Source organism: Terrapene carolina, unplaced genomic scaffold, assembly GCF_002925995.2.
Source record: "Terrapene carolina triunguis isolate 2854851 unplaced genomic scaffold, T_m_triunguis-2.0 Scaffold67, whole genome shotgun sequence".
NCBI classification, from domain to species: Eukaryota; Metazoa; Chordata; order Testudines; family Emydidae; genus Terrapene; species Terrapene triunguis.
The window spans coordinates 49239928-49311743 of record NW_020664418.1 but is presented as its reverse complement, the minus strand read 5'-3'; the positions used below and the strand labels follow the sequence as shown (position 1 = coordinate 49311743).

General features: G+C 47.7%; 1 protein-coding gene across 1 annotated transcript; it reads right to left on the bottom strand.

Annotated features, from left to right (window-relative positions):
- Window positions 1–40178: 40178 nt before the first annotated feature.
- NOX5 (NADPH oxidase 5) lies at window positions 40179–64870 on the bottom strand. Its single transcript, XM_026648564.1, has 15 exons — window positions 64751–64870; window positions 63614–63764; window positions 61323–61533; window positions 58709–58943; window positions 55873–56026; window positions 53993–54168; window positions 52669–52851; window positions 51002–51134; window positions 49864–50006; window positions 46454–46498; window positions 44497–44621; window positions 43547–43631; window positions 42099–42198; window positions 40864–41030; window positions 40179–40310 (listed from the first exon to the last, which is right to left on the bottom strand). The coding sequence occupies exons 1-15, from the start codon at window positions 64868–64870 to the stop codon at window positions 40179–40181; spliced, it is 2160 nt and encodes a 719-aa protein (XP_026504349.1).
- Window positions 64871–71816: the final 6946 nt, after the last annotated feature.

Sequence of the window (71816 nt, the reverse complement as noted above, 5' to 3'; positions counted from 1 at the left end):
CTGAGGTAACAGTCCAGACTGATTACTTCATTTGTAGCAAAGAGGTCCGTCAAGAGAGCGAGAGAGACATTTATCCTTCTTGGCGATCTTGAAATCCCAGGGATACATCTTTTCACTCGGCACACCCTCCTTGTGCCAGCATTGTAGTGTTTTTTCTTGAAATGCCCTTGGGGTCATGCACCTGCTTTGTAACTAATCTGGTTAAAAGTAGGGCATCCACAAACATGTTTGATTAGCATACTCTCTGAATTAGAGTCCTAGACTATGGGGCAGGCGCCGTGTATAGCTTTGTGTCTGTACAGCACCTAACGCAACAAGGCCCTGATCCTGATCGGTGCATCTGGGCACTACCATAATATAAATCATAATTATAAGAAGAGAAACTAGTAGTGGCAGGATGGACTGTTGATATAATCTATAACTTATCTTGCCAAGCGAAGGCTGTGATCCAAACCAAAAGCCCATCAGATAAGTTTGCAGAGTGGCCAGACAGAAGTAAAAGCTCTCCCAAGCACGGTGACTATCATGGGCAATATGTCTTGAATTATCTAGCTAGAGGCCACATACTTGTCTTCTGTCAGTTGTAAGAAAACCAACTAACCTGACGCATGAAGTGCTCTCCATGGCGGAGTGACACCTCGCAAGTCCACGTAACCCAGTGGTTGGTTAGCAGAGCCAACTCATACTTTTGAACTCTCGTCAGGACAAGACAAGCTGTAGTTTAGCACATGTTCAGTTGACCAAGTAAAAGCCTGGAAGCATTCATTAGATCAAACTAGCTAACACAATCTAATATCACATCTTTACATCCCAGTCTCGACAAAGCCCAAGGTCGTGTCCAGAATGTGGTGTTGTAGTAGATCAAGGTTGTAAAGGAGAGCGGGTGAAATAGATATCGTGGGTTTTCTTACAGGTGTGAGGCAACACCGTCTGACAGGGACACCTTCAATTTGTTCAGCCACTGAGTTCAGTGGACTTGCAAGGTGTCACTTTCCCATGTATGGAGTGCACAGAGCCTTCATGTGTCAAAATAGCTGACTCGCCTACAACGGTCAGAAGAGACGTTTAGCTGCACAAGAAACTGGACCACACAACTGTGCCTTCCATAAGCAGATGGACACAGAAGGAGAGGTCTGCATGCGATGCTGGCACCTGTGCTCTTTGCATCAGAGCGTGTGTTGGGAATAGAGGTGGCCTCTGATGCCATTCAAGGTTAATCACACTGGTTCCATTTCCTGGACATTTCTGCCACCTCCAACAAGTTGGGAGAAGTAGCCTCCCGCGGACAGTAGGCAAGTGCCTGATGAATTCATTAATTCGTGACTTGCTCTGGAACAATTTAATCTTGCAGATGCTGAATCAAGTGCCCAAATGTAACCCTCAACTAGTTCACACAGCTCGGGTCCCCAGCTGCTGGCTGCGGTTGCTAGTGGCCTGTGCAGATCACCAGTGCTAGAGCCAGAGCATTAAAGTCTTGGATGCAACCCTTCCAGAGCGCTATCTCTGCGAAGATTTGTTCCCCTTGTCAACGTGTTGGATGACCTGACCAATAGTATTTAAAATCTCTTCTTGCCCTGCAACAGCGCCAGGGAATATCTGGGGCCTGCGAGAACGTGATGGCCACAAACATTTAAGTAAATGTGTCATGTCATCGCTAGCAGTAAAAACCTAACGTGCAAATGAAGAGTAAAAATGTCAGTGGCAAATATATCTTTATTTCAATCTAAGTAACATGAGCAGGAAACAAGGGCTTTTAAAACTGCTTAGGGGCATATCCTCAGATAGTGCAGATCAGCAAGACACCATTGTCTTCCAGGGAGCTACGTGGGCTTACACCAGCTGAGGATCTGAGCAACGGGAGTCTGAGTTTGACCTCACTTATCCCAGGGAAAATCAGGAGTGACTTCACTTTTGAAGTCAGTGGCTGGTTTGCCATCAGTGGAAAAGAGCTAAAACTCAGCACTGCGAATTCTTAGCATGACAGTGACCCTCCAAGTGTGACATGATGTGGGACTAGATCAGAGAGAATAAATACAGAATGTTCAACATGAGGAACGCCCTCCTCCGAACTCAACCCAGTCACAGACAGAAACCTAGTCAATCCGGTGCACAGCGCAGCATTGGTGGGAGACAAAGGGAGAAAGACGTAACGTCAATGCCCTCTTTGCTGGCGCGAGACCTGAGGATGCAGAGTGAGGCCTAAAGGGCAAGAACGAAGGAAGCTGCAGCCCCTCACAGCAGATGTAACGGACGTGCGTGGTGGTTAGAGCTAAGGTAAGCGCTAGCACCTTGTCTGTGCTGGGAACTCCTGGTGGAGATGAACAGCTCTTAGCAACGGTGGGAAAGCTTTGAAAAACTTCCCTAATGAAGGTGAGGCACTATAGCAGTGGTGGGCAAATATGCTGCTCCTAGATGAGTGGCTATATACCTGCACCCCCGTGGTACCCCACTGCAGGGAGGAGGGATAGCTCAGTGGTTTGAGCGTTAACCTGCTAAACCCAGGGTTGTGAGCTCCATCCTTGAGGGGGTCATTTGGGGATTTAGTTGGGGATTGGTCCTGCTTTGAGCAGGGGGTTGGACTAGATGACCTCCTGAGGTCCCTTCCAACCCTGAGATATTCTATGATTTCAATGGGGCCTCACACCAGTGCAGGGATACAATCCTGTGGAGTGATTTACAGGATCGGGGCCAATGTCTAGAAACATTTATTCTTCTTAATCCTGATTTAAATTACCCAACTCTTAAGGCCTATAAAAGTCAACACAGTGCCTGTATCTGATTAGATCAATCCAGCAACCCTGGAGAAGAATGAACTATGGTGGGGAAGGGAAGGAATAAGAGCTGGGTGACACGTTTCACCCAAAACTTTTTGTGGCAAAAAATGCAGGTTCAGCAACACTAAATCATTTAATAAATTTGTGAATGTTTCACTAAGTTGTTCTTTTTTGCGGGGGGGCGGGAATCTAAAAAACTTAAAATATTTCATTTCAATATTTTCAATATTTTCTAAACAAAATGTTTCGGTTTTGTAGGTCAAAAACCACTTTTCACTTACAAATTTCATTCCGTTTTATTTTTAAAAAATGCAAAAATAACCCAAATGCTCAAAATCAAAACTAAACCAACTGTTTTGTTTGACCTGAAATTAATTTTTTCATTATTACTTTTCAGCACTGCCAGCAAAAAATCTTTAGCAGGAGCTCTAGTAGGAGTTACTGTAATATCTTGTTTCCAGAGGAAGGCTTGGAAGCAAAATCGTATATTAATTTCTAGCTTCACATTTTCATCTGCACTAAATCTACATTAGTGAGTTTGATTTTCCACTTTCCATCCCCCTCCCATACAGACTGAGCAGGAGAATATGGTAGAGGTCACTAGCAGTCTTTGTTTCTCTGATTTGAAGCCACCATCTAATTAGATGTCAGCCAAGCAAAATATTAGGAGTCACATAATAATTATATCAACAAAATCAACAATTTAACAGCAAAGGTTAATTACATTTATATAAAAATCCAATAGAAAAAATGATGTTCAAACAGTTGGGCAGACTAATTGAAAGCTAATGTTGCTTCTAAATTGAATTTCAAATGAATTTTACATCCATAGTTCATTTTGCTAATTCCATTCTCTGTATCCTGTAATTTGTTGACAGTGACTGATTACTTAAGTGAATAATATCTATGTGCCAGGACCACTTAGTAATAGAATATGCCTTGTGTGATCACCGTACTAAGGAATACAGTTTATTTAAAAATTCATTCTGTATTTGGATTTCTGAAGAACAATGACATGGCTTTGGCAATACCAACGGTTCGTAACAGCAGAAAATCCCTATTTTATTTCTTTTTTAATAATAGGTTGGAAAGACATTTTTGCCTGAATGGCAGCTACATACTCCAGCATCCAGAGCAGCCGTTTGATAGATCACATAATTTCAGCAGCTTTCGCATCCTCCCTTCCATTTGTCCAAAGACAAGAATAGCTATTGACAGTTTGCCATGAAATATTCTGCACAAATTCACCTAATTACTGCATGTGACTTCAAACCTGACCCAAAGCCCTTGAAAGTCAATGGGCATCTTTCTGCTGACTTCAATGGGCTTTGGATTGGGCCCTTATAGAGCAAGTGCAAACAATATTGGTTACATTTCCCTTTCGAATTGGCAGAGGTCGAGGCAGACTCAAAAAGCCGCAGATCTTTGCCTCCCCTTAACAGAGCAGCTGGTGAAATCCAGATCTGCAGATCAGTTTTGAGGTTGCAATAAGGAAATTATAGATAAGGCTGCGTGTCTGTCACAGAAGTCACGGATTCCGTGACCTCTGTGACTTCTGCAGTGGCCGGTGTGGCTGGCTCCGGGGCTGCCCGAGCAGCTCAGGCAGCCCCTGGCCAGCCACACCAGCCATGGCTGGGGCAGTCTTGGGCTACCGTGCTCCCCCCAGCCCCAACCCCAGCAGTAGCTTGGGTACTGGAAGGGGCTCAGGGCTGTGGTGGCGCTTACCTCGGACGACTCCCCGGAAGTGGCCGGCATGTCTCAGCAATTCCTAGGTGGAGCAGCCAGGGGGATCTGCGCACTGTCCCTACCTGCAGGTACCGCTCCCATTGGCTGTGCCTGGAGCCCCTCTGGCCTTCCCTCCCCCTAGGAGCTGCAGGGACATGGTGGCTGCTTCTGGGGAGCCACACAGAGCTGGGTAGGGAGCCTGCCAGCCCTCCCTTCTCCCCCCCCAGCACCGGCGGGGGTCCAGGGCTGCGCGCTGCCGCCTGCCCCTCCCAGCACCCACAGCACACACACCCCGGGCCGCCCCCTCCCCCCAGTGCCCCCCGGCACCCCGGCCCAAGTTTTAGTTAGGGGTATATAGTACAAGTCACAGACAGGTCACGGGCCGTGAATTTTTGTTCACAGCCCGTGACCTATCCATGACATTTATTAAAAATACCTGTGACGAAAACGTAGCCTTAATTATAGACAACTTGGGATGCAAAGTTTGGATCCAGATCCAAACCATAGCAGAGTTTCTCGGGTCCATAGCCAAGCTTCTGGTTCAGGTCCCATCTGTAAAGGAAATGTAGGGCTGGGTTTTCCAGAGAGCATGGTGGGTACAGAGCCTTTTTGAAAATTTGGCCGTAAAATGTCACCCTGGCAGCTGCTGTCCCTTCTGAAAGTCTGACCATTTCCTTGTGATGCCTAAATGGAAACTCAGCAATCGGGGAGGGAAGGAGGCGGGATCTCTCTTCACCTATGGGTTCTGAGCACTGGAAAAATCTGCCCAATCAAATGCTTTGTGCCTGCGTTCCAACATACATCCATAGATGCCAAGGCCAGAAGAGTTCTTTGTGGTCACCTAGTCTGACCTCCTGTGCATCACAGGCCCGAGACCTGCGCCACACTAATCCCTAGAGCCGAGCTTTGCGAAAAGCTGATTTTAAAAGCAGTGATGGAGAATCCACCACATCCCTTGGTAACTTTACTCTCACTGTTAAAAATGTGCGCCTTATTCCCAGTCTGAATTTACCTAGCTACAACTTCCAGCCATTGGATCGTGTTAGACCTTCCTCTGCTAGACTGAAGAGCCTGCTAGTAAATCTTTATTCCTGCTGTAGGTACTGAAAGACTGTAATCAAGTCACCCCTGAACCTTCTCTTTGTTAAGCTAAATAGATGGAGCTCCTTGAATCTATTGCTACAAGACATGTTTTCTAATCCATTAATCATTCTTGTGGCTCTTCTCTGAACCCCCTCCAATTTATCAACGTCCTTCTTGAACTGGGGGCACCAGAACTGGACACAGGATTCCAGACACAGTCACACCAGGCCCAAATACAGAAGTGAAATAACCTCTCTGCTCCTACTCGAGATTCCCTGTTTATACATCCCAGGATTGGATTAGCTCTTTTGGCCACAGTGTCACACCAGGAGCTGAGGTGCAGTGGATTATCCACTATGACTACCCAATCTGTTTTAGAGTCACTGCTTCCCAGGACAGAATCCCCATCATGTAAATACGGCCTATTTTCTTTGTTCCTAGATGTATACATTGACATTTAGCCATATTAAAATGCATATTGGTTGCTTGCACCCAGTTTGCCAAGTGATCCAGATTGATCTGGATCAGCGTCCTGTCCTCTTCATTATTTACCACTCCCTCAATGGATGTGTCATCTGCAAACTTGATCTGTGATGATTTTGTGTTTTCTTCCAGGTCATTAATTAAAACATTAAATACAGAGGCCAAGAACAGAACCCGGCAGGTCCCTACTAGAAACACTCCCGTTCGATGAGCATTCTCCATTTCCAATTACATTTTGAGACCTATCAGTTAGTTAGCTTTTAATCCATTTAATGTCTGCCGTGGTAATTTTATATCTTTCTAGGTTGTTAACCAAAATGTCCTGTGGCACCAAGTCAAATGCCTTACAGAGTCTAAGTTTATTACGTCCACACTATTACCTTTATCAACCAAACTTGTAATCTCCTCAAAACAAGATATCACGTTAATTTGACAAGATCGACGGTCCTTCAGACAAACAGACACTTCCAGCTGAATGCAGGGTTGCTAACGGTTGTGATTTTATTGCAAATCCTACAGTATTTGGTGCTTTTCTGAAAGCCACAGACATTGGAATTAAGAAATGACATGAGACTCTGGGCTTTCGTTTCAAACTCAGACAAGTTTCTAGTCCTTGCAAAGAAAAGCTGGAAAGCATGAAGCAAATGCACCCTGAAGGCTCAGAAACCTGAACGCAAAGGGAAAAAACTCAACATTTATATTTTTAAAAAAAAATCTCATGGCTCCAAAGCCAATTTCATGATTTTCTGGGACCTGGTTCATGATGCTGGAATACTTGGGGTTGGCGATACGGCGAATGTCATTTTTAGATCGGGAGAACATCCGAGAGGGAGAGCAAAAACGAGGGAGAGCCGCAGGGGTAGGTAAGATGTGTTCAGCATAGCCAGGGCTGCCGGAGACGGGGCTTCACCTCACAGCATGGATTAGGGTGATTTCAACGGGGCTAACTCGCAGCCTAGCCAGGAGTGAGGGCGGCAGTCAGGTGGGCTAGGGGAGAGGCGCTCATCAGACGAGCAGTACGGGCCACGTTCTGGCTGCCCTGGTGTCAGCACCCAGTGAGGCTGGAGGGTAGAACGTCCCAGCGAGCTCCCCATAGCGCTCAGCCTCCCAGAGGAAACGCGTCTGGGCAGTGGAGGGGCGGCCACAGCGCCATCCCCTCATTATCAGCTGTAGGGTGGAACACAGACCTCTCCCAAAGGTGCAGCAAGGTCACCTGGGAGTACGTGTCTCCCCATTGCCCTGGATACATGCCTGTTTCCTGGCTTCAGCACAACATAACGCTGCCAACACCAGCCACGCGGCTGGCCCGTCTTTTCCCCAGCACTGCTTGGGCCCTTGCTCTAAGAGGCAGTATTGTACCCTAGTGAGCTATTACGGTGCCAATGTAAATCATCAGCAAGAGGGGCCCTGGCCATTGGTGGGGAGTGAAGTGCTGTCTCTGCCCCAAGGCGCCTGCAGTCTAAAGGCAGGGTGGAGCGGGACAGCCTCCCGTGCAGCGTTCTGCAGTCAGCTGCACTCAGGTGCAACGCCGTCCCTTTCCTCCTCCACAGCCGCCGTGGGCCTTCAGACGTAAAGGGGCTGCTGCCATTCTGCTGGGGGGGGGGAGGGAACTGGGGTGCCCCTGTGCCTGCCAGAGCCCAGCTCTAGAGGGGCTACCTTTGTGTCCCAGTGCAGCTGAGTGGGGGTGGTAAGACCAGTCACTCTGGCATTACGCTGAGCTATTGCCCCTCATGGAGCAGTAGTGGTGCATTAATAGCTACGGAGGGGCTTCGTTACGCGCTCAGCCTATGCAAGATGGATTCCTCCCCCCGCCCCTCCATGCCGAGCCCATCTACTCTTGGGAATTAGCTCTGAGCATTTTCACATGGTCTTCGTTAATGGGCATTCCAGGCAGCGGCCGTGTAGTGTGCCAGACAACTGGCACTGCATTTACAGCATTTGCTTTGGCCAGGTTTGCACCCCCGGTGCATTTGCTCTCTGCAGACATTAGCGCAATTGAGGTTTAATTGCACAAACGCTCAGAGACTGAGTTATAAGCTTGCATGCTCAAGAACGTGCAGAGAGCGTACTTGGCATTCGCTTTCCACGAGCAGTCGCATCAGGAAACCACTTCCAGGAGTTACTCATTTCCACAGGGGACAGAAACAATGCCATGTGACGGGTGCCCAACCACCTCTGTAGTGCCCCTGCAATTTTGGATTTTGCATACAAAGTCAGAGACCGTAAACGGAATTCCCAAAGCAATTGGGTCAGACAGTCGTGAAGAATATATCTGAGAAAATTACAGCCTGTTTCTGGATGTTCCACAAGAGAAGAGGAGATTAAATCCATTGACTAATTTATCAGATATGACTTGATTGTTTCACGCTATTTGCATTACGGAGAAACACGGCACGAATAAACTGGATGGAATATTGGAGAATATTGAGGGGGAAACAGTATTTGTATTAGAAAGTCTGTCTGTCTAGTCTGTACGACAATGCTACATTTCCCATAATCCATTTGCACTAATGGTGAAGCTTCCTGGAGCAGCTAACCCAAGGCAGGGGTTTCTAAGGTTAGCAATCTTTTGTAAAAAATCATATTTTTCCAGAGGTGGCCAATGTTACAAACATTACAAAAGCTAAACTAACCACAGCCATTATCCTCCGTCTCTCTGAAGCACCCTCTCTCCAAGAGGAACTCAATTACATCGCAATAACATTTTAATACAGGGAATTATGCACTTTGCAAACATCAAGCAATTAGCTGTTGCTATGCTACAGTCAGACTGTAATCACAGTAATGAAGCAAACAAAGGGAAGACAGTGCTCAGGGGTTACATTATCAAAGATAACCTTGGGTTGTTTTCCAACGAAATCCTGATTCAGAGACTGTTGTTGCTTTAACATTGAAGAAAAAGAAAAAAAAAAAAAAACCCTGGGCCATTAGTTGGTGTAAATCAGCACAGACGCAGACTTCAAAGGAGCGTACAGCAGCTGAGAATCAGTCCCCCTAAGTTTATTTGACAAAATGAGCAGAAGCAAAGTCAGCATATGCCATGGAACTTGCCTCGCACATCCTCATGGAGAGCCAGATTCTGCCCGGTCCTTTTGGGGATGGTCGGGGCATGGGGCAGGGGACAATTGAAAAGAGGGGTGGAAAAAGCATCTCCCTCCCCTGGGTGCCCCAGGTAAGGGGCAGGCAGAACCGCAGCCTCCGTGGGCAGGAGAGTGAAGCTCTGTTCCAGGTGTGCCCATCACGTCCTAGGGTTGGGAGCGAGGTGGGGCCCTGTCCCTGCTCCACACCAGCCAGCAGAGAGCAGCAGGCTGGCTCCATGCACCAGGGTGCTCCAGGACGCTCAGGGCTGTGTCTGGACGGACCGACATCACCCAAATAAAGGCTCCATTGGGAACTCCGATAGCTAGGCTCCATTTGAGCCTCTGGTCACAGGCAGAGGCAGCTGAACGTAGGGAGAAAGATTGCAGAGTGGGACGATCCCATTTCTTTGATGCAGGGCTGCCTTCTGACTGCAAGCTGCCGTGGCCTGGGTAAGGGGAGCAGAAGCAAGGGCTAGAGGTGTTTCAGCCCAGTTCTGGCACCCCTAAAGCCCTCGGAGAGCCCACACGTCATCACTCAGACGGTGCTCCACAGCTGCCTGCAGCAGATCTAGGGGTCAGGGAGCCTGGCTTTCAGGACACCTGGATTTTCAGTGTGTAAATGGATGGGTTCTGCCCCAAGTGCAGGTCCGCCGGCCCGCAGTGCATGGGGCAGTGGGCTTCGGAGGGCAGGCCCTATGGATACGGCTGCATAGCCCAGAGCAGAGCTAGCTGGGAATCCAAATGTCCCTTCTGGGAAATTCCCACATTTCAAATTTTGTTTTTGTCCCAAACAGGAAGGAAGAGATGAACTTTACCAAGAAACAAATACTCTGTTTTGGAGCCATCGAAGTGACCGTCTTGAAACGTTTGGCTTTGTCCTGCCAACTTTTCTGTTCTTTAGATTATAATTTATATTACAGACGTCAAAATATGGATGGTAGCTAGGTGTACCCTTGTGACCTTATCAAAATCATTCATTCTGATAACTCTCCATCAAAAGTTTAGACGAAATCGATACTTCCCACAAAACCTTTCAATTGTGTCGAATCAACATTTTCCAGTGGAAAACTGTTTCATCGGGAAATTTTCAACGAGCTGTTTTAGGCTGGAGGTGTCTTGCTGGACCATGTGCCTTATAGCCCCTTGGCCGGCCCCATTCTGCCCTTCCCCCAACCATGCCATCCCATGTCAGGTGCACGAGTTATCCGCACAGGATGACTGTTCTTAGCGCCAGTGCAGTTGGCTGGGGATCCAGTGCACCCACTTTCTGGCCAAGCACGTACAAAGTCACCAGCCAAATACAACAAGCATGACAGAATTCGGTCCCAAGAGACATTTTGTCCATTTTTTAAAAGCCAGACCTCTATCACACCTTTGAAAAACCTGTTTAAATACTGTCCCACAATCGGAACAGCTTTGCACATTAAATCTCCCACCTTGGCATTTAGTTCTAGTTAGCATGAGAACCTGGGATGATTTCCCAAGCTTGATTATTAATAAAACAGCTTCACTGCTGCTTTAGAAAGACATACGGCAGGTCCAGAGGTGAGTAATCTTAACCCTCCCAGGGTCATGACAGCTCGGAGCTTTATTAAACCGAATGGTCTGGCAGTTAGAATCCTTTGCCTCTGTTCCATCTTTGTTCTCACTCCTGGTACCCTGTTTGTTTGTTTAAATACAAGCAAACAGCCCTCCCCCCCCCCGAGCCAACAATGCAATGATATTCCAGTATTTAGAGCAGCGCTGATTCCATGATTAATCTCTTTTAATCATTTATTCCCTAATCCAACGGGAACGCCCGACGAGCTGGAGAGGTGAAGAAGATGGCAGCTGATTGAGCGTGTGGAGATGGAGAGGAAGAAATTCATTAATTTTTCATTGCCGGGGCTGAGATGTGCACCGCTTAGTATTCATCATGTCAGCAGTGACCTTGAGGCTGCTTCTATTCCCCCTTGCAGAGCTCTCTCCAACCATCTGGTTCGTATTCGGCTGTTTGTGATGCTCACCTTCTTGTCAGGATGAAAGAGAAGAGTGCGGTATTGGAAAGGCAAAAGACAGCCCGAGCCACGCGCCCTTTGAATTCAAGGGCAGGGAAAACGAAGTGAAAAGCACATCATTTGCCATCAGGCATACTTACAGAACAACTGCCCAGAATGGTACCAATTAAAATATCAACAAGCCCAGCACTGTCCTTTTTAGGAGAGGGAGGTTATTAGAGCTTGCAGGGCCGATGCACATCAAGGTCTCCAACCACCACGAGACACTCAGCACTAAGCCCAGTTTAGACATGTCCCGACCACTAGCCTGCCGTCTAACAGGAGCAGGCTGGATTGCATTCTGCAGCTTTCACTCCCAGCCACAGAGGAGTGTGTTTGTTCAGCAATCAGGTTCGTTCTGACAAGACATATGTAAAACTGCAAAAGGCAGGCGTGTTTGTTTGCAGGAACCCTGCCAGTTCCATAGCGTGCGCACTATAGTGCTTTGTGTCCGCAAACACTGTCGACATTAAAACTAATACAAATCTCAGAAGAGCTAAAAAAGCCGTTTAGTTTGTTCACGGCAGATTTGAAGCAGTGCATCAGCCCACAGTGAGAGACATGAGTAAGCACTTGGCATTTCCATAGGGCTGTGAGTCCCACAATGCTTTGTGCAACACACAAAGGTACAGCTCCACTGAAATGCAGCCACCTCTGGGTGGAAGCCAGCCAGGCAACCCGCCCAAAGTGGGGAAGGGAGAATTTTGGCCAAGAACACTTGGATGAACCCTGCTCAGATACAAATGGCCATGAGATCTTCAGTGTCCCACCAGGACAAGCTGGGCCTCAGAGTCTAAGGTCTCCTCTAAAGCTCTTCACCCAGAGAACTGCCTGGAGCTCAGCAAGGGGAAGCCCCGAGATGCGTTGGAACCTGGGAGCGCACAGAGCACTGTACTGATGTGTGGGAGTCCTGAGACAGATACAGCTTCCCTGTGTGACTTTGAGCCAGTCACTTCATCTGCCCAGTGCCCCAACTGCCCACGTGGGACACCAGGCTAATGCCGCCTAGCTCACAGAGACGTTCCTTAGTGATTGTGGGGTGCCCGGTTGCTATGGTGAGGAAACTATCCACGTACCCAGAGAGTAATTTGCGTAGTGACATAGAGTGCCACCTGGGCTCCAGCCAAGAGCGGGCCACAATGACTTTGCAAAGATTAAAACATGTTGGCAGGGCAATCCTGCTAGCGGACAGCACACAGATCGAGCCCTGCACATCTGTGGAGAGACGCTTTATGGCCGCGGACCATGTTTGTGGTTCGGATGTTTTGTATCTGCACAGGGCTCTGCATGCAGACCCTTCCACCAAAGCACTTTACCCACACCGAGCTGAATGTCACCTTCCCACAGGCGGGAGATAACAGAGATATTAGAACTCATTTGGTTGGTCCTACATATTACCCATATTGCTGTCATTAGCCAGCTTACCCCTGAAATGCAATTTCCAACCCACTTACTGCAGGGTAAAAGTGGCTAGTCAATCTGTCCTATGGACTCATAGCAAGTCTTTAAGTGTTTTATTTGGGAATCTGATTAGGTGTCTGGTTTGCCTCTGCCCTTACACTGCCGTTAATCGGGAGTAACTCCAGGGCTTCGGAGAGTCTATGCCAGTGGAATAGAGGTGTGACAGGAGAATGAGGCTCCATATTATGTATTCGCAGCTCTTTCTAATTGGGCTGACTGCCCAGGAGGACTTTCCAACTCCAATCTCCAACTCCAACTCCGTCTGGGACCTCAGGTGAGTTCTTTTAACCTTGCAGCGTCTTTTCCCCAGCCACCAAGGAATACCGGCGCTGCTGGGAGTTGGGGGAGCGAGGCCTCTGAGAAGAACAGAATTGTATCCATGTCTACGAAAAATAGAAACTAATTTCTGAATGGTGTTAAAGACACAATTATTTCTGTGTATTTCAATGTATCTAATAACACAATAAAGGCCGATCCCTGGTTCTGGTCAATGAGGTGGGTTATTTATAGTTCAGAGGCGATCTCCCTCTCATTGGTATGTCCATGCACAGCACTTGAAAAGAAAAGGTCTTGTTATTACTCAGGACTGATTTCATTAGCCAGCTGAAATTCCACACAGGGTATAGCTACATTACAGTCATTTACTCCTGCAATGCGGTCTTACCCGGTGCCACAAAACCATCTTCATTGTCTTCCTGCTGGCTCAGACGTCGTGCGTAAATCAGAGCCAGCTTGCGACATCCTAGGGAGTGCACAGCTATAACCCCCACTCCGTTTATACTGCCCTCTCCCTAGAGCTTCAGAGAGCCTTACCCGGGGCCATCACAAAGATCGCGCTTTCGCTGCGTAACTTCGGCAGCGCTGGCTCAGCTCGTGACCGGCACGTTGAGCCTTCTGCATGTAAACGAGACACAAACAGTCGCAGGATGAGTCACTTTCCAGCATGCGTATATGCACGTCTGTCTTAGTGTGGTGATTAAGAGATCCCACGTTTTAACAGATATTTGCAAAGAAGGTTAAATATTTAAGGACCTAGGAATTGCCAGGCAGGATCAGACCAGTGGTCCACCTAGTCCAGGGGTAGTCAACCTATGGCACGCGAGCCGAAGGCAGCACGCGAGCTGATTTTCAGTGGCACTCACACTGCCCGGGTCCTGGCCACCGGTCTGGGGGGCTCTGCATTTTAATTTAATTTTAAATGAAGCTTCTTAAACATTCTAAAAACCTTATTTACTTTACATACAACAATAGTTTAGTTCTATATTATAGACTTATAGAACGAGACCTTCTAAAAATGTTAAAATGTATGACTGGCAGGCGAAACTTTAAATTAGAGTGACTGAATGAAGATTCGGCACACCACTTCTGAAAGGTTGCCGACCCCTGACCTAGTCCATTATCCAGTCTCAGACAGTGGCCGGTGCCAGATGCTTAGGAGGAAGGTGCAATTAACCCCATCGTAGCCAATTATGGAATAACCTGGCTGTAGCGGTGTGAAAGGAAAGGAGCCTTCTGTAGATCCACCTGGTTAGCAGGCCCCTGCAGAAGTTCTGCTGACTCCCTGTAGAGCTGTGGTCCGTTCACTCGCTCCTGGGTATAAGTGAGGAGGAAGAAGGAACGAGAAGCGAGAACATAGGAGATCTGCAAGGAAACCCGAGGGACAGCTCTGCAGGTGTGGTGTTAGTACTGAATTATCAGTAAACTCAAATCCCCAGACGAGGGGGAGTTTGGCCCCCTAATTCAGGGTCTGTGCTCCCTGTCCTTAACAGAACAGGGACCTTGGCTGTTCTCACTGCCCATAAGGACAGTTCTTTCTAATCCCAGTGATTGTGGTAGTTGGCTTATGCCCCAAGGCATGAGGATCTATATCCATTTCACATTTTATCAGTTAGTTTAGCTGTGCATATATCATTATTATGGATATTCCTATGCTCTAAGAAAACAAGCCAGTTTTGAATCCTACCACAGGCTTAGCCTCAGATCTTGTGGCAGTGAGTTCCAGAGGTTAAGTTTGCATTATATGAGAAATTACTTCCTTTAATTTCATTGGGTGTCCCCTCATTCCAATATTGTGAGAAAGGGTGAATAGGAGTACCAGACTGACCTCCCCCATACCACGTACAATTGTACCTCTATTGTGTCCCTTCTCTGAGCGATACAGTTCTCTAGCTAGGCCTGCGGGACGGAGTTTTGGTTCTCAGGGATTTGTGCCAATCTTTGTCTGGCTTCAGTTCCCATGAATTCTCACCCCGGAAGTTTGCTTTGAATTTTGAGTTCCCGTGAACCCCCACGACAAAGTGAAGCTCAACTGAACCTGTCGAGTTCTGCCTCCTTTTGGTTGGAAATAATAACTGGCCCCAAATTGGGCTCAGCTTCACTCACTTCTCAAAAGTTCAGAAACTGGAGCATGTTTTCAGTGAACCCCGAGCTGAGTTTTGGGTTGTTAATGAAGCCGCAAAGCAGGTGACCCATGTCTGGTTTATTACACCTCTGAACTGTGCATGCAGCTAGACTATGCTAAGGCATTTATTACTGTCACCCCTGCTTGCCATTCTGGTTCCACCTCATGCTGTCTCCTCCATCTGTCATACCGTGTCTTGTAGACTTAGACACTGCTGCAGTATAATACTAATATAATCGACTGTGCCAAACAGCTGCAGGTGAAGCCCTAGTCAACCCTTTGTCAGGCAATCAAGTGAGCCACAAGTGGCCACATTCTGTGTCCTTTACCACGGTGAATGTGGCCACTGATTTTGATGAGAATTAAGTAGGGCCTGCTGGGTTTGGCCCAAGAGCAAAATCCTGAGCAAAACTCCCATAAAATCCATAAAAACATGGGTCTAATTACGACCGTCTGGCACCAGTGTTGTTCCCTGGGGTTTCTGAACCCAAAGCTCTTGGTAACTTTTACTCTTGGCGAGACAGTGGCAGGAAATGAATCAATGGGGACCTGGCCGTCTGACTGAGAGATGGTTGGCACAAGCAGCACAATACAAGAGTGCTTTTACTTAAAGCTTTACTTTATTTAGTCTCCAGCACTTGCACACATCCGCAACGGGTTAGTAAACACCCCCCCCAAAATCCCAGATTCATATTTACCCAGGGTCCTAGGGAGATCTCGAGTGGGTAACTGCAGGCGTCCAGTGGCTGGCCTCTCATCTGCAGGGGAACTTGAGAGGTGTCCAAGTGCTGAAGTGTCCAAGTGTCCATCGAGCTGAGATTTCTGCCTAGTTTAATCCCCAATTTAGTATTACCGAGCTTGTCCATCACAAAAACGGCTGAGCAGACGCTAAGTTAAGGGTGGCGATTTCCAGCCTGTAGTTTTCCATCAGTTAACCAGCTGTATTTCACATAGCAATAGTTAACTATTGTCAGACTTCCCAGCCTGTCAAAACCGCATCAAGTCAGGAGGGCAGAGGGTCATGTTTACTCCTGGAGATCACTCACTTCCCCCTCCCCTCCTGGCCTGTTAGTCATGCAAAGGGTTCAGAAAGGCCTCCTTTTAGCTGCTTTCACCAATAAGCATAACAATTGGCATTCCCGCTGCTGGCAGTGGTTTAGGCATGTTACTGGGCTCTGGGCTATCAAAAATCTGCTCCTACAATGTGACTCCCCCAGGTCTTGGTAGGGTTAGTGCTGTTTTACCCAGGAGAATCAGGGTCAAGGGCTCCAAGCAGAGTTAATCCAGAGCACGACAACCTCAGACATTCACAAATCCAGACTCCCCCCGCCCCCCTGCTCAGACACCTGGGTTCCCTGCTTTTCAAAGAAAGCTGAAATCTCTCTTTAGATGCTTAAAGCAACAGAGTGTTTGAATAATGCACTCCAGTACCCTGCAATTCAGCGGGGATACTGAATGAAAATGATTATCAGCATACGCATAATGATTCATTCTGGTTATAATTGCTTCGACACAGAACGAGACTAGGGAGATGGAATTAACTTTTTTTTTTTTTTAATGATTGAGATGAGTGTGTTTTTCTTAAGTCACATGATACATCAGCCTGCCATGTACAGTAACATCTTTCTGGTGTCATTTCAAATGTTTGTGCAAATTCTCTCTCGCTCACACACACACACACACACACACACGCACAAACAGAGTAAAATCAGTCAGCTTCACAGAATGGGACGGGGCTCCACTCACCACACTAGCACCTCCTGCTGGCCGTCTTGGGGATTCGCTCTTCAGGTCCATACGCCCTCTCCCAATGGCGTCTCTCCCGCCGTCACGTCTACTCCCAGACCCATGTCACTCCAAGGACCGCAGTGTCCTCCGGCCATGTCACGATCTGTGCTCCTCCCTTCCAGGGCCTCCGCAGTGAACTGTCCAGCTGCTTCCCCCAGTGGTGACGGCAGCCAGTTGTCCGGCCACTTCCCCAGCAGCAAGTGCCAACGGGACCTGAGCCCACTCACTACTCCAGGTCCCGGCCAGGGACCCTGCAGATGGAGGGGACGCAGCACATGGCTGCCAACTCCTCAGTACATTTCCCTGGGCCACTTCCCCTTGGCCCCAGCACCTTTTTTGCCCTTGCCTCAGGGCCTCAGCCCCCGCTCACTCCCCTGTTCCTGCCCAGCACTATTCTGTCCAGGATGCTAGCTTCCTTCTGCCTGCCAGGCACCCAGTCCTCCCTCCTCGAGCTCCAAGGAGTACCTGACCCTGCTCTGCCCTGCAACTCATCTTATATGGGCCTTCCAGCCCCTATGGGCCGCTCCTCACTGCCCCTCTCCTATTGGCTGTTTCTTGTGCAGACTCCCTAGGGCTCTATTAACCCAGTGTGGGGCCAATGCCCCATCACACAGAAACTCATCCCTATTAAACCATAACGCCAAGTGTGGGGGGGTTTTCCACACTTCTCTAAGCCCAGGAGGCAGCAGCACTCCTATTTTGCACTAGGACGTGGTGAGCCAAGGCCCCTGTTTAATCAGCCCCCTCTAATTGTGGAACATGGACAGCAACCATCGAGATGGATCTGAAAAACCTCCGGTTTGGATCCAGCTCTGAACTTCACAGCTGAGGTTGGTCTCTAGGAGATGTAACCAGAACTCAGACACTGTTTTTGAATCAATTTGATATTTGCAGAACTTTGGGTTGAAATCTAGATCTGAATTTCATGTCTTGGACCCATCTTTAAGACACCCGTTCAGGAAAGCATCCTTATTCAGGGAGAGCATTTAAGCATAACTTTAAGTATGTGCTTAAAATTAAGTACGTGCTTTCCCAAACCAGGTCCTACGTGAATTAGAATGTTCTGTTTCCCCAAATATTGTCAATAGCTGTAGAAACACATGTCTGAGAAAACACAGGGACTGATTCGCTATTGCATTTAATGTTAAACTGCATAACTCGGTTTAAACTAGTGGAATCACACTGCCTTAAACTGGAGTAATGGAATGGTGAACCAGGCCCATAGATCTGCAGTGGACCTAAACATGCTCACTGCTATTCACTCACTGGTAAACGGTCCAGATGATCGGCCAGCTAGATATCCAACCTTGATTAGATTTTCCAAACATATTTATAACCAGGCTGGCAAATGCAGAACGATAGGAAAGTTCCAGCTAATCTCTTCACAAAGATGCTTGTGGCAACCCATTCTGGACACATCACAGGAACCGTCAAACCAGACTCATCAATCAAAGTGTTCTCTCACTGATGGAGTCGCTGACATCTTTGACTTTCTCACATCCATAATTTGGAGGGGAGGGGTGGGGGAACTCAAGCAATGGCAAAAAAAGATGATTTGTAAAGCAAATGTAGCTCTATAATATCTAGTCTCAGGAAAGTGGTGAAACGAAGAGAAAACGGGAATGACTTCAACATGCTAACACTATTGGAAGGGCTCCATTGAATGGACTGTATTAGATTTCTGTTAATTGAGCAGACCGGAAAACTACATTAGCCAAGGTTACGAAAAATTGACATTTGACTTTGGGATCTTCACCATACACTGTGTGTTCTCGCGGTATTCAGAGCTCCCCTACATCAATCGCGTTTCACTCACGGACATAACCCCAGCCAGAACATTAGCTGAGCCATCAGATTCAGACATAGAATTTATGTCACAGTCCCATGTCCAGTGATTTTGCTCATTGGCTTCTAATTTCACTAAGTACCTGGAGCCAATTGTCCAACTCTTGGTGCGTGGGGGAGGGGATAAAAAGTTCTGGGTTGCTTTAGGAGCCGTGGTAAGGAGCATGGGCCTGGTTCCGATGTCACAACTGAGTCTGGGGTAACTCCCCTGAAGCAAATGGAGTTACACTAGTACAAATGCGATCACAATCAGAGTGCCAATTCTCATTTACACTAAGGCCCCTTTACCCCAGTGTAAACAAGAAAGAGGCCCAGAGGGTTCATTGTTATTTCTGAAAATCATTCACCATAATGCAAGTGTGAGCTAGCGCTGGTGGCCCTAGGCCGGTTGGCACCAGCCTGGAATCTAGCCCCATGTCATTATTAATACAAAGTAATAAACATGAATGAAAAAGCTATATTTTAAAATGATATGTCAGCAAAATCTCGAGGCATAATTTGTACGTCCGCATTGCTAGTGGCTCCAGCACAAAGACTGAGAGGACACAGACAAGAATAATTTTCGGAACTTGCATGATTATTTTTTCCTGCTGGAGAAAGCCTGGTTTTTTTTGACATGCCACAGGTTAGAGTCAGACGTAGGGAGAGCTGAAGAAAATTGGCTTTTCCGGATATATCACAAAATGACCCCATGCATAGGAAGACCATGGCAGACTGGGCTTTTTGGCTTGATTGTACTTTGAGCAGCTCCAATGAAGGACACTTAGGGAATGTCTACACAGCAGTGTAAGCCCAGGGTTCGAACTCAGGCTCAACCCTAACCCCCCTTTCATCTACACACAAATTGCACTAACTCAAGTCCCTGGACCACCCGGGAGTGGGGATCCGAGCCGGAGTCAAGCTGGGACCCTGAGTTCGAGTTCTGTTGCTTTGCAATAGGGACAACGCCCCATTCGACTTGTGCTCTGGGAGTCCACCAGAAGTATCCCACAGGCTGACTTTCTTTGTCCTCTGGACAGTCAAGTTTTCTCACCTACCACGAACAAAGGGCTAGAGCGGCCATATTTCGGGATGGCGCCTGGAAGTCTGGGATATGGGTGGTTGAACTCGGGCCTGCATTATGCAGCGTAGAACCTGGAGCCCCAGGACGGGACCCAGAGTTAAACAATTCCGAACCCAGGGCTATATACGAGTGTAGACACTCAAGCCCTAGGTTAACAAACCCTGGGTCTGCTAACTTGAGGTGTACTAACCTGGGCTTACATTGCATGTAGACATACCCTGCGAGTTGCAGCGGGAAGCCCCAGACCCTGGGCTCCAGCCCGAGCCTGGTTGTCTACACTACAATTTTATAGCCCCGGAGCTCAAACCCATGATCCCAAGTCAGTTGACACAGGCCAGCGGCACATGTTTTATTGTCGTGTAGACGGGTCCTGGCTTCTGTGCTGCTTCACAGACTGGTGCACGTATTTTGGTTAAAAAAATACTGATGCTGAATTAAAGTCCCCCACTGAAATGCTTTGGGGGAGATTTGCAAAGTTACAAGTAGTAGTTCGGCGCCTCCTGACTTTCGATAGGTGTCAGGTGCCGATCTGCCATCTGTGCTTTTGATAGTCTCCCCTTTGTCTCTGTCAATTAAGTTATAGGCCAGGCTGCCAGAACAGGATGAAGCTGCCCAGCCGTTCTATTATTAGCGTGATTCTTTGGAGTTATCAATAAAATATGACATGGCAAGTGGCAATGCATTTGCAGAGGGTATCGTAGTGCGCCACATGCATTACTTATGGGGCCATGGCTGCAAACCTTGGATAATTGAAGGTACTCTGGGTTTGGCCGTGTGCCACACAACACACCCTAATCATGCAGAAGTGGTAGGCTAATGCGTGTCCTCCTGTTCTTGCTTAAAGGTGAACTGAAAAGCTTTTTGCAGCACTCCAAGGCCTGAATGCAGAGTTCTCTGTTTCTCCCGCAAGACCTGCCAACACATTCATTGCTGCAGCAGAGACGGGGGACCTGGAATTTGGTTCTTGACAAGGAACGAGAACCCATGAAAGGGACGACCCTGCAGGTGCAAATGTGTCGGCTTTGTGGCCTACAGTGGTGCCTTTTTCTTTGGAGAGGTTGAGCTAGTTTGGTTTCCTTGTTCTTGTAGTTCGGAGAGAAAGGGGAACATGGGCAGCTACTGGCCCTTCATGTCCTGAGGGTCCGAGCTGAGGACGTAAAGGGCCCCCCTCGGCAAAGGAACAACTTTCCTATTGTCATCAAATGGGCACTTGACTCTTTTGCCAGCAGGATTAAAAAACCGAATTGTTTTTTAATCATTGCTGACGGATACAAATTGCTCAATATGCCATAAACGGGGCAGACCACATCGCTCCTCCCTTATTTATATACAAGGTGTGCAGTGCTCACCAGTAATGAATGACACATGCCCACGTACACCAGTGAGACGGCACAAAGAGTACAAGGGATAAGGCAGTGCAAGTAAAGTGGTATGAGTCAGCCAAGATGACGGCATTAGAGGAAGACCCTTATAGCCTACAATTCCCATTTGTGCAAGGTCTCAGCCAACTCTTTTCAGACTGTGCATTGAACTCAGAGTTGGTCATTTCCTTGAGCACTTGGAAGTTGGACAGCAAAAGCTGTGACTATATAGTAGAGATTGAGGGGCCAAAAATATCTTGGGAAACCCCCAAACCATACCTAGTTTACTCGGACACAATCAACACAATCCAGGTGGAGGCCAACACAGTTATCACCCAGGGATTTCTTTTTTCCCCCTCTCCTGCTGGTAATAGCTCACCTTAACAGATCACTCTCGTTAGAGTGTGTATGGTAACACCCATTGTTTCATGTTCTCTGTGTATAGATATCTCTTCCTACTGTATTTTCCATTCCATGCAGCCGATGAAGTGGGTTTTAGCCCACGAAAGCTTATGCTCAAATAAATGTTAGTTTCTAAGGTGCCACAAGTACTCCTGTTCTTTTCACCCAGGGAAAGTCACGCCCTCAGGACAGCCATCCCAGTGCTAGCCGATCAGCTTATCCTGACCTTGCAATGTTAGTCCAGATGCAGCATTTTCCGGGGCAGTTCTGGTACTTACACGAAGTGTAGTCGAACCGCATGGTAGCAGCGGCCCTGGAGCTCAGAAGCTGTGGAAGCTCCAAGCCAGCTGAATCCGCTGTGCTGCATAAAGACTTTGAAGGAATGGTTACGAGTGCTTACCGTGTGTATCCTGAAGACAAACTGACCTAGGGGAGATTTGGAATTGATTTGTTTAGCAGTTTACCAACAGCTAAGAGGAATACACCAGAAGTCAGCCAGAGGCTCACCCGTCAGGGCAAGCCAGCAGACAGTCTTCAAGGCTTTGACAGATTATAAGACTATTGGTCAGATTTGAAATGATTCCCCTCAAGGCCTCCTTCACTGGGGCTTCCATGACAAATCCTTCAGCTTTACTCTGGGTCATAATTCTCTCCCTCGGACGCTGACCTGTACCTCGGGAAGGGGCAGTTTTTCCAAGCACGGGGCATGGAGCTGTCATGAGCAAAGTCAGCAGCTCTTGAGAAGACATGCGTGGGCACAATCACTGCTGCTGTTGCGATAGCAGTAAGGAACCCAGATGGAGAATGGAACAAACACATGGGGCTTGGGGGTTTTAAAAATCCCTTGAAACCTGGTCCTTGTCACCCCTGGTTAAATCCAGCCGGCTTTATCTGTAGTGCAAATAAGCCACACACAGAGTCATCTCCAGTCTTCTGCCATCTAAAGAGCGGACTGACAGAGCTCTGGGAATGGCGCGTTCTGGGAAATACAGTTTAGAATGACCTCAGTTAAAACACCTACTTAGAGTAACCAAAACTTCATTGATTCTCAGGGCCTGGTCTTGGGAAGGGAAAGGGTCTCAGTGAACCTGGGAGCTGAGGGGTCCCAGTTAGCAACAGAGGATGCAGACCACGAAGAATGTACTTTCATCTTTAAGCCTTTGGCTGTGTTGACAAGATGATCAGAAGACTGTTACACTCCAGGGCGATTAAAAAACCCGTGTATTTTCACAAAGTCTTCCTGGACGGTGATTTCTTCTTAATAATAGTCGCAAGTGCGTCGTGATGGTAATTTAATGTACAGTATAATGTGTCTGAATGCATGTCTCCCAGTTAACCTGGGAAAAGGCTGTACAATAAAACCATGTGGAAATGACTGGAAATTAAGCTAATTAAAAGTCAAGGTAAAGTTCACAGCTGGCAATGTGTCCACTTTTACTGTTACATCAAATAGCTTAACTGTAAAGCGTCTGGCTCCTTCACGTCTTCATTTCTCTCTCTGCATTTACTGAGGCTTTGATGTCCTCTGATTAGGGGGTTTCTTCTCAGCTGCCGTCACACACACACACACACACACACACACACACACACGAGCCCTATGGAGAGAGAGGGAAATGCTAAATGGGCAAGTGCAGACTGTCCTTTCCCCATCCCGTCTGACTTGTAGCTCAGCACATTTTTATCTGAGAGGAAACACCCTGCGATCACCAGCGCTTGCTCTTTGCTCAGCGACGGCTCCACCCTCAGAGCTTCACAGCTTTTCACGCGAGTTAGAACACTAGACACCCAGAGTCAGGGTCCCGGCCCTCGTGCAGTGGTTCTCAAATCCGACAGCCGTGAGATCCATGGCGTTTCTTGCCAGTATAACCCAACATGAGCATAGATACCCTGCAGCATACGCGCACTCTGGAGCCACTGAAAATGACCTGCGGCCATATCAACGCTGACACAGGAATGGGGAGTCCCATCAGCCTCCTGTCTCTCATGGGACGGTGGGAGTGAAGGAGGGCAGGGGGTAGCCTGTATTTGAAAATGTTATTGTGCTGCTCAGGAAGAAAACGAGCATCACAAGTGTTTGCTGAACATGCTAGAGATCTAAAAATGCTGAAGCCTCAAATTACCGGATAATCCAGGGGGCACGTCCCCCAGAATCCCTCTCACTCAGGCACAGATATCTCGCCGGGGTCACTCTACTCCTTCCAGGTGAGATGACAAATTCAACATGTCCCCTCCCTCTCTAAGGCGGATGCCGTTTTTTGCAAGCCAACCCTTTTGCCCTGTGAGATTCACAGCTGAGCCCGGCCTTACGGATTCCCGTGGGCCCAACACTTCATGCCGACATGGCGCTGCGGAGAACAGCCATTGTGTTCGAGGCGCTTTGGCTGTGAAGGTGAGACAGCTGAGAGAGAAACCCCCCACTCCGCACTGGGATGGGAGCCCGGAACCAAGTGGGTGGAGTCACCGACCGCCATTCAAAGTACAATAGGAGAGAGAATCACATGTGACAAACACTCGTCATGTGACTGAATGCATTTCTGGAAGGTGCTCTGCTCGGATCCTAGGGCGGGAAGGGTGGTCCAAGAACCCGAGCAGGACAGAATACTCTAGTGGTTGAAGGATTTTTTTTTTTGGTCATCCTCTCACAAAAGCCAAGACAATCAAACCATTCGCCACGTCCATTAGTAGAGAACAGTTGGAAAACCTTTAGAGCCCTCAGCAGCATTTGGTGTCCCCCAGTCCACCCATGGAGTCAGCAATCCAGGAAGTCTCCTTGTGGCCGAAGCACTTAAATGATTTTCTGCTGTATGGGTTTCCCCCGGTTACATTATTTATTAGACGATTGGCAGGTCCTTATGTTGTTAAGCTGTCGCTATATTGAGTTATTTCCTTTTCTTTCTCAGAACTATGAAGACAATTAGTTAAGACGAAACAGACGCTTGTGAAATAGATGAGATGCATCAGCAATGATAAGCCAGGCAGAGCCGAGCGCTGCTGCAGATACCTTCATCCCGGTATGTCTTCGATTTGTTTTTTCAGTTGGCGGGGCACTACGTTGGCCACACATGCTGGGTGGATGCAGAAACTTTTACTGCCGAATATATCGGGGTGGCTCCTCATGGAAATGGTGATGGGTCTAAGACTACGGCAAACCATATGTAGCAAGAAAGAAAGGGCACCCCACTATGTAAGACTAATATCAGGGCACAGATCTGGCAAGGGCTTAGAGCCAGCTATTCTCACTGAGTTGCCTGTTCCACTGGGAGATCAAGGTGCCCAGCACCTTGCAGGGTTGGAGGGCTGGAGCTAAAATCTTGTCATGAGGAATTGAGCTGGAAGATGGGAGTCGATGGTCTATCTATGTATGTCCAAAACCAAAACGTGTATGGGGAGCATATCAAAAAGCCCATTCTGCTGGCTGGGTACCCTGTTAGCAGGAGGAGACTCATCTGTTGACTTCAGAACATACCAACCACTTTCTACAGAGAAGAACATTTTAAACTACATTTAAAAAGACAGCGTGTTCTATTTTCTCTGTGACATGAAGAGGAAGGCTCTTTAAAAATTCAGTTAAAGTCACTAGAAATCAGATTCCAGCTCTGTCTCCGGAGTGGGCGACTTCACACCAGCCATTAGCTTGCTCCTTGGTGTGAGAAATGCCATCAGAGACTTCCTCTGTGTAATAAGAACAAGCAGTTGCTTGGAGAGCTCAGTGGATTAACAGAGCTGTGAGAAGGCAGAGACTTTCAGCGGGAAATTGCCTGTTTCAGTTTGGGTGATTTTCTGACCCTGACATTTCACTGGTCCATGAAGTTTCAGGGCAATGGTTCTCACTTCTCCAGATACACATGAAAACACAGAAACCCTCCCACCTCTCCCTGGGAATTTGGTGGGCATGAAACGTTGCCCATTGTAAGCCAAGAGTCAGGGTGGGGATGGGTTGAGTAGCTGCGTGCTGCGAGAGCTGCCTGCCATGTTGTTCACAGTCATCTCATTGTTACCTTGGGCTTCCCCCCTGTCTGCTCCAAGCACCTCTTGTGTTTTGTGCGACACTCACATTGTCAGGTCTTTGGGAAAGGGACTGTCTTTTGTGCGTGTGCACGGTGCCCCTGGCCTCTGATCCCAAACTGGGCCGCTCAGCACTGCTGTCATACAAGACAATCATTCTGCTGCTGCTCTTCCTTTGCCAAGTTTCCTCCCTCCTACTTGACTCAGCCCTGGCTCTCGCACACGTCGTCTGTAACCTTACCACAGCCGCACTGCTCTAACTGCACAGCTCCCCGCATCAACAAGCGAGAGCCGCAGTAAATTAACGCCAGCACTTTGCCAGTGTTGCATTATACAAGTGGGATGGGAGCGATGGAATTGAGGTCAGGAGGCAGGACAGAGAGCTAAGCCTCACTCAGCAGCGAACGCCAGCAGCAGTGAGACAGAACGGAGCGGCTGAGCTGAGAAAGTGCCTATGTTGAGTGCACAGTATCTCCCTGCCTCCAAACACAAGAATGGGGGGTGTTCAATGAAATGAAAAAGATGGGAAATTCAAAACCAATACAAGGAAATGCTGTGATTAATTTGTGGAACTCACTGCCACAGGAAGTTGTTGAGACCAAGAATTTAGCAAGATTCAAAAAGGGATTGGGTATTTATATGGAGATCAAGAAAATCCAGAGTTCTAATAGTTAATGGTAACACATTTTGGAAGGGATATTAAACCTCCTGCTTCAGGGCTTAAACCAACCTCTAAATAATAGAAACCAGGACGAGATGTACGCAGGGGTTAGATTATCCGACCTCTATTACGGCAGGGTGCTTACGTCTCCTCTGACGCACCCGACAGGATAATGGACTAGATGGACCTGGGAGCTGGTGCAGTCTAGCAATTCCCATGTTCAGAGCAGCAGCAGACAGCAAACCAACCTCCCTCGTCGGAGCCCAGCGCGTCCACAGCTTTCCTGATTCATGCAGGACGTACAGACAGCCGCAGGCGTGCCAGCGGCTCCTAATGCAGTGATCCTACGCTCAGCCAGGAGCAGCCGCAGCTAAGTTAGGTGGACCTTTGGGCCCATCCCCAAGCTAGAATCCTCTCTCGCTGCTGTCAAGGTGTAGCCAAGGCATCAGCGAAGCTGACCTGTGTGCTTCCAGCTAGCGCTGCACTGGACGGGGGCTTGGAGGCCAGATGGGGCAGGAGGTTTAGGTGCTCCAATGGCCTCTGGCATTAGTGCTGGCCGCAGTTCTCCCCTGCTATAGCCCCCCCTAGTAAGCCAACCTCTCCTGTGCAGAACACCCCTGTGACCACGCTCAGCAGAGCAGCCTCAGTGCAGCAAATCCACACCTGTGCCTAAGAATGATCCCAGGACCCATAAGTGCTACCTCTTACACAGCACTTTTCATTGCTAGAGCTCACAGGGCTTTACCAAAGGATCACAGCACCGTTGCCCCCATTCTACAGAGGGGGAAACTGAGACATGGGGGGACTTGCCCAAGGCCACCCAGCAGGCCAGTGGCAGAGCCCAGAATAGAAGTCAGCTCTCCTGAGTACCATTCCAGCACCCTCGTCACTGGGCCACACATGGGGGGACCACAAAGGTGTCCAGTTTAGATCAGCAAACCCATGACTGGACACACATGTGTCTGCCCCATAGAGACCTCTGCCGGGCCCCAAGTCCCCCTCCAACAATCTCCTCTCTTACCTATTGTCCTCTTCGGAGAAAATCCCAGTGAGCTGCTACCCCTCCAACATCGCTGGAGGCAGGGCCTCTGCTCCACCCTCTCTCAGCTCTAACTCCTTGCTACTTTCACCAGCTCGCTGGGGAAACACGTGCCTCAAAGCTCTTTGGAGGGGGTGCTAAAGAAACCTCCCTTCTGAGGCCCCCAGAAACAGCCGAGCTCGAAGTTCTGTTCACGGCTGGCTGGTGCAAAGCCCAGAAAGCACAGCCCCTTCTCTGGGAAAGTCAGAACAGCTTGTCCTGACTCTCCTGAGCACACGGGGCAGGCTAAGCCAACCAGCCACCCAAGTCAAATATCACGGGACCAACTGGGAAATTCAGTGCTGCAGTCGCAGACCCAGGGCGCTGGGATGAGAAGGTCCCTCTGGCCTTTGAGCGAGAGGCGAGAGAGAGAGGCGCTCAGTGGGCCAATCATTAAAGCCCCAGCAGCATCCTGTGCTCACAGGCATACAAAGCCGCCCCACTCCAGCACTGAAACGTGCCAGCACTTGGCCTCAGACACAGCTAGAGGGTGACCAGACAGCCTGATATTAGGGGCTTTGTCTTCTCTAGACTCTACTATCCCCCTACCGCCCATCCTGATTTTTCACACTTGCTATCTGGTCACCCTAGCTGGGCAATACGTTTCAAACACGGGGTGGGGTTTTTTTGGCGGGGGTGGGGGGGGCAGGGCCTGCTTTAGAGCAAGGAAGATTTTTGCAAATGTTTCGTTTCTTTATTGTCAAAACCCAAAACCAAGAATTTTTTTGGGGGGGGAGGGAGATGCTTTGTTCCCCACTTTTGGCCACTTTCTTTAATTTTGACCCCTTTCCAGTGGCAAATAAAGAGAAAGCGGGAAGGGCAAAATCAAAGAGAAAAGGGGGGGAAACACCCCAAATTTCCAAAAGGGAATATTTTCTAAAAAAAAATGTGCAAGGAAACTTTCAAATAAACCAACCCCCCTTCCTTCCTGAGCCCAGACTGAAGCATGAAAACGATTTCACCCCAAATCATTGCCATTTGCAACCAGCTGCAGCCCAGAATTCTCACAGGCGTCCGGAAAAGGGGCACAAAGGCTTTCGCACGTTGACAAAACTTACATTCCTGCAAACACTAAACGCTATTAAATCTACCTCTTCCCAGAAGCCTCCAGCTCCAAACCAGAGAAATGCTGAATGTCCCAAGCTTTGCGGTGTGAATCGTGCACAACTCTTTCCCCCAGAGTGTAGGGGTGAGTGCTTGTGGAGATGGGAGGAAGAATCTATGTAACCAAGTCTAAAAGCCTGACTATTTCACTCTAATTTCAAATCTCTGCAGGGGTGTTTTAGCTTTTCCTTGCTGAGATGCCTAGCAGAGGAAAGTAGGACTATGCAGTGCTGAGAGGTATGATAAACATCCAGGAGATAAAAGCATCTAGAAAGGGGGAAAAGAACATACATTTCCTGTATTCATGGTGCTGTGGCTAATGAGACAGCAGAGCTAAGATCTGAACTCCTACTGCATCTTACATCAAAGGATTAGTGATGTATTTAAAAAGGAGAATGAGGCCTGAAAGCTTTCCTGCTGCTCTTGCAACTAAACGGAGGCTTCTGTGAGTAAACAAAGTATTCAACGAATGTAAATAGCACTGGCGCAATGAGGAGCTAATGAACCTAAAGAGTCGGATTTGCAAGATGACGTGGCTGTAGACAATCTAGGATTGGGCTGGGATAGAACTGATGTGGCCTTACACCCGAGACCAGGACCGCATTGAGTGTGCAACAGAGGCAGCCCCTACCCCGACCTGCCATCTAAATAGACAAGAAAGGGAGCAGAGGCAGGAGAAGCTCAAAGAGGTGAGGTGACCTGCCCCCAGGCTGCAGCAGAGCAAGGACTGGAGCCCAGGTCTCTGGAATCCCACACCAGCCTCTCTTCCACCGCGCCATATACAGCGAAGTCTCTACTCGTAAGGTACGTTTTTAGAGTAACCTGTATAGCCCCCCATTGGCTTCATCCCCGCTATGTTCCATGGGAGATTTTATGCGGCTCTTTCCCCACGTGGTGTGCGCAGAGCGACAACCCAGTGCCGAGCCCCGTTTCGTTGCTCCGGTTTCCTCCTTTGGTGAGCTATTTTCCACAGCGTTTTCCGGCAATCAAAAAAGGTTCCTGTGTCATGGCACCTGCTCAGGGTGAGATTTATGGTTCCCTCCCCCAGAACGGGCATCCGAAAACAGGCAGCTATAGAGCACCGGTGACACTGTCAATTAGTCACCGCATTAAGCCAGTGGCCAGGCAGCATACGTGGGGCTGAGTTCAGTATTTCTAGGCTCTGAAGGCTGGTCTCCAGGCTGAATGCATTGACGAGTGTCTGACTTGTTAGTTGCCTGTTATGCAGGAGGGACTACGCACCTAGTAACACATTAGTTACTATGCAGCTGCGTAAGACCTGCCTATAGGGATGAAACCAATCGAGTTCTCTAGCGGCAACGCTGAAAACATAATGCACCAAATAGAGACTTTCTAGAGAATATTTTAACTATCCTGTAGCATTTAATAGGGAATTACAGCACCGATCCCATCAACACACCTCTGGGTGACTTTAAGGCACATGAGCAAGGTTACTTGCCTGTATAAGCATTGGCAAGGCTGGGGGCCAAAGAGACAGATTTTCAATGGTATTTAGGTGCCCGAAGAAGCAGGTAGGTGCCTAGTGGGATTTTTCAATGCCTAGCGCTTTTGAAATCTCCACCTATTTGCTTCTTGAGGCACCTTCACCCCATTAACACTCTGGCCCTAAATCCCTACTAGAGAACATAAGAACGGCCATACTGCATCAGACCAATGGTCCATCTAGCCTAGGGTCCTGTCTTCAGGCCATGTAACATATCTTTGCAAAGGTTATGATCTACTGAATACATTCATCCTATTTGTAGGCATGTGTCATTTTTATATCGAAAGTTATGAGCGTTGGCTCTATGCTTGTATTTAAAGTGTTTGCTGTAGGGACACATAAGGAAGGTTTGCCCAACATGTTGTGAAGGGATTACTCAAGTAATTGGGAGTACTTAACTAACAATGGACTTTGGGAGACGCCAATCCACATCTGAGCTTCCCTGGGAACGTTCAAACTAACATGTAAACAATGGCGTCGGCCTGCAAAAAGCTGAATCATTCAGGGACATGTGATTTGCCCAGGTGGCTACAAACTCCATCTTGTTGCTGTGACTTTGCACAGAAGAACAAAGGGGTTTCCACCCACAAGAGAGAGAATATAAAAGGCCCTGGAAGCCTCTCCATTTTGTCTTCAGCTGGCTCAAGAGATGGCCTCTCCACCCCGAAGAGATGCCTGAAAGAAACTGGAACAAATGACAGTAACTATGGGGGTGTGAGTGACTGGCAGGCCCAGACTAGGAAGGAGTCCAGTCTGTGAAAGAAGCTTATTGGAACATCTCTGGAGGTGAGATTTCATCAGTAATCAGTTTCTTACTGTATTAGACTTAGACTTGCGGGTTTTGTTTTATTTTGCTTGGTAACTTACTTTGTTCTGTTTGTTATTACTTGGAACCACTTAAATCCTACTCGTTATACTTAATAAAATCACTTTTGTTTATTAATTAACCCAGAGTAAGTAATTAATACCTGGGGGGAGCAAACAGGCGGGCATATCTCTCTATCAGTGTTATAGAAGGCGGACAATTTATGAGTTTACCCTGTATAAACTTTATACAGAGTAAAATGGATTTATTTGGGGTTTGGATCCCATTAGGAACTGGATGCTAGAGACAGGAGCACTTTCTAAGCCGTTTTCAGTTAAGTCTGCAGCTTTGGGGGCGTGGGTCAGAGCCTGGGTCTGTGTTGCAGCAGATTAGCATATCTGGCTCCATAAGGCAGGGTTCTGAAGTCCCAAGCTGGCAGGGAAAACGGGCTCAGAGGTAGGCTCAGCACATCAGGTGACAGTCCCAAGGGGATCTCTGTGACCGAACCCATCACACTGGCCTTTACTGAACCAAGGAAAGATCCCATTTCCCAATGCAGCTTCTTCAGTCAGCACCTTCATATTTCTTGGGGTCAGCCTGCATACCCTTTATAAAGCACAGAATGTTTCTTGTTTCACTACTTTATAAACAAGTAGATAAAAAAGCCCATTTCCCAGGACTCCAGCGATGCTCCTGAGAATGAGGCCTGGGGTAGATGCTAACACACACACTTTCTTTACAAGTCAACCAAAGTGGCTTTCATTGCCTTTTCCAGCGCTTGAAACTCAAAATACAGCAGACTCAAACGAACGCTTTTTCTCTGGTCCCTTATTCGTGCTACGCAGCCGCTGGTTCAGATAGTGTATTATACTTGTGTACCCTTTAGGCAGTCAGATCAATTATCATCAATTATGCATTACCCCTTAGCTCATTGCAGAACCGCTGCCTACAGCTGCTTCCAGCTGTGTCTGTTGGAGCAACAATTCTATTCCCTCGGAACAGCCTTTCACGACGCCCCTCCCCGTCTTTAGGAGAAAGTAACAGTCCAGCGCTAGCTGATTGATGGCTCTGAGTTAGGCCCTCGCGGGGTCTCATTAAAACAGGCCCCACTTAAAAACGAGAGGTGAGAATGGCCTGTGTCCCCTCCTCTTTCCCATTCTTCCTGCCTGGAACTGGCTGCCTGCCTGGCCCCTGGCTGTGCCTGAGATTGTATCTAATCAGCTGCTGTCACAACTGACAGCAGCCGTGGAAATCTTTGGCCATTTATAGGAACATGCTCCTGGGTGGCCCATGAGCCCTCTCCCCTGTCCATATCCCCTACAGCCACCGGATCAGACCGGACCCCAGCTGGAATAAAGCCATAGTCACTCCCACCAGGTATGTCTGTCTCCCGCCTGCCTTGGGTCTGTTCTCCCTGCCTGTCTCTCAGTTCCGGCTTCCTCCCAAACATCCCCCCGGCTGGCAGCCTTCCACCGGGTGCCCTCCCCTTGGACGATCTGCCGACTTGGTCCTTATTCTTAAATCCACCCCTGCAATCTGCCTCCTTGGACCACACCCCAGAGTGATGGGAGTTGTACTGAGCAGGGAGTGCAGGCTCCAGACTACAGACAGTCAGGGCTGCTCAGGGTTACGCCTCCACTAGGGAGCAAAAACGCCATCTGCAGCATTTGAGGACTCGGTTTTTTCTGCACCCATCTCTAGGAGTGGGACTTTGCACTGGCTCTGTTAGGACTGGGGAGCGACACCTTTCCTCAGCCATCTCCTGCCTGGCTGTTGCCGTGCCAGCCAGAGCTACACCATCACAAGCGAAAACATGTCACTGCTTCAGCTTCATCTCTCTGGGTGGAGATCAAAGGCTCCACAGGCTGCAAGCAGCCACTGCTCAAGTGTTCGGAAGTGTTTCCTCTCATACAGGGCTGCATATTTAGTCAAATCCTACAGGTAATGAAGCGTGGTTCACAAAGGTTGCCATCTACAGAGCTCGGGACATTACTGCAATTCTGATTTTTATCCCCCTTGAGTAACTGACTGTGACATTTTTGCATTTTACTCCAGAGTGCTGCTTTGAATAATAACTTGGGGAAAAAGACTTAATTTTCTGTTTCATAGTCACTTACCCCTTTAATTCTGCTCACTCCAGTCTCCTCTCCTCTGCTTCTTCTAGCCACAAAAAGCAAATGCGCTTTTTTTGTTCTTTGTAGATGAAAGGAAGGGAATTCATCCAATTTCATACTTACAGAATCAGTAAGAAATTACCTTGCAAATTGTGCTCTTGGGGCAGAGTTGAAGCCCCTGGTGAGAAGCGTGGGAAGCACATGCACTAGCTGAATGCATCATACAGTACCTGCCATACACACACAGCCTTATTCCCAGTCCCTTTAAATGATCGGTTTTCTCTACCTCCACCCACACCAAGCCCAAGTGAAGTAAGAAGGCTGGCTCTCACACATCCTCCGATTTTTGAAATGTATTTCAGAACAATGCTACGGGCAATGTGAATTCTGATCCACGGGCCAATCAAACAGACCGGGGAAATATGCAGCTGAAGATCTGGGGCCCGATTCCCAGCTGATGTAAATCAGCAATGGAGTTGTGCCAATTTGCACCAGCTGAAGATCTCTCACCGCTTCCGAACTGAGGTGAGAACAATGTGAAAAGGGTCGGAATTAAAGGCCCGGGAGGCAGGGGCAGGAAATCACATTTTGTGTTTCATGGATGATGCACAACAAATATTGGCCACTTAGCTTGATGTGATTTTGAGCCACCCAAATTCCACTTCATTGACAAAATAGCTGAGTTCAGGCCCCAGATCTGCAGCAACATGAATTTTGTCCTGTTTCCATGGAAAGCCAATCTTTTAGAGGGGAAAAAAAACCCTAATTTTTGCTCCATTTGGCTCAAAACTAGGACCACTCCCTTTTTTTGTTCTAAATATTTAGAAACCATCACAACATTTTCTGCAAAAAAAAAAATGGGCATCGATTTTGGTTTATACTTAAGGCCCCGATCCTGCAGTTGGATCCAGGTGACCAGCCCCTTGCAGCTGCTCTGATGCTCACAATGATAGAGACGAAGTAGCACCCATTTTTGACCACTCTTTCATTCAGCCCTGGAGATGCCACAATGCACGTACACAAGAGAATTGTTGTGATCAATGCAAGGGGTTGTGCATTTCGGAGGGTGCTCAGCATCCTCCGTTCCCATTGGCGTTAATTGGGAATTGAGGGACTTCCCAGATGTGCTCAGCGCTTAGCAGTCAGAGGCCCTGCTCCGGTAAGTGGACACAGCAGCCTGGTTCCCTCTCCCGGTGAGGGCAGTATGACTCAGTGCAGGCGTAAAGGTCTGTGCTGGCCCTTTGCAGGATTGGGGCCATCGGAGCACCGGTGCGTGCTCTCCCTTATCAGAGCACAGGACCGATATTAACCAACCAGTCCTCGTACAACCCCAAGATGGAGACACGAGCCCATTCTGTAGTCTGGGTAATGGAGAGTTTCAATGCTGCTTGGGATCAGAGCCCACGCACAAGTACAAGGCCCCTGAGTTGGTGTGTCTTCAAGCAGAATCTGCACAGATCTCAGCAGATTGGGGACCAGAGCCCCTGCTTCTTCCTTGGAGAGGCCCAAACTTCCTTGGAGAGGAATTCTCAACAGGGCCCGCACGGGAGTTCCCATAGGGCAGGGAGTAACTCTCTCTGATCCCAACCAGAGCCTTCCAGGCCAGGGGCTTGGCGCACACAGCTCCAGGCAGGCGGTTACACGAAGCTGTCAAGCTGAGTCAGCGTAAAACACACGGCGCGAGTGTCCTTCGCTGGGAATTAGTCTAGCCCATTCTCCAGCCAACGGGCTGTGACGGCTGCCTTTCCGCTCAAGGAGAGAGCTCCAGCTTTCTCTTGAACCCTCCCGTTACAGTTTACGTTTTGTTTTCCCCATGGATGGTTTTGCTATCAAATAAATGTCTCAGCTGAATTCATCTTATTTTTTAAAATGAAAGCGTCAGCATATTGGCCAGGCCGATCATAAAACGACAGATAAATCTGCCAGGAAATGCAGTTTAATATGAGTATTTGTTTAGAATAGCAATTGTTCCCTCGTGGGCCGTTGATTATAAAGAGAACATCTACCGGACGGTAGCAGTCCCATATCTTCCTTTAGCTAAAGGTTCGGCCTACTTGGGTTTCTACGCTAAACATTTTTGGCAGATGCATTTATTAGAAAATGAGATTGGCTAGCAGTACTAAAAACAAACCAACCCCTTGGAATATGGGGCTGTCTTATGCACTCTAACAGCAGCTATAAAATGCTCATTATTATCATTATAGGGGAGGGAAAAGCAAAGGTCTGTTCCCATAGACACAGAGAAGGATAAGACAAGAATGGGATACGGGGAACTGAGGGGACCAAGGAGACCAATCGTGATCTGTTGCTGTCTGACCTGAGGTGCAGAATCTCTGATCTCTCGCAGCAATCCCACATCTCCCTTCTACTTGTCACAATCGGGCGATCAGGTCAGAGGCCAGGGACAGCACTGAAGGTCCGAGCTGGAGTCAGGAACCAGGAGTCTGCGCCAAGGGGCAGAGCCAGCGTCAGGAACCAAGCACTGAAGCCAGGGGCAAAGCCGGACTTGGAGTCCCAGTACAAAGCCCGGGGTTGGGATCAGAGTCGCAGTTCAAGGGCGGAGGCTGAGGGTCAGAGTCAGGGCTGGGGGGTCCGAAAGTGAGCGAAGAGAAGCAACTCCCTCGCTACAGCTGGCAGGGAAGTCTGCCTCATTGCAGACACCTCCTGGAATGAAATAGAACGCCTGGCCCAAGGGGGCCGTGAGAGACGCGGTCAGTCCGGCCAGCTGAGGTGGTACTTCCCGTATGGGTCTCAGCGATCATGCTTACGGCCCTATCATGGCTGCTGGGGAGTGGTGTGGAGGTGTTGACCATCTCGTAGTCCCCGCAGAACTTCACACCGCTGGAGCTCTGCCCGGGGTGATGGCCGGTCTATTTCTTGTCCCTGGGGGCGCTGGAAGGCGAGGTGCATTCATCCAGCAGGTGTTTACAACCCTCTGAAAAACTGGCTCTGGAAGATCCCACCCTGGGCTCCCACAGCTACCCTCCAGCTGGGGACACGGGGTGTCGCTGCTGCAGCCACCTCTGCTGCACTGGCTTGTGTGCAGATAGCTCCAGGGGATGCGTCCCACGTGGCCGGCCCAGCCAGACGGGCGGGCGTTTTGTTGTGTTTACCCACTAACGGCACTCTGTCCGCACACTGCAGGGAGCGTGTGCACTGCTGGCCAGAAACACATCAGAGCCACAGGCAAGCGGAGTTAAACAGGAAGCTCCCCCCACTCCTCCCAGGGAAACACCTGCCAGCAAGGGGAGCAAATTCTGGAGCTGAGGGCTATTCACCGAGAACACCTTTCCACCTGGCCCTAGGAACGGCAGCACCTAAAGGCATCAGCTCAGATCAGGGCCACAGTGTGCTAGGTGCTGTGTAAATACATGGTAAGGGAGGTCTTGCTCCAAAGAGCTTCTGGTCTAAATAGACAACCTAGGCAAAGAGTGGGAGGGGAAACTGAGACACAAGGTGGGGAAGTGACTGCTCACGGTCCTGCAGCAGACCAGTGAATAGAACCTAGATCTCCTGAGTCCCATCCTGTGTCCCACCCATGATGCAGCTGAAGTGGCGGCGTACCTGCCAAGGAGCGTATGGGGCCACACTCCCGTCCCACTCAGTATTGGGCACCTCCCTCAGCAGTTCCCAGGGCTGCTCAGCACCTCGCAGGGTGGGGCCCTTTGTATCTCTCATAGAAAGACGTTGACAAAACAGTGCATTCACAAAAAGGTTGAGTGCTCTCCCCTGCCCACGCCCACGCCCCAGTCTTCCAGGCCAGGATGAGGTCTTTTCACTGACCCACCAGGTTCCTCTGCACAGGGTGGAAGAAGAGAGCTGGGAGTTTAAACCAGCAAAAATGACCAGCCCAGCTGAAGGGGAAAATGCTAGTGGGACTTCTTTGGAATCCTTCTTAATTAAACCGTACAGGAAGGGGCTGGGCCTGCCCTCTTTCCACAGGCGAATCTCCTGTAGGATTGGACACGATTTTTATTTAAAATGCACAAGAAACCTGGTCATAGTCCCCCGGGGCAAGGAGTTCAGGAGGATCCAGGGACTTTTAACAGCACACTGCTACAGGGATTGTTTCCCCTTCTCTTTTTACAGAGCTGTGCCAGTGCTTTGGTTGGCAGGTCTGCAGCACCCTCTTGTGGCTGAAGAATTCACCACTGGCAAAGTCGCTTTTTTGTGTGTGTTTCTGGGTGATGCGCAAGGGTGAACAACGCACCCTCGCCTTGCTCTGGGTCAGGAGTTGAGACAATCCACGTTCAGCTCTGGAAAATCATTGTAGGGGGATGTGTAGCTGCACAGAGCGAGTGCTGTGCTCCCGCCGCACCTCAACAGAGCCCAGGAACTTAATCCCATTTCTATAGAAATACGAATGTTGGTCAAGGCGACAGAATCAAGAGGTTAAGAATAAATTAGAACTGAATCCTTAGAGCCAGACTTTGGCCTGGACCCAGCAAGGTACTTAATCATATGCTTCACTTTAAGCGTGTGAATAATCACATTGACATCACTGGGACTACACACGTGCTTAAAATTTGGCATGTGCTCACACACTTTGCTGGATCAGGATATATATAAGATTTGGTCCTTTCCACTATCATGGGCTATACTGGCTACACCAAGTCTATCAGAAACACCCAGGAAGTTATAATTTGACTGCGATTCTGGGTCTAAATGCCATGAATCAAGCCCCATCTTTTAATACGTGATTTCATTCACAGAAGACCGATTACCACACTATTATTTATAGTGATGGCAGGGAGCCATGGCCAACAGGTAAGAACAGCAAGTACAATCCTGTCTCCAGTGCTCCCTGTCAGAAATCTGAGGACAGAGTCTGAATCTGAGATGAGGCTGAGCTGAGAGACCCAAAGTCGAGTGTTCCTAACGTTCAGGGGGCCTACATCCAAAATGCAAGAGAGGGTGAAAACATTCCATCAAAATAACGTTTTTGTCCGAAAACGGCTGTTTGATGAAACAGAACATTTTGTGGGGAAATGTCCATTTTTCTAGAAAATTTTTGTTGACATACCCAAACCCTAAAAAATGAAAACATTTTGGTTTGTAGTAACTGAAAACTGGAATTTCTCAGATTCTGGGTTGTCAGTTTTTCACCGAAAGCCAAAAAAAAGTAAAAGAAAATTTTAAACAGAAATGGGGGGAAAAAGAGGTTTGGTCTAAATTTTTCTTAGGGGAAAACCAATTCCCCAACCAGCTCCTCCAAACACAGAGATGGGCTCTGGCTGCCATGTTCACAGCTGAATCTTGGGCTGGACTTTCCTAAAGTTCCCAGGATTTAAGGTCCTGTGCTCAGCCGTGGGCTGCAGTCAGAACTTCCCCATTGGTAACACACCTCTGAGGACGTTAGGGGACGAGACCTGAGATTGGCAGCGGGGCATTATGTTCAGAGTGGAAACGCCAAGTGGCAGCTTTCTGACACTTTCACAACCATGTGGGGAAATCCACTTTTTGATGTTGCTTAAGCGCCAAGCTTTTCAGCCACCAAGCCGTTTGCAACCCCACACGCGAAGTGAAACTGACCAACGATGATCCAGCACTTTGTGCTCAAAGAGTCTTGAGCATGTAATTTTATGCTGAAAATGTTACAAGCCTCACCCAGAATCCTGAACGAAAGAGGCTCATTCAGCTTTTGCGAGGTTTGTTCGCCAATGGCTCCCTCAGTCTCCTTATGGTTCTGTGTCTCCCTCTTCTCTTGCATTTCTCCTGGCTTTGGTTGCACCTCTGCGTTCCCTGGGAAAGACCGAAATCTCCCCAAATTCGAGCGGTCTCCCCAAGGCGTAGCCAAGATGGAACCAAGCGTGCAGAGTAAAGCAGTGACATGGTCCTGTTGGAAAAGGCTAACAAGCTGAGTGATGACAAAACTGCAACTAACTGCCCTAAGAGCAAACAAACGGCTTGTCAGTTCATGCCTCTCTGGGCTCTAAGAACAGGCATTTTCCGGCTTTATGCTATGATATTCTAAACTAGCCGAGTGGAAGAAACTCTAATTCATGCTTTGATGTCAGTTTGGACACAGACAAACAAGCTTATTTACTCCATCAGGCACTTAACCCGTTCCTAAACTGCCGACGGTGAGCCCTCGAGATCAGCGCTGCCGCTCTGTGCTCCCTGCTCAGGCTGAATCGCACGCTCCTCTTCACACTTGTCTGTCTGCACACTGGCCTCAGCATGGCCTGAGTGCTCTGCAGAGATTTCTCCTGCCCAGGGGAACTCTCCGCTGCACTAAATCTGGCAGGGGTGGCTGTGTTGCAGGGTGGAGATGGGGTGGGCTGCAGACAGTCTAGGGGTGGGACGGAGCTCTGCGAGGACTGACCCTCTGCTAGCATAAGGTAGCTTTGCACAGGGGCAGCTCTGTCTTGTGCCCGGGCCAGTCGACTGCAAACCAGGCTTCCTGTGGCCACCGCTCTCCGCTACAGAGAATCTGGCCAGTGGGTTTATTTTCTTGTAATGTTTCTTATCAGCCAACTGAGATAGGCCAGAGCCCTGGACCCTGCACCTCTGGGGACTCAGAAGCCAAACCCTGATAAAGATCTGAATTTTGTTCCCAGGCGGAATCAAAACCCTGGCACTGAAAATCCCCAAACTGGGGCACTTGGACTCTGGATGTGTATTTTATGGCTTGCCCCGTCTCTGCTGTAAGCCGACAATCTCACTAGGTTGCCTCACAGAACTTTAGGTGCTGGTAAATATTTTGACTCCACAGAGCCAGACTGAGTCAGCGTCAAATAAAACTATCCCGCTTTAACCCCCAGGTACTAATTTGCAAGGGACACAAACGCTCAAGCATCAGGGCACAGCCTAACTTTTAAGTGACAGGGATCAGGACGAAACTTACTCTGCGAGCAGGTTACTCCATAATTACTCCCTTGGGGGTTTCTTGCACCTTCCTCTGAAGCATCTGGCCCTGGCCACTGCCTGAGGTGGGATACCAGACTGGATGGAGAACTGGGCTGATCCACCCTGGCAACTCCTAGAACTGGTGCTGACCCACCCTCCCCTTAAAGTTTCCACATTTCCTCCCCAAAATGGGAGCTTTATTCTTCATGATGGGGGCCTCCTACCCCAGTTGCACACCATGCACATCAGAGAAGCCGAAGTGATTGTTTTTGCTCAGACTGGGAGTCAGCTGGAGATGCTAGACAGCAGGTTCGGCTGAACACAAACATGCTTTATTTATGGAGCATGTTTAGACCATGCTTTGGGCAAACACAGTACATTTCCCCACATACAATCAGAGAGGAAGGTAAAGAAAGCTCTCTTGTAAGTATGATGCATGCGCCAGCAATTACAGAAGCAAACACCTACACTACACTTTAAATCACCTGCAGGAAGGGAATTCTAAACACCTCTCTCCAGGCTATGGAGAAAGGCAGCGACGGACAGAAAGAGTTTATTAAAAATTTTCTTTGAAAAATCTGAAGTTGAAGTGTTCACAGTGAGCCTTGACTACCTTGGCAAGAGCTGGAGACCCGCAGAAGAAGACTTGGACTTTCCCTTTATTTTCCTCTGCCATCTTGTGGAACACCTGACACGGAACGAAAGCAGAGAGAAGAAAAGAACAAGGTGAGGTCTGTTTTAACATCTCGTGTGAACACCATTAACGTGCCCTTGGTTCACTAGCTCTCTTCCACCGCAAAGCTAAGCAGGTGGCACAAAGCACCACCTAGGGAGGTTCTTTTCATGGGTGGCCGTTAACAATTGCTAGGGAGGGTGGCTTGTTTCCTGGGCATGGATAAGGTGACGATGTAATGTAGCCTTAAACAGTAGACATGAAACTTGAAGCTTCCATCAAAGAAGTCCCATAGAGTTCCCACTTGAAAAGCCACCAGAAACCCTGACTCCTCAGGCATCATTTTCAGCTCCGTGCTCAAGCAAAGCTCCCGTTGACTCTAAGAGGAACCTGCCTGGTTGAGGAGGCAGAGGTTGGGCCTGGAGTGCCAGACTGAGCACACTGACACCATTGTAAATTCACACACCCCACTGACTACTCTGGAGTTACTCCAGCATTACCCTGCTCAGGGTGCTGGTGGTGGGTGCCCGCAGAAGCAGTTTATTAATTGGGTTTCAAGGATCGTTACCTTGTTCCAGTCAGGGCGGCCTGGTTGGGTTCTGGTCCTCAGTCCTGTGATAGAGTCTCTCTTTTCCTTCTTAGCCAGCAGATCTAAAGCCATCTGCAGACCAATAGCCTTCATATCGTTCTTACTAAGAGCTGAAGTCATGTACATGTGCATCTCTAGAAAACGGCCTGTACATTTAAGGGAAAAGCAAAGTGACCGCTGAGCATCTGGAGTTCAGTTTGTTAATGCAGAATTACTGACCGAGGCAGGCTCAAAACACATTGCCACCAAAACCTCAGCTAGGAGACCACCTGTCCCTGGGAAAATAGGTGGAACAACATGGCACTTCAACCGGACAGACTCTCTTTTGGTCTATACACCAGCCCGATGTTCTAGGCCCCCTCCTCCAGGTAGGAGAGTCTCCCACCAATTCACAGACCCCCCGACTGTATCTTCCTCGTGTTGCTCGTGGCGAGAAGGTGCTACCTCTGGAAGTGTGGACTGCATGTGGTCGGGACACGGTATCAGAAGAGCCGCAGCAGCTGTAGCACGAAGTAGCAAAGCCGGATTATTTGGTGCCGGTGCCCAAGGCACTGAGGCTTCCCACCCAACCATTCGCACAGAGTTCTCCTGCCAGGAGTGGGGCAGTCCAAGCAGGGGAAGAAGTGCGGTGGCAGCATTCAGACCAAGGGTACCTGGGCCACACTTAAGTCTGGCCCAGGAGTGCCCCCCTTGTAAGGACCCGCCGAGTGCCTGTGGAGCGTAGCCTCAGTGGGCTTTGATGGAGCCAGGATTGGGACACAATGGTTGCAGCTCACAAATCCCCCCCTCCTCCAGCTGCCTCTTTTCCTGTATTTGCAGATGGGCCTATCCCATGACAATAGGGACAATGCAACATTCTACTGTGTTACCGTGTTTCCCCGAAAGTAAGACATCCTCTGAAAATAAGACCTACTTCCAGTTTTGCCTCTCGCTGTAATATAAGGCATCCCCCGAAAATAAGACCTCCCCGCTAATAAGGTCACCCCGGAATATAAGGCCCCGAAGCTCCAGGAAAAATAAGACCTCCCCTGAAAATAAGACCTAGCGCATCTTTGGGAGCAAAAATTAATATAAGACACTGTCTTATTTTCGGGGAAACAGGGTACTAAAGACACTTGCACTCTGCTGCGGGGCTGAGGTCAATAGCATTCACACATGCCCATCGGAATGGGTGGGGGGGGAGGATTCACTAGAGCCGCTTGGCTTCCACTTACCTTCCGGTTCCTCATCAGCCTGGTCCATTTCCAGCTTAGTGAGCAGGCTGACAAACCACTCAAAGGACTTCTGGTCTCGGTTGATCCAGATGAAGTCAACCTGAAAGCACGATCTTTGCTTTGGTGCTAGGGAGCCACACAGTTTCATACCAAACTATGTATCAGTTGGCCTGTTGGTGTTTGTGCCTTTTAGAGCCCCCAGACTGGCAAAGCGACAAGGCCCCAGTCCCCAGCGGCTCTCGGTCACAATAGACAAGGGACAGACAGGCTTGGGACAGGTTCTAATTCTGTCTCTGCCTGGGTCTTTATACCATGTTCATCGCCATGGGATCTGGTGAAGGAGCAGGATGGTTAGCAGGCAGCTCCAGAGTCCCACAGATTGGGCCAGTTCAGCCTGAGCAAATCAATGTAGCTTCACTTACTCTACTGGGGCTATGCCAACTTATGCCAGCTGAGGTCAGACCCATTGCCTGGGGGAGTGGTGTATTCAAACCTGTATTAAAATTGTAAACTATCGTTTTTAATTTTCAGGGGTTTCCCTGCTACTGCTTGCAGGCACGAGGGGTCTATAGGGAGGCATGCAATCTGGGAGCAGCAGTCAGTCTGCAAACAACCAGCCTAGAGCAAGGTGGGGTAAACTGTCCTCTCTGCCTTAGGGAGCAGCCTGCTTTGTCTCTCTCTGTTCTGGATTCTAAGAAATAAAGTTGTGTTACATTGTAACCTTCCAGAAAGAGTATTTTATGTTTCTATATAATGCCTCTGTCTGTATGCCGTGAACATAGCTCTAGGGGAGTGGTGTTTGTGCATTTATTATTTAGAAGGATGTCTCTGAGTGCAGGACAAGGGTCTGGAGACCTCTTGGCAGAGGTGCATCGAAGAACCCAAAACCCTATAAATGATTGGATGGTTTATACCCCTTACATTATTGTTACAGTTACGACATAGGTGCCAATGGTTTCATTATGAATCTGTTGGCATCCCTATTATAATCAACTGCAGCACTTCCAAAAGTACATTAGCCCCTCTTGACTTAAATGGGGCATTATAAGTCTCAGCCTGAGGCCAGGTCTACACTACCACTAACTTTGGTATAAACTTACATCACTCAGAGGTGTGAATAAGCCACTCCCCGCCCCCAGCAACGTAAGTTGCACCGATCTAAGCACCAATATGGACAGGGCTACGACACAGCTACCATCTCTCGCGGAGGTGGATTTATTATGCTGACGAGAGAGCTCTCTCCCATCAGCCTAGAGCGTCTTTACTAGAACTGCTACAGCAGCGCAGCTACATCAGTGCAGCACAATATTGGGCCCTGATCCGGGAAGTTGCTCTGCCCAGGAGCTTGTGCACAGAGCAGCTCACAGGAATTCCGTCAGATATTTACTACCAGCAGTCTCAGGTCGTCGATGGGAAGTTTTGAGTTATCCTTAGAAGTAGGAGCTCACCTTCCTAAGCTTCATTTCATCATCCTTGAGGCTCTCACCCCATGAATAGCCACGGCGGGGATCGTTTGGTTTTCTCATGCGATACCTAGAAGAATGCAACACAACCCACGTGTGGTAACCAGCACTGTCATGTCAGCTCTTTAGCACACACACCCCGCCCCCCGCTCTCAGGAGTGAAAACTCTCATTAGAAAGTCATTAGAGCTGGGCCACGTTTTTCCAAAATTCTAAATTTCAACAATTTTTTTCTAGTGTTCACCTTTTTTGACCAGCTCTAGAAAATACCCTTATCCAGCTTCTTTGCAAACTTTCTGTTTGGGTGTCAATCTTCAGTGTAGTGTCTGTCCGTTTGGAAGGATGAATTTGGTTTTAGGAACATCTTTTTACCCACCTGTAAGGACAAAGTCCTTAATGTCAGGGAGAAAGGACGATCTAGTGGAGAGATCACTGGCTCAGCCACAACCTTTGTGTCTGACCTCAGGTGAGTCATTTGATCTACGCTGGGCCTCAGTTCCCATCTTCAAAATGGAGATAATAGCAGTTCCCTACCTCAGCAGGGCCCTTGTGAGGTTAAAATCCAGTCAATGATAGTAAACTCCTCAGCTAACAATACCTAGCTCTTACATAGCATTGTTTGCCCACAGATCTCAAAGCGCTTTCCAAAGGACATCAGATCATTATCCTCATTTTACAGATGGGGAAACTGAGGCACCGAGGCAGAGGTGACTTGTAAAAGGTCACCCAGCAGTCCAGTGGGAGAACCAGGAATAGTGTCCAGCTAATATGGCGATGAGGTCTAGATCAGCTAGAAAAGAACTGACCCTGAACGTAACACGTAGCATGAATCTTGAAATCACTGCGTGGCTTTTATTTGGCAATGGAAGAAAAATTCCGCCTCTGTGGGTTAGTATTTATTCTACTTACAAAGCCTTAAGGAGGTACAATGCCAACCTGTACATGATGCTCTGCAAGATAGAAGCAAAGGGAGTAATGCCGATTCCAGCGCCTACCAGCACAGCATGTTCCGAGGTGAAGATCCTTCGCGTAGGTGTCCCATAGGGGCCGTCAATATAGCACTAAGAGAGAAGAAAGGCTGCAGTTTGGAGCCACACAAGATACATTTGCTTCAGTTTCACAGAGACGCTTCTCATTATTTTTTTTATCTAAGATAACCCTGCACTGGCAGGGGGACAGGTAACAGCCTAGGGTCTCACCCTGCATTCTTTGCACAGCCAAAACACCCCCTGAGCTCAATAGGGGATTCAGGATTGAAGATCAGCATCTTAATGGAGCTTCTCTGCCTTTAATGGAAGTGGATGACTCTATGAACCACAAGGCAAGTGCTCAGCACCCAACGTGGTCATTTCTTTGAGGGCCTAGCTGAGATTGCTGTGAAAGTCTGGCGTTGATGCGGGTGCTAACCCTGTCTGACAATCCTGGCCATTGTGCTCCTGCACCTTCGTGTAAGGTAGGCAAGTCGGGGAGCTCCGTTCTCAGCCTATGCCCATCACTGTAACTCCGTGGGCTCCAGTGGAGCTTTGCTGTTTTACACCCGCTGGGGATCTGGCCCAGGATTTTTTTCTGAAAAAATGTTTCAGTCGTTTTAATTATTTCTCTTATTTCCAGCCTGGCGGTTTAGGCTGCGTCCAGTCTGGCCGCATCACATGAGCTAACAGAGCTGTAATGGTGAGATTTAATATCACTTCAGCTCAGCATTGCTGGCGGAAAAGATGGACACAAGAAGCTTTCTGGTGGGTTCTCCACCTGCCCAAAAATTCAGGGAGAAAACAATCAACTCAAAACATTGCAAAGCAATTGTTAGGTTGACTTTTCAGCCAGAAACAGCTGCGCTTTCTCTGTTTGGTGTAGACGCAGGGCCAGGAAAGTGCTCCGGCACCAGCCCAGTCACACCCCACACCAGGGCCGTCCTTACCCATACGCAAACTATGCAGCTGCGAAGGGCACCAGGAAATTTGGGGCACCAAATTGCCCCAATTTTCCTGGTGCCCTACGCAGCTGCGTGCTGCTCCAGTGGCCAGCCAGCCAGGAAAGCTGCCCCCGCCCCTGCTCTGCCCCCACCCCCTCTTCCCCAAAGCCCCCACCCTTGTTCTGCCCCAGCCCCACCCCCACTCCACCCCTTCCCCTGAGGACTGCAGCAGGGGTCGGGGTCGGGTGCGCCCTGCACTCACCGGGCGTCAGGAAGTGGAGCGACCCGGCCCCAGCCTGCTCCATGCTGCCGGCTCATGCTAGGGGGCGGTTTCCCCCCTTCCCCCCAAGCCCGCTCCTGCTCCCAACAGACCTTGGGCGCAGCCCCCCCCACCCGCGGGAGGGCTGCGTAGGGCACCACAATGTCTAGGGATGGTGGGGCCCATAGTCAGGTGAACAAGGAGGGGAACCTGAGGGAATGAGTTTTACTTTAGCCCCGGAGTGGCACTGCTTGCGCACGTAAGGACTACTTACAACAGAAAGGACTTACAGGCCAGAGTCCTACTGCCCTGTCTGGCTGGTGGGTCTTGCCCACGTGCTCAGGGTCTAACTGATCAGCATATTTGGGGTCGGGAAGGAATTTTCTCCCAGGTCAGATTGGCAGAGCTCTGGGGGGTTTTAACCTTGGGTCATGGGTCACTTGTAGGTTTAAACTAGTGTAAATGGTGGATTCTCTGTAACTTGAAGTCTTTAAACCATGATTTGAGGACTTCAGTAACTCAGCCAGAGGTTAGAGGTCTATAGCAGGTGGGTGAAGTTCTGTGGCCTGTGATGTGCAGGAGGCCAGACTAGATGATCATGATGGTCCCTTCTGACCTTCAAGTCTATGAGTCAATGATCCTGCAACTGGCTCTGGGGTCTGTTTGCCCAGAGCCAACTGCAGGGGAGGCGCTTTAACCAGCCATGCAAAGGAGACTCTTACCTTGATATTACAAACTCTGTGATTCTCACTCAGCTTGGCAGAAACCTGTTACGTCAAGAAAACAATGTTACCAATAGTCAAGCAGATGACATTGTTCTCAGAATGTATTCCATCTTGAGTATTAAAGTCACTCTTACTCTGAGTATTAAAGTCACCCATAGATCTCCCGGTCATACTTATCGACTTCTTTCCAGATTTTCCAGATTGGCGGAGACATTCATCTGGGTTATATCATTCCTGACCTACTCATTGCACCAGGAATAAGTCAAACACAATATGATTTTAGCGCTGCAAGAGTCACTTTCAAGGTAGGTGGCCATATACCCATTCTTCAGAGCGGGGCAACATAAAGTAAAGGTTTTCCATTTACAGTTCACGTTAATAAAAATTATCATTATCCAAAATGGGAAGGCCCATATGTTTAGGGGGAAGATTTTCAAAGGCATTAAATCTCACCCAAGATGTCTGTGTAAATTATCCAGATTGTAATTGAATCAAAGGTTGATTCAAAAATGTAATTATTCAAATTCCCACAAATCATGCGTTAGTAGGGCATGGGAGGGAATAAGAGATGTACAAGAATTTTGATCAGATTGACAATGGTAGGAGGTTCTCTGCTAACTGAGAGAAAAGATAATAGTTCAACAGCAACAGGGAGAGAAACTCATTAAAAATGGTGCATATAAATTCTTTATCTGTAATGACTACTCCTTCAGCTGTGACAGAATCAATATCCTGAGAGCTTTTCATATCAGATGATAAAAGCCAGTAAACGTGGTTCTCCAACTTCCTAACATTAGTATGATTTATATCTAATTTTGCTTTTTTTTTCCCTTTAAAAAGAGAGTGTGAATCTTTGCTGATTTTAAAACAACTTCCTTTCTATTCCTTGTCTGTCTAAACTGGTCCACTAGCGACTACTGTATTACTACACATTTCAGCTTTGTAGAGGAATCTTTTCTAAAATTCACAATAAGAAATTCATTATTAAGCCACAGTAGCAAACACTGATGAAAAGCACAAACATCATCCAGTGTCTTCCTGTGTATTTTCTCTACAAAGGACAAAAGGTGAATGTCAATGGGAATTGTATGTGTCCACCCATCAGAGATGTCATGATTTGGGTCTTCATCCAGATCACACTTATGTATGTGTTTTAACAGTAAACACATAAAAAGTCACACTGAAGTCAATGGGAATAGTCAGAGGCTTAAAATTAAACATGTGTAGGGTTGCAGGATTGGAGCCTTACCTACCGCTCAGTACAACTTGGACTACATCACCCAGGATGCACCATGGTTTCCCCTCTTGCTGAGCCATCACATGCATGACAGTGCATGGTAGCTGTAGTCTGGCTATGGAACCCAGCCCAGAGTGGAGAATGGGGATACGAGACACCCAAACTGTAACCCCCCGGGAGGCAATTCCACATCAACCGTTTTACTTTTTGTGGCCAAAAACCAAAGACACGGGATTTTTTGGATATCCAGTTTTTCAATGTAAAATAAAAATTTTCAACCAAAACAGATCATTTTAGCAAAAAAAAATTTAAGTCAAAAACCCAATTTTCTATCAAAAAAAATAGTTGGTGGAAAGGTTTGACCAGTCCTATTGATTCCTGAATGCAGGCCCCCAATGGCCAGCATTTACACGGTCCTCTCCTCTTACTCATCGACGCCTTTCCTAAAAGGGCTCATTCATGCCATCCAGACGCAGCCCAGATGAGGCTGATGCAGAGCCGCCTGAACCCAGTAGCGCTGGAAGCATGTAATCAATGGTAAGTTGTCTAGCCAACAAATGAACGGCCTTTACTTCTCTGGCGTGTAGGCTCTCTTCTTCATCCCTTCTGGTGACGGTGATGTCAGCAGGTTCAGGGTCAGGGTACCTGGCGGCTTTGTAAGATGTCAGTTCAATTGTTTCATCCTTACTGGTGGCCACGGACACCTCTGAACCAGATGAGCGGAAAAGCTGTCCCTAGAGCCAAATTCAAAGAAAACACTGTGAGCCATGTCACTGAGCTAGATGAAACTTTCGTCTCTTTATTGAAAGGAGCTATTCGATCCATCCAGGGCTTCTCTGCTTAGGCCCCAGGGCAGAAAGCAACTCTAATGAGGGTTAAAAAATGTGTTGGGCCATGTGCTAGTGAGAAAGGAGGTGAGAATGCCCAACAATGTCATGAACTGTCACTAGACATGAAATTGTTGGGCATTCTGACCTCCTTTCTTACTACCCATATTACAGGGGACAACGTCCAGGACACAGATCTTCCTGCTTTTCTTACATGCACAAATCTGATGCCACGTGGGCAGCAGAATGTCGTGAGGATTGGACAGCAGGGAGATATAGAACCAGATCCTGAGCTCGTGTAAACTGGTGTCGCTCCATTCAAGTCAGTGGAGCTCTGCAGATTTGCGCCAGCCTAGGGTCTGTCTTATTTTTTCTAGAGGGAGTGTTTCCTAACGGCTAGAGCACTGCACTGGGATGCTGGAGACCTGGGCTCTGTGCCCAGCTCTGCCACTGGCCTGCTGGGTGATCTTGGGCAAGTCACTTCATCCCACTGTGCCTCTGTTTCCCCTGCTGCAAAATGGGGAGAATGGTACCGCCCTCCTTTGTAATGCACTGCGCTAGCTGCTGATGAAGAAGCACTGTGTAAGAGCAAGGGATTATTATTAGGCCTTTCAGATAATGGCCTGATCTGTTTGTTTCAGGTTTCAGTATCACTGTGCTGCTTTCCAGTCACCACGAGCATGTAATTCACTTTCCAGCTGGATGGTTTTTATTTTCGATTAGGGAAAATCAGCAAACCCATAAAGAATAGATAGAAAATCCCCATGAGAGAGCAGTGTGGGGGACGCCAACCTCAGCCCGGAAATGCTTTACAGCCCTATCCCTCTGCTGCACACTTCTTGTATGTACCCAGAAGCCCAGATCGGACCTACAGCACACATGCTGTTTGGGAAACAGGAAGTAGGAATCACTCTACGGGAAGACACACAATTCCAATCCGAAACGGAGCGGTGACTGTCCCAGGAGAAGCATCCGATACTGAACTCTGTGGCGTGTTTTAATGAGCTAGCAGAGCCCTCTGTTTGTCTGGTACTAGGACATCAGCCTGAGAAACCCAGACGTTTCTGATTCCACAAGCAACGGGCTTGTAGGTTCCTTGTAGCAACAGAATATTCGTCCTTGTTTGGGTGTCCTCAACAGGAAGAAATGAACAGCCTCCGCACAGGGCAATGTGCCAGGATAAATACAGGCAGGGCCCCTCTCCCATCCCCAACTGGCACCGCCTAGTGGCAGCAGCAGGGACTATGGTACCCTAACGCATTTCACAGAAAAGCAAACTAAAGGCACTCCGATTTTAAACTACAGAAAGTGATTCATAAAAATAATCCCCGTCCATGACAAACCTGGGTCCATTTGTGGTCCCTCTGCTTTCTTAGATTTCTCATTAGCCGTTTGGGCTCCTGGCTGAGTGGTTCAAGCCACCTGAAATATTCATAGAGTCTGTTGGTCCATTGTCCTCGTGATCTTATATGCAGCCAGATGGTATCTGTGAAATGAAGGCAGACGACGGTGAAATAAGAAAGAGCCTTGTATAAATATTCTGATGAGGGAATCATACAGCTGGACTGAAACTTTCTCCAGGCAAGAAGCAGAGTGATACATTTTTAAATCAACAGGCCGAGTTCTTGTCTCAGTTAGCCCAGTGAAAATCTAGAGGAAGTTCTATGAAGTCCAGTGCAGTTACCCTGGACTTCATGGAGAACAGATTTTGGCTCAGCATTTAAATGAAGGCTGAATTCCAGGCTTTCAGAAACGCCAGAGGAGTAACAAGGCTGCTAAGGAAAGCTAACCAAATAAATGCTCTGGCCATTTCAATTAGGTCAGTCATCCAATATATCAGCTGCAGTCGCAGGATCCGTACATCAGATGAGCCATGTTATCCCTAAGATAGTCAGCCCCTTTCTGAGCACGGAATACACAGCAGTGCTTCTCTAATTGCAGGGAAAGAAGTGATTTGGAGGAGACAGTTGTTTTGTCTTTGATTTTGCTCAGAGAAGCCACATGTCCCATGATTCCTCACAAGGGGGAAGGGCAGAGCTGCAGGGCAGGTGGAAATGTTCCCTTTTAGCAGGGACAGGGGAAGCAGAGGTCGGAGGCAGCTGCTGTGAAGTTATGCCCGTCTGCTTCTCCTTCCAGAAGTGTGGAGCTCGCGTCTGCTGGGCGAAGAAGATGAGGTGGAATACAAGTCCCAGCTCAGCACAGGGAAACCAGACACCAGACTGGCAAAGAGCTCCCTTTCTCATGTGATTTAAAAAAACAACAACACACCTGCTTCTCGGCATGCCACAGCTAGAGCGCCTAATTAAATGATTCTTGGATATTGAATCAGTTGCTTCAAATGTAGCCTGTGTGCTGCAAAATCTCACTGCACCATACCAAATGGTCTCTATCTGCTATTTTATCATTCTAGCCTTTTTGTAAGTAACCATTTGGATTAAATAGCAAAATGGCGCAGTTCTGGTGTCCAGTATAACCACATACCTTGTTGTTCAGGAGCGCTGCTAATGGTGAAAGGATGCCACTCGTACTTCGCAATCGCTGGGATATTCAGGTAAACGTAGTCTCCAGGCTTGTAGTGGAAAAACTGTGGTCTCTTAATCACAAGATGAGTCACCTTGATTGAAATGAAAAGCCGAGAGGTAGAGAATCTCTCTGCACATCGGAAAACCCTGCAGACTGTACGTTATTCTAAGCCTTTTCCACTGACATCGCTTCTCCAGAGCACAACAGCCTCCAATTTTGTGCCTGCAGTTTTGAGCATGCAAATAATTGTGGGCATATTTTACAGCATGCAGATGTCTAGCTACCTCTCTGTTGGCACAGCCAGGCCCTCTCAACTGCAGAGATGGGACCTATATCTGCTCCAAGCCTGCTTCCATGGAGAGGCCTCTAGGAATGGGTGCCCAGGCACTGGCCTTTGTGTCAATGTTTGCTGAAAAGGTCCTATTAATGCTGACAGAGGATTGCATCACACAGATTGTTTCGTTATCAGACAAGTCAAGATGCAGCTCAAGAGAATGTCTTGACTGGCCAAATACTAAACCATGATTCTGTGCCATTTGTTGTGCTTTTCACATTGGCTTGTGCAGCAGTGACCCAAAAGAAGGGGTGGGGGGCAACTCTTTAGACACTTAAAATAGATTAATTAATGCTCTGGGCTATATAACATAAGGACCACTCTTGCACCAGATGAAAGAATAATAACCCCTAGCTCTTAGCAGCTGATCTCAAATCACTTTACAAAGAGGATCAGTAGCCACATGTTACAGAGGAGAAACTGAGGCACAGAAACTTGCCCAGTGTCTGGCGAATAGAGACAGGAATTGAATCCAAATCTCCTGAGTCCCATGCTGGTGCTTTACCTACTATGCCACACTGCCTCCCTATTTGAGCATTGCCATTTCTAACTTCCATGAGTCTATGGAATGCTGCCATTCCAGCACGCTGCCATAATACACAGTAGACCGGGGGTCGGCAACCTTTCAGAAGTGGTGTGCCAAGTCTTCATTTATTCACTCTAATTTAAGGTTTCGCCTGCCAGTCATACATTTTAACGTTTTTAGAAGGTCTCTTTCTATAAGTCTATAATATATAACTAAACTATTGTTGTATGTCAAGTAAATAAGGTTTTTCAAATGTTTAAGAAGCTTCATTTAAAATTAAAATGCAGAGCCCCCCGGACCAGTGGCCAGGATCAGGGCAGTGTGAGTGCCACTGAAAATCAGCTCACGTGCCGCCTTCGGCACACGTGCCATAGGTTGCCTATCCCTGCAGTAGACAATCATCTGAGTTTGTCTTTTTAATACCTCTTTTGTCTCACTTTTCCTTCCTTTTCCCCTGGGTCACATAAGAATAGTTGTTATTATACAGTGCTTTTCACCAGAATCGCAAAGCACTTTACAAACGCCAAAAGCGCTCCTGTGAAGTGGGGCGAGGATTTTTATCCTCATTTTAGGGAATAGGAAAGTGAGGCAAAGAGGGGTGAAGCGACTTCCCCAAGGTCATGCAGCAAGTCAGCGGCAGAGCTAGGAATGGACCCCCGTAAGCTCGATTTCCAATTCTTTATTTCACATCTCCCCCCAGCACCAGCAGTATTTTTAAAACGTATTCTCGTAAGTGGGCATCCTTGGATCACTTTGGGAACAAACCTTCGATGGCAGGAGGTTGATTTCCACAATGTACAGCCCCCCGATGTGTGACACAGCAATGCCAATTGTCTTCTCCACCACGAACAGAAATCCAGGAACCACAAACCACTTCCAAAAATTAGGCCCATGAAGGACTAACAAAGCCCAGATGGAGATGTAGGACAGATGAGTCCAGTAGAAGACCTGCAGGTCACAACAATAACGGATCACTGGGGATACTGGCCTGTCGTCGGTGATGAACAGTAAGAGAGACTAATGAGGGCAGTGGTGGCAAAAGATGAAGCCCAATTGTGGCTGTAGTTCAGGTAAAGTGTCACTAGTTTTCCATCATTTCTTTTCATCGTTATTTCTAGGCACTAGATACAGTAAGCTCCATCTCGGCTTTCCAGCCCAGCCAACAACAGCCGTGGACAGGTCTGGAAAACGAGTCATTCTTAGCAGTAGGGGGCCAGATGTAGCTCTCCGTTATACTGGTGTCAATGGGGAACCTCCAGGCACTTCAGCGTTGCCATTCCTGGCCAACACAAGAGTAACTGAGGTCAGAACCTGCCCCAAGAGGCCCCTGGATTTATACAGGTGTAATTGAGAGGAGTAACTGAGGCCCTATTGCAAGTCTCAACATTCCTCCATTTCACCTGAACAGGCAAATAAGCCTAGGGACCATGTTATCACACAGGCCCCCGTGGAAGAGAGGGCACCCTACCTCTGTGGTACTGGGGGCCGTGCTTCCCAGACGGAGAGTCTGAGCAGGGCTCTGTGAAGATCTGGTTGTTGTGCACAGCAAATTGGTGCCAGGCACAGAGTAAAGCAAAGCCCTTGTACGCCCCTTAAGCCCTGAACGCCCATCTGCGTTGGGTGGCTTTGCAGACAAGGAGCCAGTTCCTGCACGAACCGCCCCCATGCAGTGGGAGAAGCGTCACTGGATGAGAGTTCTCAACTTGGCCTTGCGAGGGATGTCATTACCTGAGTTTGTCTGAATTGCTGGGTTTTATTTCTTAACTCATTAAAGTGCTTTGTCCCCCACCCACCCCCTGCCCTTGTGAGCAGGTTTTTCCTGTTGTCTTTCTACGTAGGAGTTTGGCTGCATGGGCTGCAGTTAAATGAACCTCTAAGATCAGCTACCAGTTTACTCAGTTCCGCATGGAGAGGGACTAACACGTTATCCTCGTGCTGCGACTGGAATCGCCGTGGAAAGAAATGCATGAAAATGACCCTGGCAGAAAAGGGAGGCAGAATGGGAGACACTGGGGCATATATGACTGCGCTGTAACGAAGGGGGAACAAGCAAAACCAAACCCCACTTGCAGGTGCAGCTGGGGAGTACCTCAAAGTGGCCGCTCTTCCGGACAAAGGTGCTGGAGCACACGAGCATCACGCAGATGAGCAGCTGCAGTGCAATCCCAGTGATCGAGGCGCTCCCGTGAACCCAGCCAATCCCGGGCCGAGTGGTGAACAGATATTCCCAAAGCGCGGGGCGATCCCGGGTCTGCGTCAGCCTGACTAAACACAGAGAAACATGGGGCTGCGGAGCAGCAGCGGCCACGGGGATTAGCGCTTTCCACAAGGAGTACGGGATCAACAAGGGGATACTGGGCGTCCCAATGTGGCCATGAACTCCTCGGAGCTGCGGTCCCTGATCTGTTGATTTGTCTGTAAAATGCCACGCACACCTCGGATGCAGTGTAACTCAGAGATACAGAATGATGACAACAACAAGGGCCCATGTACCCAGGTCTCCCATAGAGTAATATTAACCCTTCTTTGACCAAAAAAAGCTTGGAGGGCAATGGAATACAAAACAATCCTTTGCCTTACTGGGTTGTGGTCCTGGGACCCCATGGCACTAAACCTGTTTTCTTTGTCTTGGAGCCAGCATTCCAGTCGCAATCATGTCTCCTTTCTTTGTATTTTTTAATAAAATATATTGTTTATGCAAAAAAAAAAAAAACTACACCCCACCCTCCCACAAAGTACCTCAGGGGTGCCCTTATAAATCAGAGGAAGTTGAAGTCAGGATTTCTGACTGATTTGTCCTAAAGCAGGATCATATTCCACAACTCGCTCCAAACATGGGTTGTCAGCAGGGACTGAACCCAAAACCTTGAGCACTTGAGCTAAAGAGAAACTCCATTAGCTGGTAACAGTAGAAAGCTCTTAACCTCATATCAGGGGAAGCCACTAGAGGGGGACAACGCACAATGAACCAGTGGATTACGTACAGCTCCAATCCCTTCCTGTCTCACATACACTTCTACCTTAGTTGAAACCTTACACAATTATTAGCAATGGGAAGAGTGAAAGTAAAATGCTGAGCTGATCTTACAAGCGACACCTGCCTTAAATCCATTGCTCCCCAAACTTTTGAAAGCTGACCCCCCTCCCCCTTTAGGAATATGGAATCAATTTTGTCCCTTCAGTCTCACCGTATCTCATTAAAGGCCTGCTCTTGTTAAATGTATATATCTTCTATGCCCCCCATGCCCTCCCCCGGATAGTCCTTAGAACCCCCCTCTACTTCAGGACATGCTGGAGCAAGCTTTACAATTCTTCCTCTCTTTTCTTACATCCTTTGATGTGCTGTTAAATAGTTAAAAAGGCTGACATTTAAAGAAGCTTTATTATTGATATCCAAAATGACCGGGGCAAATCACACCTCAGAGCTATTGTTTTAGGCTCTCTGCAGACTCAGGCAGATGTTGCTACGTCAATTACACTCAGGGCAGTTCCCCGTATCAGAGCTATTGTCTCAGGATCTCTTTAATTCAGGTAGAACAAGGCTACATTGGTTATCCGTGAGTTATGTTTTGAACGGTTTCTTTGCAACCATAACACATAGAGACCAACTTTTTCGTTAAATAAAAGTTCAGACCCTGAAGAACAATGAAGAGGTTTGTCTGCACCCTGCTGGCTGGTCCTTCATGTGCCCATTCCCCCCTCCCCAGAGTGTGCACCCCATACTTTAGGAAATGCTGCTTTATCAAGTCTGTATTTAATGTAGATTTCAATCCTTGGTTTTTTAGTAGCTGTTGTTCTTTAGAGTTAAAGAGGAGTTGGCATTTTCCATTTTAATAATTGATGGGTTTTCCTCTTTAGATTTGCAGCGTACGTTAGAAGAATGGTTGCATGAGCAAAGCGTATTGCAAAGAAAAGAATCGTAGCAATTATTGCATGGGGGTATGGGCAAGCAGAGGGTTTACTACTCACCAAAGTTCCCCACATGTGCTCCGGTGTGAACTGCTGTGAGAACCCCCACCACATACCCCACGAGCTGGTGGAAGATGACGTTTTGGTCTAGTGGGAAAACTTTCGCAACCCAGGTAGCTCGCAACCACGTCAGGCAACGGCGCAGCATGAGCACCTTTGAAAACCGGACGACAGTGATAGTCACGCCTCGCTGTTACAGCCCTTTCCATCAGGACACAGAGCCATAGAGTTTAAGGCCAGAAGGAACCAGGTCTGACCTCCGTGTATCATCGCCTCTAACTCCACCCAACACACTTACTTCAAAGCTCTTTGCTAAGGTGAGTGAGTAACATCATCCTGACAGGACAGAAGGGCAAACCGAGGCCCAGAGATGTAAAAAGACTGGCCCAGGGTCACAGTCAGGACTTGAACCCAACTCTCCTGAGTCCCAGCCCAGTGCTCTTCTCGTGGGGCCATCCTACCCCTCTTTACCTTCGAGTAAAAGCTAAAGAAGACCGGAGGGATGTCTCTGTGCTGGCTGCTCTGGGGCGAGGCCAGTCCTGGTTTTACTTGCTCTCGCAGAGCTCATATCCTTCTTCCTGTTTGTTATTCTTTAACTTTTTATTTTTAACTTCAATGGTCTGATTCCCCAGCAAGTGACACGGCCACGCATTCCATTTCCTGCCACGGCAAAGAGCAGTTTTGCCGGCCCAGTGAGTTCCACGGTAACTTGGGGCGTGTCTACAGAGGAGCTGGTGGAGTAATTCCCAGCTTGGGTAGATGTACCATGCTAGCTTTGGTCGAGCTAGCGCGCTTAAAATAGTAGTGTTGCCACAGCTGTAGAGGTGGCAGGACAGCCCTAGGTACGTCCTCGGGACAACTAGCCTTCCCTGACACCATGCACCTGCCCCGAGGATGTACCTAGGGCTCTATTTTTAGCTTCATTAGGGTACGTCTACACTACCCGCCGGATCGATCCCCGATCGCTCTGCCGTCGACTCCGGAACTCCACCGTGGCGAGAGGCGGAAGCGGAGTCGACGGGGGAGCGGCGGCCGTCGATCCCGCGCCGCGAGGACGCGAAGTAAGTGATTCTAAGTCAGTCTAAGATACATCGACTTCAGCTACGCTAGTCTCGTAGCTGAAGTTGCGTATCTTAGGGTATGTCTACACTACAGGATTAATCCGAATTTAGATAATTCGAATTTGGGAAACAGGTTGTATAAATTCGATTGTGCACGGCCACACTAAGCACATTAATTCGGTTTTTAACCACATTAATTCGGTGGTGTGCGGCCACACTACCCCATTTATTTTAATCACATTAATTCGGTGGTGTGCGGCCACACTAACCCTAATTCGAATTAACAAAATCGATTTTGACGCTACTCCGTTCGTCGAGGTGGAGTACAGAAATCGATTTAAAGCGCCCTTTAATTCGAATTAACTGGCTCTGTAGTGTGGACGGGTGAAGGGTTAATTCGGATTAACGCAGCTAAATCCGAATTAAAGTCGTAGTGTAGACCAGGCCTCAGATCGATCCCCCCAAGTGTAGACCAGACCTTAGCGTTAGCACGGCTCTACACAAACTGGAAATGATGCCTACAGTTCCAGTGTGGACATGCCTTATGATTCTTCCAACTGAAGTGTGGTCGGAGTAGCGAGAATGCAGTCCTGCAGGGTCTGTCCTGCGTCTGGTACTAGTCAATATTTTCATTCATAACTTGGATAATGGAGTAGAGATTAGGCTTATACAATTTGTGGATGACACCAAGTTGGGAGGGGCTTCAAACTCTTTGGAGGTCAGGATTAGAATTCAAAACAACCTTGACAAATTGGAGAATTAGTCTGAAATCAACAAGATGAAATTCAATAAAGGCAAAGTACTTGTCTTAATGATTGCCAACATTTGCCCTTTTGAACAGAAGCAAAGCAAAACTGCTGCATGCCCCCATAGAAAAAGCAAGCATTACGGCAAGAATCCTCTCTCCCTTAGAAATCCTATTTCCTGAGTGCAGGTGGGGTGGAAGGGAATAACTGGCCAGGTGGAAGTACTGCTGGAAAGAATCTGGGGGTTATAGTGGATCACCGATTGAATATGAGTCAACAATGTGAGGCAGTTGCAAAAAAGACTAATATCGTTCTGGGATGTATTTACAGGAGTGTCATATGTAAGACACGGGAGGTAATTGTCCCTTCTCTACTCAGCCCTTGTGAGGCCTCAGCCGGAGTACGGCATCCACCTCTGGGCACCACATACAAGGAAGGATGTGGACAAATTGGAGAGAGTCCAGAGGAAAGCAACCAAAATGATCAACAGTTTAGAAAACCTGACCTGTGAGGAAAGGTTAACAAAACTGGGCATGTTTAGGCTTGAGAAAAGAAGTCTGAAGGGAGATCTGAGAACAGTCTGCAAATACATTAAGGGCTGTTCTAAAGAGGACAGTGATCAATTGTTCTCCATGGCCACTGAAGGCAGGACAAGAAGTAATGGGCTTAATCTGCAGCCAGGAAGATTTAGGTTGGCTATTAGGAAAAACTTTCTAACCATAAGGGTAGTAAAGCTCTGGATTAGGCTCCCAAGGGCGGTGGTGGAATCCCCATCACTGGAGGTTTCTAAGAACAAGTTGGACAAACTCCTGTCAGGGCTGGTCTAGGTCTGCTTGGTCCTGCCTCAGCGCAGAGGGCTGGACCCGATGACCTCTCCGGGTCCCTTCCAGCCCCACATTTCTACGATTCCATGCTTCACTCTTCTAGAGCGCCTGCCACGCAAGCACTACCCTCAGCCCCTTGTGACCCCTGTGTGAACCCTCCCATAGTGTGACCGTCCCCATCTGCCAGGAGAGGCGCAGGACTCACCCCAAGGAACGTGCAGTTGAAGTTCAGACACTGCCCGCAGCCTTTCGCCACCATGACCCAGCCCCCGAGAGGCGCGTGCCGCAGAGCAGCCAAGGTGAAGAGGAGGGTATTCAGGCACAGGTAGCCGCCCATGAAGAGCAGCTTGCTCCTGTTGTTGTGCCAGTAGGCTGGGGTTAAGTAGCGCGGCGTGTGGCTCTTCTGTTCGGCTGTCGGGGGCTTTAGCCAGTTCGCGGCACTGTTGGAAAGGGAGGGAACGTGAAGGGAAGAGGTTTGTTACAAAGCAACCGGCTCCAGCGCTCTGCAGCTGTGAGAAGAGCACTGGGAAAGGTGGGGGAGGAGGTGGCCCTGCACCCAGGGGTGCCAGTGACAGCAGCTGCAGGATGCTGTCCTTTGAGTTTCGACTGCAGATAGCGTTCCTGCCGGTGCAGGCCCCTGAATCAGTGCATACCTCTGCCCGTGGCAAGCTCCTTTCCCAACCAGCACTCCCTGCCCCCAGACTTTACACCTCCATATAATCCATATAAAACTAAGTCCCTGGCCAGACCATCAAACAGCCTCCAGCTTACAACCAGCACGGTATTAACCCATCCGGATGGGTCATCGAGCAGGGGGCAGCTGTCAAATACATGGGCAGTGTCCCAGACAGGGCTGGAGGAGGCTTGTAAGAGGTGGAGGCTTCTATAGCAGCAGTGGCTGCCATGTTTGGGGCCCTTCAGCGGCCTTTGTGGGGAAGTCGTGACATCACGTTTGCTACAAAGCTGCCGATCTACAGAAGCCCAGTTACACCAACTCTGCTGTATGGACACGAAACATGGGCGCAGAGGAGGGCTGAAGATCACCAGATTGACGTGTTCAATTCTCGTTGGCTCCTGCTCCATGTCAAATGGCAGGACAAGCTCAGCAACAAGGATATTCAAAGCCAAACCCAGCAACCGCCTCCATCAGCGGTTTCAGCGGCTTGGCTGGTATGGACATATTATTAGAATGGAAGACCAACGAATTCCAGCGTGTATGTACCAAGGAATGCTGCTACACAGCCGGTGACCATGAGGGCACCAAAAGCTTCAGTGGCACCACAAGACTGTATATTCGGTTTCTCTCCAGCACTGGCAATCAGACCACCTTAAACATCTTGCCAGAGATCGAGCCGGGTGGCACTAGATTTGCAAGAAGGCCATGTCCCTTTGGGATTTGCCAAGATGATGATGATGACTCCATGCTCCCACATGTTGGTGCTGGCCTTCCTCCTTTGCACCACCTTGAGCATAACATACCTCTGGGACCCTCTGGATGGATGGAGAGCAGTAAAAGCAGTATAAACGCTGGGTGCATTTGGCCTGAGCTCTTGGTTTACCGACTGGGCTGCTCTGCTCATGCAGTGCACTACTGGCTCCTAGATGAATCAGGATTGGTGGAGGAGGATTTGGATAAAGTTACTGGAACACAAACCCTCCTTCCCGTGGGCTGTAATGGCCGCAAAGGTGGGAAGTGGGACCCTACAATAAATGGACAGCTGGAGGCACCCTGAAGTCCCAACTTCTTGAAGCACAGAAAGTGGAAAGGCAGGTGGAAGCCACTAACAGGAGGACACCAAATAGGTGGAGATGATGTGCCTACATCATTCCACAATGCCAGAGAAGGGTCAACGTCCCTCACTTAATGCTGATTAGGTGGAAGCAGGAGATTCGCCCTATGGAAATAAGAGTGAGAGGTATCCCCTGGGGCTCCTCACATGCTGAAGGCATCTCCACTGAAGAATCCATTGATAGAGGGGAACCATCCTGAAAGATACCGCTACCCTCGGCTCTCGGTGGGCCTTTAATTGTACAGATTAGGAGGAGAGTCAGTTGTGATGTGTAATGTCTAGAACACTGCACTATTTTACTCCCTTTCACATTCTGATGGTTCACATGGCAAGACTCACTCCTGGCCTCCTCTCCTCCGGGAAGAGCATTTCAAAGCACACGACAAGCAGCATTTCTGAGGTGCTATCGTGCTCTTAATTTCATCAGGGGATGCTCACAGCACCTCGCAGGACCTTAGGCCCTTCATTTTTAAACATCACTGCCCTGTTCTGATTGTTAGTCCAGCACTGACGCAGCACGGAAACTGGTGTCCGGTTTCTCACACTGGGCATCTGTAAGCGAGTGTCAGAAAAACATGCCAGCTCCCAGCGAGATGGCAGCTGCCAGCAGTAGACTCAAGCAGACCAAGTCTGTGTAGCTGGAGTACAGCACGGAGGGCGTCTTGCCATGAGAATGTTCCAGCAGCCCCGCTGTGGACAGAAGGGATGCAGGTTCCTTTAAGTGTGCCGTTTCTCAAAAATCACCCCCAGGCCTTGGACGGGATCCCAGGCCTCGTGCTCTCCCGATGGGGAAGGGTCTGGTAGATTCGTGGAAGAGGGACACTTAATCGCAAAGGGAAAAAATAAAAAGCACCCATCCGCGGCTAGGCCGCTGTGAGCATAAATAATGATATTGAAGGAGCCTGTGAAATCGGGGAAGAACAAGGTGCTAACAAGGAAAATGGAGTTCTAATATACAGCGCTGATTAGGAACCCAGAGGGGCCTGTCAAAGCCATTATACTAAGGATAAAATACTAGGTATAAAATACCTTATGGTTAAGTTCTCCATGACCTCTGGAAAGCGTTCGAGTTCCTCCCTGAGTTCCTCAAAAGTGATGGAGCCACTGTTGTCTTTGTCGGCTGACTCAAAAAGAGCCAGCGTGAGGTCATCCAGTTTCTCCTCTGGCAAGGATATTGCACTCTCCTTCAGACATGATTTCAGGACTGTGCGCAGTTCATCTGGGTCAATGGAACCACTGCCTACGGTGAGCAAGAATTTACATCTGACACAGATTAAAGTAATAACACATTTGCTCCTGTGTTACCGAGACAACAAAAGGATATATAACAGCTAGTGAACCAGTTTATGAAAACCCTGGGTGCTTTTAGTTTTATCTTCCCCTTGGATACAGAAACAGGCTTCCTTCCTTGAACTCAGGATTTTCATTGGGAAATTGTGCCCCGAGGGTAAGGTTGGCTAATTGTTGATAGATTAGGAAAAAAATTGGTTTAATTTAGATTAAGTAGTGAGTGATCTACGTGAAACAACTATTCTGAGTGTGTGAATTCCAATTTTGATTGACAACGTTCACCATTATGAAATCCACACAGACATGCTTAACTGGCTGCAAAATGTAAAGTCAAATTAGCTTGGAAAGTGATTTGGTTCTTAATTTTGTGGCCAATCCTTTAAGCTCAATTAGGTCAGAGCAGAAAATACTGGCAGGGCAGAACTGGGACGTTTATTTTGCTGATGTTTTCACTTTTCCTAGCCTGTAGATAAACCAACATTTCACATGTACCAGAATTTCAATACTAGACCAAACAAAAAAAGCATGACCCTCAAAACTAAACCTTTTTGCAAATTTCAAGTTGCGGCAGGTATGTTTTGGAGTCAGATCCCTAGCTTCAAACCTGCCTCTGTGGTTTTGATCAAACCATTCACTATGAATAATGTTTGCGAACAAATATTTTTTGTTAACAAAATACTTTTTATTGTCTTTGACAGTACTTGTTCTTCACTGAGTGTGTTTAAATGCTGTGTAGAAGTAATTAAAATAGTCATTGGTGCAATCAGCCCGTTAATGAATCTCTTTCTCTGTGTACCGAAATCAGAGGTGTGACTGCAGCGTGTGTAGACATCCCCAAGCTAGCTTTCACATAGCTTGTACCAATAACAATAATAATGATGCTCTGGCAGCATGGGCTAGCCACCTGAATACACATCCAGAGTCCTGCATGGACTTGTACAGCCCGTGCAGCCGCGGCTTCACTGCTATTGATGGGGTTGGCTATGCATGCCACTGTCACACCTCTGATTGCGGCATAGGCAGACCCTCTCTCTCTGGCCCAATTAATATTTAATTATTTATACAGAGTGGAACAGCTCCAACAAGACAGATTGGGAGGGAGTCACCCCATAATCCAGTGGTGAGAGTACTCAGCTGGGAGGTGGCAGATCTGGGTTCAAATCCCTGCTCTACCTCTAGCAGAGTGAGGATTCGAGTCTGGGTCTCCCACATCCTGGTGAGTGCTGCAGGCAATGTAGTAAAAGGCGGGGGGGGGGACCCACCTGCCCTGGCTGTATTCTGTGTGGGCTCTGATCCATTAGATGTGCTCTAAGGGGATCTCTGAGCATACGACCCGATCAGGCCCCACAAGTGCGATAGCTGAAGGAAGACCTAGTTCGAGAATCCCCCTGGGGCTGAGGTGAGAGTGAGGTGCTGAGCTGCTTGGCGGTGTAAGGACTGAGGTGGCTGCGCATGTGCCCCATGACAGAGTTGGCGGTACCGAGGGGCCTTTACGAATGGACATAGGGATTTAGGCAGCAGCGCAGCAGCTCGGATGATCTAACGTTTGGACTTCGGTGCCTAACGCAGCAGTGAGGTGTGTAAGTCCCCCTGGTGAATCTAGCCCTAATGGCTTGGCTCCTGTCTAGGGTAAGAACATACCGAGGTAGAACTTACAATTGGGGCTAGTTAAATTGCTGCCTTCTAAGGGTATTTTTGAGACCTTCATCACAGATGGGGAAGATTGAAAAGTCATGGATTGCAAAGTCGAGCTTGATCGATGGTTTAGAAGTGTCCATTCCGGATACTTCTCAGCCAGATTGATTTAATTCAGGAGGAGACGTCTATGTTGTGCTGGAAGAGGACAAAGCTGGCGCTATAGAATATTAGACAATGGCTTCAGCTGAGCGGTCCGATTCGTATAAATATATGCTAATGGCATGTTCCCTCCACCCATCTTTAAGAAGGCGGAAGCACTCTCATGCTCAGGAGGACAGCAGCATGGATATCCAAATGACAAGTGGGGGTAAGTAAATTCTTCAGAATCTTACCATCTACATCATAAACTTGGAAGAGGAATCTTAGCTTGTCTGTTTCGTCTCCATGTATGAGAAGGTTCAAGGCTTTGAGTAACTCATCTAAACTAATGGTTCCACTCCCGTCAGAATCAAACAATGCAAAGAACCTCTCAGCGAAGAAGGACTACAGAAAGGAGAACAAATATTTTCATCAACATTTAAGGGGTACTCCTTATAAACCCAAGCCAGAAGTCTTCCATTAACATCAATGGAAATTTTGGCTTAGTAAGAGCTGAATATCATGGTGATTAGCAACCTTACAAAAGTAAGTTCCTAACTGTCAGGGTGGTTAAACACTGGAATAAATTGCCTAGGGAGGTTGTGGAATCTCCATCTCTGGAGATATTTAAGAGAAGGTTAGATAAATGTCTATCAGGGATGGTCTAGACAATATTTGGTCCTGCCATGTGGGCAGGGGACTGGACTCGATGACCTCTCGAGGTCCCTTCCAGTCCTAGAATCTATGAATCTATGAAAAAACTAGTCAGACAAAAAGACTAAGGCTACGTCCTCACTACGGGGGCGGGGGTCGATTTAAGATACGCAAATTCAGCTACGCAAATAGCGTAGCTGAATTCGACGTATCGGAGCTGACTTACCCCGCTGTGAGGACGGTGGCAAATCGACCTCCGCGGCTCCCCCGTTGACAGCGCTTACTCCTACCTCCGCTGGTGGAGTACAAGCGTCGATTCGGGGATCGATTGTCGCGTCCCGACGAGACGCGATAATTCAATCCCCGAGAGCTCGATTTCTACCCGCCGATTCAGGCGGGTAGTGTAGACGTAGCCTAAGACTTAAAGATTTAGCCCTAGTCTTTCGCCTGTGGTTTCCATCACTGCTAACAATATATAACGAGTACTGTGATAATCAAAGCTCTTTGTAACCCTTCTGCATTAGCCCCTCCATTCTATTTTTAAGCTTCACTTTTCTAATTAAGACAGGATAACAACAGACCACAGACCCATTTTAATCTGCCAGTATTGTTTTGCACTAACTACTGACAAAAGGGTGAAGTCTAATAATACCTCTAGTCTGAGCTCACGTCTGGCTATCTGAACAGAAACACAGCAGATCATCAGCCAAACTCCCCCCCAGCCCCAAAAATCTTGCCTCTTTCACTTTCAGAGCAGTTTTGAATTCTTCCAAGTCAATTTCTTTATCTTCCCCAGCGATGCTTTCAAACTGCTTCGTTACCCACTCAAGCCATTGGGTGTCATCGTCTATACTCATTGTGCTAGGAAATCAAAAAAGGCACCGTTAAACACTGTCATTTCAACTTCATGTTAATTGCTCAGATTTAGAAATGCCTTATTAGGCACTTAAGAGAGACAAGGTGGCTGAGGCAATATCTTGTATTGGACCACCTTCTGCTGGTGAATGAGACGAGCTTTCAAGCTCTGTGAAATGTACTCAGAGTGCCACAGCTAAATACAAGGTGGAACAGATTCTTTAGTGTAAGTATTTAACACTTATTATAAGAGACCATTCAAGGTGAAGTGGTCTGTTAACAACTCTCCAGTCATAGGACAAAGAAGTGGGGTTAGTAGGTTACAGATTGTTGTAATAAGCCATAAATCCAGTGTCTCTGTTCAGTCCATGATTTTTAGTGTCTAGCAAAGTTATAAATTCAGGTTCCCAGGCGCATCTTTTGAAGGTATTGTGCAGCTTTCCTTTGAGGACGAGGCCTGAGAGGTCAGATATGCAGCGACTGTTTTGTGAAAGGTGTTTGCCCCTGAGTGTTTTTCTCTTGTATCATTTCTCTGTGTGAGGATGTGTCTGGTTTCCCCCACATAGTTGTTATTAGGGCATTTAGTGCACTGGATCAGACATATAGCAGTAAGGGAACTGTTTTGGGAATTGATAATGCTTTGGGAATTATATTTCAATATCTTGCTATCACTGGTGTTTCCCCCAGGCCTCTGTTAAAACAGCAGGTACAGCTGTCCAGCCAGTGCCAGTCTCCTCTGTGTCCAGACCCAGTTTCTTCTCCTTCCAGGTCCCAGTTCCAGTCTCTCCCCACTGCCCCATGGTCCTTGTCCACTACTCCCTCTGCTATGCCCTGCACTCCATTTGCCTCTTGTATCTTCTGCATTTGAGTCAAGCTGTGTTCTCCTCCACACTGCTTGAGTGCCAGCCTGGGGAGCATTGGGAGTACAATAGAAACCATCTCCCTGCTCTCAATTCCTGTGCCCAGGACCAGAGCAGCCAGGAGCAGCAATTGCAGGCAAAACCCTGCTCAGTCCCTGCAGCCATGGGCTGGAGCATGCTCAGTAGAGATGGAATCTTCGAAGAATTTAGCTGCCAAACTCTAACATGTCTCTACTGTGCATGTGCAAACCGAAACTGTTCAAAAGCTGGTAACTTAGCCAGATTTGGCATTTTTTCAAGGGAACAGCAAAAATGCACATCCCCAGAACAGGCCAAATTTCAGGCCCAGGGGGGCTAAAGGGTTTCAATGAAACTGCTATAGGAATTTTTTTAATCTGGGCAAAATAATGTATTTTTCCCTAGTCTTGTTCTCAGAAATGGCAGAACCATTTTTGCTGAAACTTAAAAAATAAAAAAATCAGATCGAGGCAGAGACTTGGCATGCAAAATTTCAGCCCAAATGGTTAACGTTTGGTAAAGTTACAAGTAACTGAAAACAGGGTTTTATAATGGGAAGTATCAAGCAACCTTAACTACCAGGCAGCATTACCAGCTTTACTTATCATAAGAACATAAGAATGGCGATTCTGGGTTAGACCAATGGTCCATAAAAACCGGAAAGAGAGAACAGTCAACAAGTCATTTCAATATTGTAAATCAGCCCATGTGTCATGTTCTATTAAACTAAAACCCTTCCAGATCCCAGATCCCATTCTTACATCTGCAGGAGTCAGCCAAATAGGGATCATCATCAGAATTTTACATTCCTCCTGAGAGGATCTTCCCATAATATATCAGGTATTTTTATATCCAGTTTATATGCGTGTGAGAGAGAGACACACAAACTAGGTATAAAATACTTAACACAGCTACATAGTTTTTATATACTATATTATAAAACTATCTATAAAGTCTTTGAATTTATGATTTCACGTTTCCTGACTCACGTCCATTTATTCTATCACGTTAAATTGTAGCCTAGTTATTCTGTTGCCTCATTGTACTTAAAATGTAGCTGACCACAGCTGTTTATGTTATTCTTTTAATTTCCTTTATTTTACATCGCTGACTCCATTAAACTGTCTAACCTTGAAAACTGCGCCCTGCCAAACTCAGTAAAGAACTCGTACTCACACTGTGTTTCAGTCCTTATTTACTAGCCGTCAGGAACACATGGGGAAGTGTCTTTTTCATGCTGCAACCTTTATTCAATTTTTGAACAAATCCTACTTGTGAGGCAGTAAACTGTGACTAAATTGGGGGGAGGTTGCCATGGGAATGTCAGAACCAGAAACCAGATAGTAAACCACTTGCACTTTACTATGAACTGATGTAATAGGCACTTCAGGTCCATGTGTGATAAGCCAGTTAGTTTAGAAAGTAAAGTGCAGCTCACGCAGCAAGGGGTATAGTTTCACTTCATCACTGGCGTGGAGGCAGCAAATCTCATTTAGAAGGCTCCCTCTGTTTACTTAGTTATTTAAAACTCAGTAAGTTGGCAAGCTGACACACTACGGTTTGTGCAATCAAGGAAAACTCCAGGCCAAATGCAAACATGGCAACAGACAAGGTCAGCTCCCACACTGCTGTCCTGGGCGACACAGTATGAGGAGGAGGCGAGCAGCCCTCAGTGGTGAAAGAACAGGTTAAGGACTATTTAGAAAAGCTGGACATGCACAAGTTCATGGGTCCAGATCTAATGCATCCGAGGGTTCTGAGGGAGTTGGCTGATGTGATTGCAGAGCCATTGGCCATTATCTCTGAAAACTCGCGGCGATCGGGGGAGGTCCCGGACGATTGGAAAAAGGCAAATATAGTGCCCATCTTTAAAAAGGGGAAGAAGGAGAACCTGGGGAACTACAGACCAGTCAGCCTCACCTCAGTCCCTGGAAAAAGTCATGGAGCAGGTTTTCAAGGAAACCATTTTGAAGCACTTGGAGGAGAGGAAGGTGATCAGGAACAGTCAACATGGATTCACCAAAGGCCTGACCAACCTGATTGCCTTCTATGATGAGATAACTGGCTCTGTGGATATGGGGAAAGCAGTGGACGTGATATATCTTGATTTTAGCAAAGCTTTTGATACTATCTCCCACAGTATTCTTGCCAGCAAGTTAAAAATGTGTGGATTGGATGAATGGACTATAAGGTGGATGGAAAACTGGCTAGATTGTCGGGCTCAACAGGTAGTGATCAACAGCTAGATGTCTAGTTGGCAGCTGGTAAAAAGCAGAATACCCCAAGGGTCGGTTTTGTTCAACATCTTTATTAATGATCTGGATGATGGGATGGATTGCACCCTCAGCAAGTTCGCAGATGACATTAAGCTGGGGGAGAGGTTAGGTAGATACACTGGAGGGTAGGAATAGGGTCCAAAGTGACCTAGACAAATTGGAGGATTGGGCCAAAAGAAATCTGATGAGGTTCAACAAGGACAAGTGCAGAGTCCTTCACTTAGGAAGGAAGAATCCCATGCACTGCTACAGGCTGGGGACCGACTGGCTAAGCAGCAGTTCTGCAAAAAAGGACCTGGGGATTACAGTGATGAGAAGCTGGATACGAGTCAACAGTGTGCCCTTGTTGCCAAGGCTAACGGCATATTGGGCTGCATTAGTAGGAGCATTGCCAGCAGATCGAGGGAAGTGATTATTCCCCTCTATTTGGCACGGGTGAATCCACATCTGTAGTATTACATCCAGTTTTGGGTCCCCCACTACAGAAAGGATGTGGACAAATTTGAGAGAGTCCAGCAAAGGGCAACGAAAATGATTAGGGGGCTGGAGCACATGACTTATGAGGAGAGGCTGAGGGAACTGAGCTTATTTAGTCTGCAGAAGAGTGAGGGGGGATTTGATAGCAGCCTTCAACTACCTGAAGGGGGTTCCAAAGAGGATGGAGTTAGGCTGTTCTCAGTGGTGGCAGATGACAGAACAAGGAGCAATGGGTTCAAGTTGCAGTGGGGGAGGTCTAGTTGGATATTAGGAAAAACTATTTCACTAGGAGGGTGGTGAAGCACTGGAGTGGGTTACCTAGGGAGGTGGTGGAATCTCCATCCTCAGAGGTTTTTAAGGCCCGGCTTGATAAAGCCCTGGCTGGGATGGTTTAGTTGGGGTTAGTCCTGCTTTGAGCAGGGGGCTGGACTAGATACCTCCTGAGGTCTCTTCCAACCCTGATATTCTATGATTCTATGAACACTGAAACAACTATATTGAGGCTTTAGCAATTCCCTGGGTCCAGAGTCCCAGAAACCTTGTAGTTCACCAAGTTTGCAGTGCAGTTAGTTTTTAGATGAGGTTCTGGGCATAATTTATCTCATTATTTAAATATCATGATAGTACTCATCTTACAAGTGTTACAGAAAGGTACAGGGAGATTCTGAGGGAAAGGATCCATGAGATCTTAGCTTGCCCTACAGTGCCAATCCACTACAGCACAAGAAAGTCTCAGAACTCTTCAATCAGAGATCTCAGAGCACTTTGCAAATCTTTATTAGCATACAACTATCTGGCCACAAGCTGACTCAGATTGGTTTTACACCAGTTAATTCCATTAAGTGCAATTGAGCTACTTCTAATTCACACTCCTGTGAGATCAGAATTAGGTCCTGACTGTCTAAAATAACATTTTGATTTGCCGGTTGGGTTATTTGTAGATGATATACCTGAACTGTCAGCATTTTCCCCAGAGTGAAGGCAGAACTTTTCTGAAATTCTTCTGCTTACTTTTAACAGTTTATAAAGAAAGCTGAGACCATGCAAGTATTTTCAAAGCTCTCTGTGCTGGAAGTGTACTTTGCACTTGGAGCCTCTATGCTCTCTTTATTCTATAAAATGTTCAAAATGCTGAACTTCCCTTTAAAACAACAAAAAGCATGACTGAGTGTTTCAGACTACAACGCTCCTGCCACAGAGAACACACATTACCTGAAACATCTGAGGTGTCTGTGTCCAGAGTCTCTTCCTTTTCCCAGTGTCACTGTCCTGAGTTCCATTCTTCCTAACTCAGTATCACAAATGAGAGTGCCATGAGACACAAAGTGCTAATTTGCCTAATCTTGATCCAGTGTTTAATATATTTACTTTAAGTTAAAATGACCCTGATGAAACACATTTGTACTGTATATTTTAAAATAGCAAATGTAATAACTATACCTGTTCTAATTCATGCAAGAGCTGAAAAACAGGTATTGTAGGTGCACCATATAACTGAGTTCAGTGCAAAATAGTACAACATAAAGGGATTGCTTTTATTAATTCCCAATATATTCGTATTTCTTTTCAATTGCATGTGTTTTACGTTAACTCATGGTGTTCCATGGTGGGATTCCAACAGAAATCCCAACACAAGTTTAAAAAACAGATCTAAAAACATCAGCTAGAATCAAGACACATTTACTAAAACATTATTTTAAAAGGTCATTTTGCCAGATCACGTCATATAAGTATTTACTTGGATAAGAGAGTGAGATATAAATCTTGTGTCCCTGGGCCTGATGCAAACAAAACACCCACAATCCCTCACAGTATTTCTATTATATATATGCCTTAAACTTTGCTAATTTTCCTAATGAAATTTCAGCAGTCTGCTACAAAAAGAGCATGATCTAATATTCAGTAGTCTAAGCTTGCCTGAAGTGGGATACTGTGTTATTTAGTCACTTGGGGCTGGCAGATGGACCGTTCGCAGGTCTGTTTTATTTCAGCATTTGTCTGTTAAGCTGCTCATCCAAATTTGTTTAATCAATCAAATATTTCCAGAAAGCCCCTACTGTTTCTCTACATGCAGAGAGTCTCCTTTTCAGCTTACAAACAGGCACAAAACTCAGCAATTTTTCTTTCAAGTTGGAATTTGTACATGCAAATCAAGTAGTCTAGGCAGCGTATAAATAAAAGGCCCAATTCTGAAGACTTACTCAGGTGTGCAGCTTTACTCAGATGAGCGGTTCCATTCAAATACGTACCCACTGGGACCACTCACCTGAGTCAACTTACACATGTGTATGTTTGCAGGATGGAGCCTTCAACTTGCCATTGAGCATTTGACTCCATAACCACAACAAGCAGCTGCTATTGTCACTGTAGTGCACCCCCCCAGTGAGCGTGCAGACACTGCCCAATCTCCTCACCCTTCCTACACGTGGATCCCACACCCCATGGAGAGGCCTTTGTGGAATCCAGAATGCAAGGGAGCTGTGCAGTGGAGGTGGCTCAGTACTCTGCCATACACAGAAGAGGAGCTCTGCCCCTCCACGGGACGACTTGGACTTTATTCAAGCAAAGCTCCCATTGAGGTCGGTAGTTTTACTTGAGTAAGGAATGCATAAAAGCTGAGTACAGGCCTCAGGATGTGGCCCAGGATTTTACAATCAACCCCCATTCCACCAAATAATTTCAGTACTGATTTATTTCAACCCAAACATAACAAACCAACCACCCCAGACAGCTTACTCAGAAATGAAACATGCACAGCTGATGCTACTCCAAAGAGTTATAGTGTCTGGACTGTAATGTTCAGGGAGCACTAACTCCAGAGACGTGGTTTTGAACTTTACTGAACTGTTTATTGTCCCAAGTTCAAACATGGATCCCAAGCCCAATTAACATCTTTTGAATCAGCAAGCCATCGGAGTATCAAAAAGGAGATACAGCTCAAATGCAGTGACACACAAGAGATTGGATCATGACTACTCAATCAATGCGAGGCTGTAATTAATGTATACTACTGAGCAACAATAAAGGTAACTTCTGAGCAGTCTTCCTGTATCTCAGCAAGTAGCAACTTTGAAATGTTCACCAGCCTTTCTGAGTCACCTGTTCAAAGGAAAACTTCCGATCTGATGGAGCAACAGCTTGAAAATTTAGAGGATTATAGATGTAGGAGGAGTGTCAGAATCCTGGTTCAATGGAGAAATTTAAAGACAGGAGCAGCATCATAGTGCTGGAGAGAACAGGGAAAGGATTGGGCTTCTTTCTGACCACCATAGAAAGAGGGCCCATTATATTTTGGCTTTTAAGCATTCTGATAGCCC

Excerpts from the sequence above, each read along its gene's own strand:
- NOX5 (XM_026648564.1), bottom strand. The coding sequence starts at position 64,870 with ATGAGTATAGACGATGACACCCAATGGCTTGAGTGGGTAACGAAGCAG. Across the intron at positions 43,632-44,496 it reads TTGCAGAGCATCATGTACAG|GTATCGCATGAGAAAACCAA; the intron begins GTTGGCATTGTA and ends GCATTCTTCTAG. Across the intron at positions 40,311-40,863 it reads GCCGCCCTGACTGGAACAAG|GTGTTCCACAAGATGGCAGA; the intron begins GTAACGATCCTT and ends GTTCCGTGTCAG.